This window comes from Syzygium oleosum, unplaced genomic scaffold (assembly GCF_021117445.2).
Source record: "Syzygium oleosum isolate NSW1041296 unplaced genomic scaffold, Sole_v2.1 Sole_v2.17, whole genome shotgun sequence".
NCBI lineage: Eukaryota > Viridiplantae > Streptophyta > Magnoliopsida > Myrtales > Myrtaceae > Syzygium > Syzygium oleosum.
The window spans coordinates 627,934-699,793 of NW_026607501.1; the positions used below are offsets into that span (position 1 = coordinate 627,934).

General features: G+C 40.1%; 3 protein-coding genes and 2 pseudogenes across 3 annotated transcripts; 2 read left to right on the forward strand and 3 right to left on the reverse strand.

Annotated features, from left to right (window-relative positions):
* Positions 1–1,872: 1,872 nt before the first annotated feature.
* LOC115688745 (putative tRNA (cytidine(32)/guanosine(34)-2'-O)-methyltransferase) lies at positions 1,873–13,510 on the forward strand. Its single transcript, XM_030614654.2, has 12 exons — positions 1,873–2,051; positions 3,219–3,282; positions 3,366–3,459; positions 5,408–5,457; positions 6,780–6,829; positions 8,670–8,778; positions 9,886–9,946; positions 10,047–10,099; positions 11,024–11,116; positions 11,483–11,546; positions 12,440–12,547; positions 12,962–13,510. Exons 2-12 carry the CDS (start codon positions 3,256–3,258, stop codon positions 13,201–13,203), a joined length of 951 nt encoding a protein of 316 aa, XP_030470514.1. The 5' UTR covers positions 1,873–2,051; positions 3,219–3,255; the 3' UTR covers positions 13,204–13,510.
* Positions 13,511–13,825: 315 nt separating this feature from the next.
* On the reverse strand, positions 13,826–26,924 carry LOC115665345 (putative F-box/LRR-repeat protein At3g18150; annotated as a pseudogene).
* LOC130140313 (putative F-box/LRR-repeat protein At3g18150) lies at positions 15,267–19,097 on the reverse strand (annotated as a pseudogene).
* Positions 26,925–28,061: 1,137 nt separating the features above from the next.
* Positions 28,062–31,110, reverse strand: LOC115665346 (F-box protein At5g03100-like). Its single transcript, XM_056319400.1, has 3 exons — positions 30,036–31,110; positions 28,993–29,166; positions 28,062–28,500 (listed from the first exon to the last, which is right to left on the reverse strand). Exons 1-3 carry the CDS (start codon positions 31,017–31,019, stop codon positions 28,156–28,158), a joined length of 1,503 nt encoding a protein of 500 aa, XP_056175375.1. The 5' UTR covers positions 31,020–31,110; the 3' UTR covers positions 28,062–28,155.
* Positions 31,111–36,347: 5,237 nt separating this feature from the next.
* Positions 36,348–45,636, forward strand: LOC130140245 (probable ATP-dependent DNA helicase CHR12). The gene is made up of 12 exons (XM_056319143.1): positions 36,348–36,683; positions 37,861–38,017; positions 38,240–38,304; positions 38,784–38,972; positions 39,280–39,429; positions 40,214–40,594; positions 40,916–41,175; positions 41,272–41,490; positions 42,488–42,695; positions 42,784–42,937; positions 43,208–43,810; positions 44,475–45,636. The coding sequence occupies exons 1-12, from the start codon at positions 36,363–36,365 to the stop codon at positions 45,377–45,379; spliced, it is 3,612 nt and encodes a 1,203-aa protein (XP_056175118.1). The 5' UTR covers positions 36,348–36,362; the 3' UTR covers positions 45,380–45,636.
* Positions 45,637–71,860: the final 26,224 nt, after the last annotated feature.

Consider the following 71,860-nt stretch of genomic DNA (forward strand, 5'->3'; position numbering starts at 1 on the left):
GAAATTGTGACGGATGGTATTTTTATCCTACGGGTTGTGTTTTTTAGCTACACAAGCCAAAGTTTGTGTCTCATTTTTGAACAATTGAGAGTTGGTGTTATTTGGCCAATGAAGTTTGACAAAAGAGGGTAGAAACCACGTGCAGTCTCAAGCTATACGTAGCTAAGAGTTAAATGTGGTTGCAAAATGTAGCATTTAGTCTTAATCTAGCAAAGAATAATGTCATTAAAACTTTTAATGTTATCAAGATTTTGAAAGACTTCATGGAAGAATATATGAATTGTCAGAGAAGTTTTTTCTTCTTTACCTCTTCTTTCTCACTTATTATTAACAATATATGAATTGAGCAGATAATAACACGACTAAAAATTTTAAAGGAAATATTTTTTTGAGGTCAAAACGAAGTACCTCATTCATTAAACATCAAAGGATAACATAAGTTATGGGTTTCCAAACATAAAAGATCCCTTAAAGGTAATGATGGCACTACAAATCAATTGTGGGGAAGGGGGCTTTCTTGCGATGGATTTTGGCGATCTAGTCTGCAACTTGATTAGATTCCCGTAGCGTAGACCAAATCCACTAAAGTTGAACCGGGCTTAGCTTCTCTTCATAGTCTTCAATGGTGGGTCTCAGCCCCCATGGGCTTGTTTCTCGGCCCATTACCATCTGCACTAGACATAAGTTGTGGGTTTCCGAATATAAAAAAAAATCCCTTATAGAGGTAACAGTGGCACTACAAACCAATTGTGGGGAATGGCCTTCTTGCGATGGATTTTGGCGGTTCAGTCTGCGACTAAGCTGAACCGGGCTAAGCTTCTCTTCACAGTCTTCAATGATGGGTCTCAGCTCCCATGGGCTTGTTTCTCGGCCCACTACCAACTCACTAGGCATAAATTATGGGTTTCCAAACATAAAAGATCCATTGAAGGTAGTAATAGCGGTACTCTACAAAACCAATTGTGAGGGAAGGGGCCTTCTTGCGATGGATTTTGGCGATCCAATTTGCAACTCGATTAGATTCCTGTGTCCCGTACATCAAATCCACTAAGCTGAACAAGGCTAGTGCTTCTCTTCACAGTCTTCGATGATGTGGGTCTCAGCTCCCATGGGTTTGGTTTCTCGGCGATAAGCTATCATCAGAAGCGATCTCTACGTGTGCATATCACTTCCCGACCTCATATGATCGATCACCTTCTGCTTCCAAGTACCACCAGCAAGAAGACAGATCGCAAGGCTAAAAGGCTTCCACTTCATAGTGCCGAAGAAGCCGCGACAGCTCTTTCAACAAATCCGGCAACCGCTCACCCCGCTGAATCGGCAAATACCGGGCAACAGCTCCCTCCCTGTCGCCTTATCATATAGTATAGGTTTCTGAACATAAAAAGATCCCTCTTCCCTTTCGACGACTGACCCATCTACATTGAATTTGAAGGCACCGATTTTTGGGAGGGATCCACGGATGAGGTACGTTTCCCTTCCGTCCCTCTCTCGTCTGTTCGATTTGGGGTTCCATCGTTTAAAGTTCTTGTCCACGGCTCATGCTCCCACGGCTCATGCTCCGTCAAACAACGGAGTAAATAATATGATTGCAATTACAAAATAAAAGAATTGAGCTCGAGCGTTCCTAAAAGTATGAGGATCAAAAATTAATTTTTTTTTATAAGCTTGTACAAGTAGGCACCTATGTTTGATTTGTCGGAATTGAGTCAGCATTTTCCGTCCCCGCCTGGACGGAAAAAAATTGAATCCATCCTTAAATTATCGCCGGACATAATTTCGGGGATTAAATTGTAACGAAATATATAGCATAGGGACCAAAATCGAATACGAATAATATTATAAGTGCGATTTTCCTATTTTTCTTTTTCGTTTTTTTCTTAGGCAAAAGGCGCTCGCTCCCCTGTGTGCGCTCGCCGTCGCCAAAACAGTTCCACCGCCGACGGCCCGGAAACGGCAGATCGTCCGCCCGTCTCCGCCGTCCTCCGCCCGAGTCCTCCGTCGGGAAGCGCCCCTTCCTTCTCCCTCTCTCGCCGTCGACGCCTTCTGCGGTATTGCTTCTTGGCCGCTCTGCAATTTCTTTCTTTCTCTTTCGATCTTGCGTCTGTTACTTGCTTTCTCTCGCTCCGAAGTCGCGGCGCTTTCGTTGGCTTCTCTTGCCGAGTTTGCCTTAGCTTGCTGTGTTGTTCGTGATAGTTGCGGCGTTTGCTTTATGACCCGGAAATGCCCTCCAGCTGTTTGATGTAATAAACCGATGTTGGCCTTGTCCCTGTTGAAGGAAAATGCTCTTTCAAGGCATGTGGAAGTCCTTGGGTTGATAACTATAGAGCATATCTGTTTATAATGTTATGAAAAGTTTTAAGCTCGGCCTTAGCCGAGAAAGAAGGCTGTACATGGTTAGACTTTGCTCTACGGAGATGCCGGTGCCACTTCAACTCACTTTCCGCTCGATACAGATGGTTATGGATGCTCCCTTTTAGTGATAACCTGCAATGAGAAGCTGATGATGTCTACCACTGGATGCCTTACATTGTGATGAGCTGGCTGTGGTATTGTGGCATTTGTTAGTTGTTGAAGGAAAAAGGGGTGACTTGCTCAAAGCATCTGATTCTGGACAAGCGCGCTTTACGTCTTTAGCTGTTACAAGAATTGTGTTGTAACATCATTTAATTAGTTTTGGTGATTAGGATTTCTTCTCAATATTCATAGCATAATGGGGTGTGCCCATTGACATCATGCATTTTGAAATAGAGATTATTGCTGTTTGCATAATCTTTGACATTCAGGATGATGTTATGCTATGTGGTTACATGATCATGTACTCATGTTGGTGGTCAATGTATGCAATCTATTTTAGTATGTTGCAAGTCAAAGTTGAACCACCTTTCATGAATTATTTTGGATATGAGCAACAGCCGCTAAACCAACTATTATGGGCCAATAGGCTTAGGCTGTATTCCTTTTTTTTTGGCGAAGTTTGATGTTGTTTGAATCTTGTGGCTCTTCAATTTGACAACGACGATTTTGGAATGTCATTATGAGTAACTGGTAGTAAAATTGAGAGACTTGGAGTTGAATTCATGTTGAAAACCCGGAAGTTTATTCCTCGTGACCGGAAGTTTTTTCCTCATGAAGCCGCTTTCTTGAAATCTAGTTTCTGTAGTTGATATTGCTCCTTTGTCCAATTTATTGACGTTGTTTTCATTCTTTGAATATAGTGGATTGTGGAGTTCTCTTACAGGAGCATAATAAGACATGGGCAAAGCTTCAAGGGACAAAAGGGTAACTTAACATTTTACAGGACATCCATTTGATGGGCTTGTCCTATTTCAACCATGTTGAACTCAGAGTTAATTCCTTTGTAGGATATCTACTATCGGAAAGCAAAAGAAGAAGGTTGGCGTGCTCGAAGTGCTTTTAAACTTCTTCAAATAGACGAGGAGTTCAATATATTTGAGGGTAGCGGGCCTCTCTCTCTCTCTCTCTCTCTCTCTCTCTCTCTCTCTCTCTCTCTCTCTCTCTCTCGCACACATACGCGCGCGCGCGCGCGCACATACACGCACACATATCTAATGAGGATGGGTAGAGGATACGAGAGATCAAGGTAGTCAAGATCGCTTGTTCAACTAAGATCGATAGGGGGTTCACAAAATTGTATCAGAAGAGTGAATCGTCGAATTGTAAGATTTAAAAAACTCAGCGAAGTATCCTTAGGAAATGTTATTAGAAAAATAAACTTGTCCCTAAACATCTATTATACATAATAAAATAATTTTCAATGTATACTCCAGTACTATGAATAAATTGATTAGCTATGTTATATTGAAAGTCAAACATAACCTATTTATAAAGAAGTTCTCTAACCAAGACTTTCCAGGTAAAGCTAATGAGCTCTTTCCTTTTTTGAATACAGAACTGGTAGTAGGTTTTTCTTTCTTTGCCAATGGTTCAATTACTTTGAACTAGTGCAGAACTTTGAAGATTCAAGTAATTGAGAAAAACATACTTGCTACTTTGTCTCACATTGAGCTAGAAGTATTCTAGTAAGTCAAGATGTGTAACCTACAGTGAAACCTCGTAGCAATTCCTGTTGTACGATGGTGGATACTCTCTTTACAATGAATTTACGTTCTCTATATGATGCGTGTTGAGATTAAGATGATGCTGAGAGTGTTTGATGGAAAGTAACTTTGAGATAGATTTCACCACCAAGACATAAAGGAGTCTTCCACCAGCCAAGGATAAAGACCTTATATGGTTCACCAGCAAAGAATTGGAGAAAGCACCAAATCAAAGGAGTCAGTGAATTGAGGAGGAAATTTCATATAATATCAAACTCCAACCTAAATCTTACAATGGAGAATGCAACACATATTTAGTAGTGACGAGGAAACATTAAAGACAAAGGAAATTTAAAACACATGGAAACTTTAAATTCAACCCTAAGAAACATTGAAGACATAGGAAATTTAAAACACACGGGAACTTAAAATTTAACCCCCAGCCTTGCAATTCAAACTGCATCTACTCTTCAAAATCTAGAAACTCCTTGGCTTCTTCCTCCTCATTGGACCCATTAAGTCACGTTTTGCTCCTTAAATGGGCCAAAATCTACTCTTGAGCTTGCATAATTAACAAATGGGCTTGGCTAATTAGTGAGGCTTGAGTGGGGCTTGTGAGTTGATTGTCTTCAATAGAATTTCCAAGCTCTGATGCTCTTGCGTCACTATAAAGGAAAGTTCGGCTTTGAGTCGGGAGGTTGCAAAGTTGGCCCATTGTGCAAGTGGGCTTGATTCTCTCTGTGCTAGTTGAAGAAGCCCATTTGAGATAATATAACAATTTATAATGAAGGTGTTGCTACGAGCCGACTCGCTTTTTTAGGGAATTCAGTGAATCAACTTGTGAGTTTACTCCGGCCTCACCTAAATGACGATTTTTTGAATGATCTAACAATGTCAATAGGTTTTGACTATACTGCAAGAGATCACATCTGAATGAAAATTGCATAGCTTGAGGCCATCTATTTTCACAATATATGAAAGGAAAGTCTATGCTTGACTGTCTCAAATGTGATTTGGTGCTGCATCTTTGGCAAATCATGAGGTCCCTATTGTTCATGCCATGCTTGAAGGCAAAGGCTTATCGAGTGTTATAATAATGACAGCTACTTATTCATGTTCTTCTTTAGTAATTGCATGCTTGATAGGAGGAGTGTATTATATTAAATGAGTTCTTTTATTTGTGGAGGTGACAAGCCGAAAGAGATGTATTTGTTATTAGGGATCCATATTTTGAGAAGCAGGTCACTTTAGTATATTATTTTCTAAAAAGCATATGCAGAGGTAACATAATCATCATATCTGGTATACTGAGACCTTTCTTGTGCTTTTATTTTTGGCTTTTGCAGGAGTGAAACGTGTGGTAGATTTATGTGCTGCCCCTGGTAGTTGGAGTCAGGTATACTATTCAGTGCCAGGGAAATGATTACTGATGCCTAGTGAAAAATTGAAGATTATTCCAGCTTTGCTCTTATAAGGACTTCAAATTCTACTACAAATGTTAATGCAAGTAATTTATGACTTGTTTCAACTGCTTTACTGAAGAAAAGTTAGTCATGTCAACTTTTTGTATGTAATGAATCATCCTGAAATTGTTGCATCAATAGGTATGAATATAGATGACCTGGCAACCTCTAATGAAACTGATAATGATTCTTTATTTATCTTCAAGTTTCAACAGCACAATATCCTAATAAGATTGGTTTTGGAAAGATAATTCTGTAATTGAATTGATTCTATGATTTTTGTTCACACTGACAAGTTGAGCTGAAGAGGACTTATTGAAATAAATGCCAAAACATGCCAAGAACCTTAGTTAACTGAAGAGTGGGAATATTCTTAGACTAAAATAAGTTATAATATTTGAGTTAATAGGAGAACAATCCAATTATTCATCAACTATTTAGATGTAAGCAAATGTCAATTTGTACATTTCTGCATATCTATAATTTTGAATGAGCATACAGACAATAAAAAAAGTAAAATAATAATAATAATAATAACAACAACAACATTGAGACAGTTATGAATTCCATAGAATTTCCCACAGAAGAAAACAGGAATCACTTATTTACAACGTATCTCTCTTCCTATCACTAAATGTACGTTTCTGCATGGTAATCAGTTGGATGATTAGATAGCACCTGAACAGGAATACTGTATCTATGCAATAAACACCATGTAGATTCTAGTGTATATGGAAACACAAGGTTTATCAATGATTAAGTGATCTTGGACTGCGATCCCTCTTTTAAGAAGCTGTTTCTGCTTTTGTCTTTTAGTGGCATTAGATAACACAGTTTTCCTTCTCACTTGAAAAACTGGTTAAAACTGGTTATGTTCATATTATGATAATTACATTTGAATTATTCGTATCTAATTATTATCGGAAAAATTGAAAATGGATGCATTGCGGGCATAGGGAAACATTGGACATGGATGTGTTTCTTTTGAAGTGTTTCCTTCATCCTAAAGTATATCCTTCTAAAGACCACAATTTGGTGAGATCCTCAGGAAATTGTTTGCCTTGCCTGTCTAACTCAAGTCTCATGTACGCTGGAATTGAATGATCTTAGTGCAAATTCCTTCCTTTTTTGTATAATTTTGTCATGAACATCTTTTCCTCTATAGCTTCTCTCCTTTGGGCTTCTTGCCATGTGTGGAATTGTGCTGGTTAAAATAGATTAAAGTTAGCTTATGGTGCCCACTTTTCATGTGCAGGTTTTAAGTCGTAAATTATATCTTCCCGCAAAGCTTTCACCTGATTCTAGGTATAAAAATCTTCATCGATAATGTAAACATTGATGGTGTATGCTTCTATGATTTCTCTTTTTGTAAAAATTGCTACTAAGGTGATGCTAAGGCTTAGCCATTTCTTCAATTGAGTAAACCATCTTCAGACTATGAGAGCATCTTCGATCTGCCATATCTGTGCAAGAATTAGTTGACATTTTTTTTCCTTGTTATCTTGATGTGATGAATATATAAAATGCTTCATCCTTAGTTTGAATGGCCCAACTTCCCTGTTTAATATATCATATGTAAACAAAAATCAAGAGTTGATAAACCCTGGGTCATACCTTTGTCATATGTTCCGCGCATCACACTACACTTGGGCATGGAAATGACACAATGTGCACAAAACCAATCATATACTATATTGAGATAGGCATCCAATTAGAGCAAGTTTCAAATCCGAAAAAAGGAAAGTTTGGGCTTTCTAAAGATTCAAAGCCTTTGTTGAACATCAAGAGTTTTTTTGACCTGGGATGCTAGGCCATGTGTTTCTAAATGGTTTTCAAAAGCATCTTTTGGGTGATAAAATCAAATTATAGGTGCTGTAGTTGGCAACTTCCTTCACACCCGCCTGTCTATCTCTTTATCTATCTATCTTCTTCTATCATGACTTTTCAGATACTTCCTTTAGGGTTGTTACTTGATCATCATGCAAGTGAGATTTTTTTTCCGGTAACTGACTTGCACATTGTAGAGCCCAGAGATAATTATTCTACGATTCTTCTGTATGAATGCCTTGGAGATGCTTTATGTCCGTCGAGTCTTTAGTTCCCTCTATAGCACCTCATCTCGAAAGGGGAATTGGACTAGAGCAGAGTGGCTGGATATGTTATAACTTGTGGATGATCTAATGTAGAACTTGGCTATTGTTGTATTCATACTTGACAAGATCTCAGGTGTCTATTTAAATGAGCCTTTAGTGAACCAACCATGCTTCCTTTTGTACTTTTCCCTAGTTGTGTAATATATTACCCTTAGTAATCCAGGTATTGTGTCCTCAGAATGGTGTGGTTTAGAGACAATAAATTTGAGTTTGGTGGTTCCATTTTGTCTGCTTAACAAATGTTCAATTTATCTTGATATCTCAAGGCAGATTTTTCGGTGACAGAAGTGTGCACTAGTGTTAGTTAACTTCCTGTCATGCTTATTTATTCGGTCACAAACCATACAAAGAGTTTTGGACACCATATTGAAAAGGCCAATGGGGAATATAGAGTTTGAACATTAGTTCCTAGTATGGATCTCGTCATATCCGTGTAGAATTAATTGTACTGGCCCTTAATCTGAACTGCCTCTACGGCATTTAACCATGAGAAACTTCCAAAAGGCTTGATGTTTCCCTTCAAAGCACTGGATACTGTCTAAATCCATGTTCAGTGGATGCTTCATTTCACTCTACTCTATAGCCGTCGTCACCGGTAGGTGACTTGGAGGAGAGTATCGTGTTAAATAATGCAAATCATATGAAATACGAAAAGTGAACAGACCTGACTGGTGAACTATATATCCACAATAGATAAGGGTCATGAAGTCCATGTAATAGCCTTTGAAGGATCAAATGTATTTTCCGATTGACATACTTTCTATCATGGGAAACTTCCAAATCTTTTTTGAGCATGGGATTCTGAAAAACATGCACACTAAACTTCAGACTGAGTCCTCTTCGCCTGCTTTGGACAAACTTTTTTCATAGCAATATCAAAAAATTTGGATTTTGACCTTATTGCTTCATAGAGATTTTGGTGTTACATCTTGATTTTTGTGTTCTTGCTCAGACTCTCTGTTCAGACCATTCTTCTTTGTCCTAATTTGCAGGGAAGGCGATCTTCCTCTTATAGTCGCAATTGATCTACAGCCTATGGCTCCAATTGAGGGAGTCATCCAAGTACAGGGTGATATAACAAATGCCCGAACAGCTGAAGTGGTAAGAAAAATTTCTTTGGCTTGCGATATGTGACACTTAAAGGTGGACAATGACATATAATTGGCAATGGAAAATGAGATGATACAAGTTGACCAATCTTGAAATGAAGAAATAGAAAATAAAGCCTTAGTCATGCTTGTTAGGAAATTGACTATCTACTTTCCTTTCAAAGTTTTAAGAGCATGAATTTGGTGTAAATGTCTGATGGACCATAACAGATCTGGCCTTTTGTTTTCATTACCATGCTCAACATGTTCACACTTGAACTTATTGGTCACCAGAAAAGAAAAAATGAAAGAAAAGCCTCCCAAACTTTTAAAAGTATCTTTTTACCTTCATCAACCATTGTATTATTTCAACAAGCTGTGTCTCTAAAATACTTTGTTTAATTTAATGAAATATTTTTCCAAATAATCATCTTATTTTTTACCTTCACATTGTTTTTTGGAGAATTTTTGTAGAAGTAATGCCAGGGGGAAAGTATAGCTTATGTGGTAAATGCTAACTGTAATAAAATATTTAAATAGAAGAAGATTGTATTGAATATGCGAAGTAACTTTATTTGAGAGGGTATGAAATATGAACTGAAGCCATTTCAGATTTTCTGTGTGCATTATATCTTTGTAGATATCATATGTGTCTAGACACATCGATGTAAGGAAGATTACAAAATACTTACAATTTACTAATTGCTTTTTGGATGAATAAATGTTTTAGCCTAATGTGCATTGTTACAGTTGGAGTAGGCTTGGTTTTAGTATAGTATACCGGATTTCATGTGATATTCCTTTTTTATATTTGGAGCGTTGGGTATGTAAACATTCTATTGGACAAAATCCTACCAAAAATTTTACAGGGCTATGGATGTAGCTTCATGATGGAAAAACTTTTAATGGCACTATATTGTTACATTATACAAGCAGAGCTATTTTATTATTTAATTTTCAGGATGTTATGTAAGATCTTTGTGGCCTTGCAGTCCAAGGCTTCATAAAATTCTAAGGATGTTATCTGAGATCTTTGTTGCCTTGCAGTCCAAGGCTTCATAAAGATTTATTTTGCAAGATAACTCTCTCTCTCTCTCTCTCTCTCTCTCTCTCGGGCCAGGTAATCAGACATTTTGACGGTTGCAAGGCTGACTTGGTGGTCTGCGACGGAGCTCCTGATGGTGAGTGTATCAGTGTATGCCACTAGCTCGTTTATGCCCTTATATCTGCTCTTTTTGGTGACATGTTCACTGAGGCTGTTTTAACTTCTGGAACTTGCAGTAACTGGTCTTCATGACATGGATGAGTTTGTTCAGTCTCAACTGATTTTAGCAGTAAGTTTTGTAGTTACTCCTAAGGATGAAATATAATCTATGACTCGGAAACTTTCATATTTTAGGGTCATTTCCTTCAGAAGGAATACTAAGAGTTTGATTAGGGTTCTTTAGACTTTTAGCTGTAACTTTTTGGCTTCAACTGTAGTTTTTACGCTTTCAGTTTAGCTTCACTTTTTAGTGAAATGCTGTGTTTGGATGATGTAACTTTTGAAATTGTAATCTGTGTCTGACTTAAAGAAGTTAATATAAGTGAAGACAAGGTTTCTGGTTTCTACTTTTGGACTTATGGGTTTTTGACAAGCTTTTGATGCCAAATAGCAAGTTCTTTTTTTCTTTTTTTTTGGGTCAAAGCCAAATAGAAAGTTCAACCAGAGAGAAAAGTTACAAACTGAAGTGAGCAGCAGAAATCCTCCTATACAATCTCTTTTTATCTACTGGGACTTATTTCTCTCAGTTGTGTAGGGTTGTATTTGAGTTCTTGTCCCAGTATTATGTAATTATTTAATTGAGCTAACTTTTGTCCCTTGCTTTAAATTTTACATAAATAATTAGGTATCTCAACTATTGGGTTTTCTGACCAAAAAAAAAAAAACTCTAGCGGGTTTAGCTTGTCCACTCAGCTGTTTTTCTAGTAGTTTCCATATTACCTGTAAATAGAAAGTGAGAACCTGGGAAAGTAGAGTACTAAAAATGAAGTCATATTGAAAGCTAAACTGGAAAAATGAGGGAATCCTGCTCAATAGTACCTTATAGTTCCAGTAACCACTGAAAACAAGAATAGTTGAATTGTATGTCAATAAAATCAATCCAGTTTAAGATTCTTACATGTTAACTGTTGCTAGTATAACTTTGTTTATTTGCCATGAACGACACTGGTGGGTAGACCTCTTGGCCTTTCTACTGACCTGTTGCATCCTGCAGGGACTAACTATTGTTACTCATGTACTAAAAGAAGGTGGAAAATTTATCGCAAAAATATTTCGTGGGAAAGACACTAGTCTTCTTTATAGCCAGGTAAGTTATCTATTTGCTCTTATAAGAGTTGCACTTACAGTAGCTGGTAGTCATATAGAATTTACATGACATTGGATTTGTTTTGTGCTTTGTATCAAGTGTCCGGTATGTTCTATATCGATTCGAGTAATACTGATGGGTAACAACTTTTGCAAGTTTTTAGTTTTCACTCCAAGAATTGTCATGGGGAGTTGGCCAATCCTTGATTTTCTTCTTTTCCAATTGTGATGTTACCAATGCGCTATGTCTTATTCATTGTTCACAAGTTATCTCGTGTTGAGATCATTTACCATTATTATGTTGCTTTGTAGTTTTCGAACTATTGCATCGTCATTCCGTACCTTCTTGTTTGTTTGCTTGTTGCAGCTGAAGTTATTCTTCCCTATTGTGACATTTGCAAAGCCAAAAAGCAGTCGAAATTCCAGCATAGGTATGATTTTTGTGTCTTCTGTAAATTTCCAATGCTGGTCAGTCACTTATTCATTTTGTTAGCAATCATTTTTATTCTGTGTATTTTATTATATGCAAAAGATGGGATGCGACTATATATGTAAATGGTGAGTTAACTATGTGTCAAATCGCAAGGTCAATTGCCTAACAGCTAGTCCTCTTATATTGTAGAAGAACTCTGAATTGTGTTTAAACCCTGGTTTGAAATCTTTCTCATTGTTAAACAAACTTCGTATTATGGTAACTATCCCAAAAATTTTTTACGCTTAGAATCGTACCATTTTAAAAGCACTCTCTAGAAGCTCATACACGATTTTTTTATAGTTCTCTTTCTATTTGCTTTTTATTCTCTATGCAATTTTTTCCATTCCATATAACAACGCTCAATGACATCATCATCAATGAGCGTTTGAAGAATTTACTGATGTGGGGATGAAAACCGAGCAGACGGTAAAGCAGACGTCGTGGTACATGACCATGTTAGTTGTTCTAGAATCTAGGTAGTGTATGTGGAAATGAATTCTTTAAAACATCCAATGAACCTAGCTGTGGCTCTGGACAGGCATCATTGAGTTCTTGTTAGAGTAGACCCTCATCTAAGGAAGTGAAGAAAAAAGCTTATCCAATCTTAGTTTCCCTGAGTGGGTCTGATTCATTTTCTCATGAGCATCCTATTACTAATCCTGGCAGCATCCACCAAGCAGGTTAATCCTTGGATGTTTTAAGTTGTCATGTTGATAAGTCTGTTTCTAAAGGTCTCGAGGCTGCATGGGGTTTACCAGATTAGAGATTTTCTTCCTGATGTAGTCATTTTTCTTTTCATAAGTTCCTGGACAATGATAAAAACTCATGCCAATCTTTTTAAATCTACAGAGGCATTTGCTGTTTGTGAGAACTATTCTCCCCCTGAAGGATTTAATCCGAAGGACTTGCACCACCTTTTAGAAAAGATTGGGAGTCCATCTGGAGTTGATGACCTAGGTAACTATGACGTTCCTGTGATTTTTTTTTTCTTCATCTTCTTCTTCAATTGATTGCCTACTGCTGTTAGATGACCTTTTCGAAAAAGAATTGTTTTTTAATTTTTATTGCATCTATAGATGCAGCTTGAATTTGTGATTTAAGTCCTTTAAGCTGCTAACTCCGTATCATAACCGGAGCATAACGAAAATCTGCAGAAAAGAGAATCTTCTGCTCAGCTGTTCCCTCTTCCTCTTATTAGATTATTATCCATGCAACTTGCTCTGGAATACAAAAAGAAAATAAGGTTATAAAGTTTTATCAAAGTTGAAGTTCTCAATATCAGGGGATTTTTGTCGAGCGCCTGATTTTCTTAAATGATGTTTAGTCTTTTGTAGCAATGCGGTAAATATTTCAATGTGCACTGCGTGACAGATTGCAGTAGTGGATGGTTGGAGGGACCGAACAAGGTGTACATTCCATTTTTAGCCTGTGGTGACCTCAGTGGCTACGACTCCGACCGGTCGTACCCGCTCCCTAAAGCGCCTGACGGGACTTACAAGAGCCTCGATCCCGTGCAACCCCCAATCGCCCCGCCTTACAAGAGAGCTCTGGAGTTGAAGAAAGCCTCTTGTCATGGAGTTCAAGAACTCGAAAAGCTATCCTTGGATTCCTGATTCTTGCCATTTAATGTTACCTTAATTTCACAAAGACCGAGAAGTTAATGTGTACGTCTGTCAACAAGTTATCTAATGTCGAGAGAAAGCTGTTGCCGAGAGGGACACTTGGTCACGCTTTAGAATTGTAAGTGGTCCTTAGCAATACTTTTCTTTGAATATGCGTCCGGAAAAAGAACGATCCTAATGGCTAAGTGGGCCAATCGAGAAAGAATCAGGATCTCTTGCTCTTTGTTTCGACTTCTATTGGAGGTGCAATATCACTATGCTGCGAGATTCATATGCGATAATTCGACATATTTTGGAAGAGAGACCTGATATATTGAGTTTGCCTCGGCCAACTCATGAACAGGAGGCGGTTTATTACATGAATTTGACGTGCTTAGATCGAATTTTCTCGCACTCTTTGTATCATTTACATTGAAGACATTAGACGCCTTACATAGACCGCATTCAGCGTGTGTACGTCGAAGATGAATGACGAATGACGATGATATGTCACGGTTCTAACCAAGAAAGTTTCTGTTGGATCGGATGGTGCGATTGAAACTGTTTTGATCCTGGAAGATCACTCTGTATCAAACCTTGTGGTTGTCGGAATCAAGAGGTAACTTTCGTCCAATTGAAAATACAGCTGTAATTTCATCCACAGCACATAAGCCCTGTATGTGCAACGTAGATGCAATGTCCAGTGCACGAGTCAATAAACTTTCGTTTCTTTTCAAGACAATTAAAAACGAAGCTGCATGTAGAAGATTGTCAAGGTGAAGCTAAGGGGCATCTGCGGACAACAGAGTTGCTACAAAGCATGTCTAAGACGTGTGATAAGCTCAGGGTCCACAACTACAGTGCACCCCGAAACGATTACATGGCTTCCATAAAATCTCCCTAGAGATCTCGAAACCTCTAAACGAAACTTAACAATTCTGAACTGTCCAGTAGTGGCATCCCAGACATGAACCAGATGATCGCGAGTAGTTGATGCGAATACACAGCTGACCGGGTCTGAATAATGAAAAACTTCCAAACTCAATTCTAGCTGTGGCTAATTACCAGAAGAGAAATAACTACAACTGAAAAAACAACCGTGTAGCAGACATGTATGGGTACCAACAGAAATCATAAACCGATTCCCCTTCTGTCACGACAAGATTCGCTGTAAAGGAATCTGCAACCAAAGAGACAACACGAGACATAGACCACCCATTATCTGAATATGCAAATGTTTGGTTACAGATATCACATGCAAATAGTCTCAGCCGTGCAATAGCTAACATCTTTCAAGCTACTTAAATACACAGAAACAAACACGCATTCTACATGACCACAAAACGCCTTGCGAACCTGTACCTTGATCAACATCAGACGAGCTCGCAATTTGCGCTCGTCATCGCTCCAAAAGCCACACCACTACTCAGAAAAAAGGAACAACCAAACACCCATCAAGAGAAGACAAAAAAAAAACTACGCACCATTTGACGCCTTCAACCATCCTTGTGTGAGAGAAAGAGTGTGTTGAAGAGCGTTGAGCACGAGCTGTGGGACTTTTCTGGAGTTGTTGCCGACAAGTTTTGGCTCCGGCGACCCCTTCCCTCTTTTGAGTTCGGCAAAGGGAAAGAGCGAACCCCTCGCCCTTTTGATTTTGCGAATTCATGAACATATAAACCAAACTCGGAATAAATACTGAAAAAATATAATTTATTTGATAACAGGATAATTTAAGAATAACATCCGCAAGCTTGAATTTTTTTTTTTATCAATTTTAATTATATGATGGTTAAATCCTATTATCATATAATATTGCATCGATATCTATTCATGTTATGTTAAGGATTATAAATAATAGACAACTTGACGATTGTGGAACAAGGATTCCTAGTTATAGGTCAGGGACTACTAAGTTTCAACTGGTTTTGGAATGAATTATAACTATCATTTATGATGAAATCGCTTTAATTAATTATGATAATTAATATATTAATTATTTAAGTTATCCTATAATTTAAATGTCATTAAATTCAATGGTTTAATATTTGAGAACTTAATTATAGTACGGTTGATTATATCTGAGCATCGCACACATGTTTGTGAATCACATGAAGATTACTTAATATTTCTGCTTTTGATTTTGCTTTAAAACCTGAAGCTAAAAAAATAACAAATATATATTTATGAATTGACATTACATTATGTAAATATTTTAAAATATTTCAAGTGTTCCATATTTTAAAAAAAAAGTCAAATTTAGTGCTGTAAAATTTACAAGAAAAAAAATCGAAAATTTAAAGTAGAAGAACATTTAAAAGTTGAAGTAGTTGAGTGACAAGCTGCCGATGGGCCAAAAGGACGGGCATATAATAAACTGCTTTTTTATATTAAATTTCAGACTCAAAAGTTTGTGTAACTTAAAATAGGTCTTAAATACATATTTCCCGTATAAAAATATTTTGCTTTTACTCTTAAAAATTAGCCAAAAATTAGCCAAACTCGAACTCTTGTATGATATACTTTTTTCAAATAATTAAAGGACAAGTCCTAAAACTTGTTACGACAATGTGCTCGAGTTCCGAAAACTTACATTTCGCACATTTAACTCCTTAACTTCGTCAATTTTAAGTGAAGTGTTAAAACTTATGTTTTTTATATCCCCTGACTATTAATCAAACAAAATGACTCGTGAACGTCCAATAAAACCTAACAGAGCTAACAGCAAGACTAATGATTACACGATTTGTTTTGGTTTTCGAAAAGCTGAACCAAATCAAACCGTAAAAACAGTCTAGTTCCGATTGCAAACTTTTTTGCCGGAAAAAAATCCCCTTGAACCAAAGCACTAGTATTAACGTCTTTCCTTGAGAGGTTCCTATTTACAACTAGAATGAAACTTGAAACAAGAGCAAATTAGAGGCATGTTAAAAAGCCTAATCCTGTCACACTTCAGGTAACTTTTACCGTCAAAAAAAGTGTGAATACAAATGAGCGGTGTAGTGCCCAGGGCAACATACCCTTGCCATGAGATCAACCCGAAACCCCGACTTTCATATGCTTTTATGAGGACACCCATTCGGAAGGACAATCGAAGATAACCTCAGCATTTTTGGAAGCTCTTCGACAGCTGAGCACATTTTTGCTCGCACCAAATAGTTTGGACAGAACAGCAGCTTTAAAACGTTTTCGTCCATGTCGTGTGGGCAATTTAGCCTTGATAATCAACTTCTCCAGCACAAGTGCATCCCCAAGAAGAAACTTAATCAGGGCGAGCAGATGTTTCGACCCAAAACTATCAGCTTTCAAACCGATGATCTCAACTCTCTTGAGATGATTCGCCAAACATTGAAAATTCCCCCTCCGTGAACACAAAAAATCTTCTTCATCAAAGTTAAAACGTTCTTGAGATTCTTCATCAAGCTCTAACTGCACGTAGATACCTCATCTAAGAAACTTACTCCACATCAAATGCGGTTCCACAGGAAAAAAGAAATTCATCGGCTCACTAAAATTTCAAACAAACAACTTTCATTTGTCCACTGCAGATGCTAGTTAGTTACTAACTTAGTTTTACTTTATAACGAGTCTTAATCAATTTAAGCTCTTAAACTCGTCTACACATATAAAACATGTTCTCCTTCTAAGTGCTCATTACTAAACTCTTAGTTCAAGATCCTAATGCTACATGGCAGCAAAAGAACCTCCGGTACATCATTGCAATTACTTCAAGACATGAACTAAAACAGCTTAATATTGCCCTGCACAAATGTTGAGTAGACTGACAGAATCAATCAACTTTATGTGCTTCCAAAGTTTTAACTCACTGTTTAAATATTTGTGCGATAAAGGAGTCAGCACAACAAGCAAACTGAAAATATCATAGCATAGGAACAAACCTCCAACGGGGTGAGGTCAGTCAGGTGTATGACTAATTTTTCCAGGCACTGTGAACTTCGTAGCATGTATGCTATCCCAGGAAGGTCCCATTGACTAACTGGTCCATGTAGTGTCAGATTCTGACATTTTGACAATATAGCTGGCACTCCTTCCATCTCCAAAAGGGACAGAATCTAACCACATTGAGCAAGCAACATAGAAAATCTAATTAATATTAGTTTTCCAGTTTAACATGAGTAGAGAATAACAAAATTACAGTCATCCAGATACGATATCCTTTGACCCTGTCTCCCAACCAGGAAATGACCGACAAGATAACACAAGTAGAAATGAACAAGTGAATCGCTTTGAGAATATAGGCTTTTTACATATGCTTCTCATGTAGAACTTGTAATATTTGAAGGAGTGAAAATTCTAGTAGTTAGTCACATGAGACAGCGAACCTCATTATGACTGAAGTTTCCAAGTTAATCCATCCATGGCCATTGTAAAATATTGTGAGAATGCTTTGTAAGATGATTATGGCACAACAATCTAATGTGACGAGAGAGCATGAGCCGGTTTTGTCAACCTAAGATGACTAGGTCCATTACTCTTTGTCATATTTCCAGATAATTGAATTTTCTCTACAAGCTGAAAGAATGAACTGAAAAGGCAACCTTTTCAAATAATCTCTTCATGCATTTTTCTTGTGAGAATCACGTCTAAGAATGTTGCATTGATCCCAGATCTAGTGGGCATTCATTGTCCCAAAAAATTGACTCATCCCAGATCCATTTATTGGAAATAAAACAGAGGGAAGAAGCTCCAAGGTTCACAATACTTTCTTATGTTGTAAATCGGAACACAAAGTTATATATCATCCCATCTGCCGAATTAATTATACAAGCGATCTCAATGATTGCCCTTGATGAAAGACTAGAATGCCACAAAAAGCTGAGGTCACTCAGCCGGGGCAACAATCACAACGAAACAGTGCTAATCACAGGTACCTATCAACACGAGCATGTCCTGTTAATGGTTAAATTATTGAGCTCGTACCTCCAAACACCAACCGCCAATGGTGATTGTAGGAACTTGGTGCAGCTTCTCAAAAGTTTCCTTCAACAGGTCGCAGCACATCCACTTGCCACCATATAGAATTTGAAAATCTATCTCAGCTTCCACCAAAGAAGATATATCGTCGAGTCTGAAAGAGTCATAGTAGTGCCACATCCCTGATACACGCAACAACAGCAAATGCGGCGCCCAAATTTTCATTCTCTTCGTGCGAGAGTATCCGGGGTGGACATATACCAACTCTTTCACACTTGTTGAATCTATTATAATGTTCTTCACGCCCCAGCAATCGCGCAACTCAAGGGACTCTAACACAGGACTTCCCCTGAAGATTCGCCCGAGTAAATCATCACTCAACCCCGCATATTCGATCGACAAGAACTTAAGACAAGGCCAACTAATAGTACTACCCAACGAGAAAGTGCAGCGACAGACATCCAGGCGCACCAACCAGCTCAAGCAATACACGATCCCCAGCTGTACATTAAAGCACGCCGACCCGTTAGACAGCCACAGGCGGAGATCCTCCACGCGGTGCCGCACCGCGAAGCCGAGCCAGAGCTCGACCTTGGGTTGGTCGGTCCACTCGCAATTTAGACCGGTGACGTGGAACCTCTTCACCGTGGGGGACGTGCACTGGTTCAGGACGGCGTCGACGATGGACCAGAAGTCGAAGGTACTGCGACGCCGGTCTTCAATCTCTCCATCGAAGACGAGGTCCGTGGTGGAGGTCCAAGTGGACCGCCACCGCTTGGAGAGGACGCTGGTCTTGACCACGTCTTCGAGGGGCAGATATGAGAAGACGCGGTGGATCACGGCGTCCGGCAAGGCGCTGATGAGGTCGCTAGGGCTTCCGCTTGGTCGCGAAGGAGGAGGAGGAGGTCGGCGCGACTCGGCCGGTCGCCGGAGGAACTGCGGCGGATGGCGCCGTGGACGGAGGGCTCCGCCATGGAATTCAATTTCTAGGGTTCCCGCAGATTTTCCCGCGGAGATTTCGAAGGATTTTACGTTTTATCTCTCCGTCTTTTTTACACGCTGACCATGACTGAGAACTTCTGAGCTGAACTTTAGAAGAAGGTGAAGGATAATAAAGTCATTTGGCAACTTTTATTCGATATATATATATATATATATATATATATATATATATATATATATATATTTTTTTTTTAATTTCTTGCCCTTTTTTTTTCTTTTTTAATTTTTATTGTAACGTTGTTCCATGACCAACAAAGGTAATCAATAGTCGACACACTCACTTTATGCAATCGAGTTATTTCGCCGATAACCCAATAAATTGCTAAAAAGAAATTCTTCAATGATACTAATGAGATGCCTAATTATAGAGGAAAAAAAAAAAAGAGGAACAAGCGATACTTCGAGAGAGGGCTGAGCTCGGGTGACTCCAGTTAGGAATGAACAAGTCAAATGAAACCTAAGTGCCGCACCATCGTCGCGATCTCAAGTGTCGGGGCCGTGGCAAAAGTTACACAGAGCACGATCGAGACACTTGAATGTTGTATACCAAGTGGTGGAGAGAATGTCCGAATTGATTGTTATTGCTATTGTTGCCGTTCGAGACAAGGGTCAAGTGGATCAACACGGCCGAGCAAACGGTTGTCGATGAGCTCTGGGGCGCCTCAAATCACCTCACTGGCTCATTTCACGAGAGGAATGATGCTCTTGAGTTCACTGTGGACTGAGTACCATTGAGAGGAGCAAGGGATGGTCAAAGAAGAACTCAAGGCTTGCAAGATAGCCATGGAGAGCGGGTTGGAATTTCCATCATCTCTTGAGCAAACTTTAATCGACCTTTTAATCTTAAGCTATGTTTTTTTCATGAAAAATGAATGATTTAGAAAATATTTTATAATAAATAATTACTTGTATCATTTGAAATGATTATTCAATGAAATATATCTTCATTATCTACAACAATCTTTCTCTAAACAATTTTGTGGATGATGAAATTTTTTTTCGTTAGTTCACTTTTGCAGGCAATACAAGCAATCATTTTTATGAAATTGTTTTCGTTAGTTCACTTTTGCAGGCAATACAAGCAATCATAAGCAATCATTTTTATGAATTTTTTTTTAAATCATTCACTTTCAGCGAATTAGACACATCTTTCTAATTTTTTTTCCTAGAATAACATTATAGTGCCATGCGTAAAAGCTTAAGGGTGCGCATGACAAAATTTCTATGCCCGAAAACTGATTCTATTCAGAAATGATTCTTTTTTATTCTGTGCTCGGGAATTGATTCTAAACATTTGAAGGCGTTCGGTAACGACCCAAAATTTTCATTCCTGAAATAGAAAAAGAACATAAATGCATTTGGTAACAGTACAAAATTTATTTTTTTATTTAATAATATTTTTAAATATTTCTTTCTTTCTTTTTTCTTTTTTTTACTTATTTCCCCTTCCCTTCCTTGGCCATGGCCCGTCGCCGGCGCCGACGATGGCGACTGGCCACCGGCCAGGGCCAGCGGGGGCGTCACGGTCCTCGCCGCGGCCCTCACTGGTCGCGACGGCGAGGTCGGCCTCACCTTGGCTGGGCAAGGCCTCGCCATCGCGGCCGCGAGCCGCCTTTGCCTAAGCGGTGAGGGTTGCTCTCGCCCAGGCCGCAAGCTGCCCTCGCCGGATCTGGAGAGGGCAGCAGCGAAGGTCACCCAAGCGACGAGGGTCCAGCCCTCGGCCTCGCCCTCGCCGGCGAAGGGGACCCTCACAGTCGCCGACCACCAGTGAGGGCCGCGATGCCCTTGCCGGCCCTGGCCTGTGGGCGATTGTCGGCGACCGGCCACAGGCCTGTAAGAAGAAAAGGAAGAAGAAGGAAAAAACCAAGAAAAAAAAGAAGGAAAAAAAAACTGATTCTTATTTTTATTCCCAGAATCAAGAAACTACTTTTTTTTGTTTCTTGATTCTGTTCGAAAATTGATTTTGGAAACATTTTTTTGCAAATTTGTGCCCGAGAACAAAAAGTTTACCAAACGGATTTCTGTTCCAAAACTGATTCTAGAAACAAAATAACAGAAATTTTCACTATTTGGCAAGTTGCCAAACGGGCCCTAATTGTACTCAATGCCCATGGTCTTATTATGTCAATTACCAAGTCTACTTGATAGAGGGAAGAGCACGATGAATAAGATATACCACATCTACAATTTGCTTTGATGTTATCTTTCAAAGAGAAAACATGGCTTTAAGGGTGCGTATGGCAACTTGTCAAATAATGAAAATTTCTGTTCTTTTGTTCCCAAAATCAGTTTGAGAACAGAAATCCATTTGTTTAATTTTTTGATTTCGAGCACAATTTTGCAAAAATTTGTTCCCAGAATCAGTTTTGGAATAGAATTAAGAAACAAAAAAAAGTAGCTTCTTGATTCTGGGAACAAAAATGAGAATCAATTTTTTTCTTCTTCTTTTTCTTGATTTTTAATGTAGCTTCTAATGTCCGGCGTGAGGGCTGCCCGCGCCGGATCTAGCGAGATTAAAATATTTTAATAAAAAAATATTATTAATAAAAAATATTATTAAAATAAAATTTTTTATTAAAATACAAAATTTACCGGCCATGAACAAAAAAAATATTTAACCTGCCATGGCCGGCGACCAGACCATGAAAAAAAATTTATTATTAATAAGAAATATTATTAATAAAAAAATATTTTACCGGCCATGGCCGGCGACCAAGCCATGAACAAAAAAAGTATTATTAATAAAAAAATATTTTACCGGCCATGGCCGGCGACCAGGCCATGAACAAAAAATATATATTATTAATAAAAAAATATTTAACCGGCCATGGCTGGCGACCAGGCCATGAACAAAAAAATATATATTGTTAATAAGAAATATTATTAATAAAAAAATATTTTGTCGGCCATGGCCGGCAACTAGGCCATGAACAAAAATATATATTATTTATAAAAAAATATTTTACTGGCCATGGCCAGCGATCAGGCCATGGCCAAAAAAAAGAAAAAAATATTATTAATAAAAAAAACATTTTACTGGCCATGGCCAAAAAATAAGAAAAAATATTTTATATAAAAAAATTATTAATAAAAAAATTATTTTACCGGCCATGGCCAAGAAGGAGGAGAAGAAAAAAAGAAAAGAAAAAAAAGAAAAAGAAAGAAAAAAAATTTAAATATTTAAAAATATTATTAAAATATTATTGATAAAAAGAAATTTCATGCCGTTACCAAATGCATTTCTTTCCTTTTTCTATTCCAGGAATGGAAATTTTTTGTCGTTACCAAACCCCTTCAAATGGTCAGAATCAGTTTCCGGGCACATAATAAAAAATAATAATTTCTGAGCAGAATCAGATTCCGGGTATAGAAATTTTGCCACGCGCACCCTAATTGTTAGATAATTATAGAAAGGATTCTAGAAAATTTCAATTAAGCTTAAGTGTCAATATGCATACACGATTTGAGATAATTGTATCTAATAAAAGTCGAATGTCCTAAATCTATAGCAAAAGTAAAAAATATTTCGTTGCATTGACAATGGACCGAACTAATCCAAAGTATACATTAAATGTTAAATGTTAAGTAAAAAAGTTAAAACACTATATGATCTAAGTCTCCGCTTGTTTCACAAAAAATGAATGATTTGGAAAATATTTTCCTAAATATGATTGCTTGTATTATTTGAAATAATTAATCAATGAAAATTTTCTTTGATCAATATACTGTAATACTTGAAAATGCAGTGGTGGTGGACATGTTATGCTCAGAATAATCCCGCAAGTGAAGCAAGTGAAGCATATCACCTGATGGAAAAGTGTGAAGGGATAAACTGCAAAGAAAGGAAATCAGTACCAAAGAAGCACCAAGCCCGTGTCCTTCGGATCTTCCATTTGATGCTAGAAGCTTAAGGTATGACTCCTGTTACTGTCGGTCTTACTGGTGTTTTTGTTGGACATTCTTTCGATTATAGTTTCACCTGTGCTTGATCGAGAGTGTGTCGATACAAACTCATGCATGACCACAAAACATCTCGCGAACCTGTACCTTGATCGACATCAGACGAGCTTGCATTTGCGCTGCCGTTGCCACACTAGCTTGCATTTTCAACTAGTGATGAGCTGCTAATCGGCCAAAAGGACGGGCATACAATAAAACTGCTTTAATGTCGTTAGTTTATATTAAATTTCAGATTCAAAAGTTTGTGCCACTTAAAATGGGTCTAAAAAAAAAAGGGTCTAAAATACATATTCCCGGTATAAAAACAATTAGATTTTACTCTAAAAAATTAGCCAAACTCGAACTGTTATATGATAATTCCTTTTCCGGATAATTATAGGACAAGTCCTAGAACTTGTTACGACAATGCGCTCGAGTTCCAAAACCTTACATTTCGTGCATTTGAATCTTTTTTGTTAACTTCATCAATTTTAAGTGAACGAAAAACGTCACCTGACTTTTTTTATTTGTTTGATATCCGGTGACGATTAATAAAAAAAATACACGTGAACGTCCAAGAAAACCTAACGGAGCTAATGGCAAGACTAATGATTACACAATTTGCTTTGGTTTTCGAAAAGCTAAACCAAATCAAACCGTAGAAACAGTCTAATTCCTATTGCAAACTTTTTTGTCCGGAAAAAATCCCCTTGAACCAAAGCACCGGTATTAACCTCTTTCCTTGAGAGGTTCATATTTACAACTAGAATGAAACTTGAAACAAGAGCAAATTAGAGGCATGTTAAAAAGCCTAATACTGTCACACCTCAGGTAGCTTTACTGTCAAAAGAGTGTGAATCCAAATGAGCAGTGTAGTGCCCAGGGCAACATACCCTTGCCATGATAATCAAAGATAACCTCAGCATATTAGGACACCAATTCGGAAGGACAATCGAAGACAACCTCAGCATTTTTGGAAGCTCTTCGACAGCTGAGCACAGTTTTGCTCACACCAAATAGGTTCGACAGAACAGCAGCTTTAAAACGTTCTTCTCCATGTCGGGTGGGCAATTTAGCCTTGATAATCAACTTCTCCAGCACAAGTGCATCCCCAAGAAGAAACTTAATCAGGGCGAGCAAAAGTTTCGACCCAAAACTATCAGCTTTCAAACCAATGATCTCAACTCTCTTGAGATGCTTCGCCAAACATTGAAAATTCCCCTTCCGTGAACACAAAAAATCTTCTTCATCAAAGTTAAAACATTCTTGAGATTCTTCATCAAGCTCAAACTGCACGTAGATACCTCATTTAAGAAACTTACTCCACATCAAATGTGGTTCCACGGGAAAAAAGAAATTCATTGGCTCACTAAAATTTCAAACAAACAACTTTCATTTGTCCACTGCAGATGCTAGTTAGTTTTACATTATAACGAGTCTTAATCAATTTAAGCTCTTAAACTCGTCAACACATATAAAACATGTTCTCCTTCTAAGTGCTCATTGCTAAACTCTTAGTTCAAGATCCTAATGCTACATGGCAGCAAAAAAACCTCCGGTGCATCATTGCACTTACTTTAAGACATGAACTACAACAGCTTAACATTGCCCTGCACAAATGTTGAGCAGACTGACAGAATCAATCATCTTTATGTGCTTCCAAAGTTTTAACTCACTGTTTAAACATTCATGTGAGAAAGAAATCAGCACAAGAAGCAAACTGAAAATATCATACCACAGGAACATACCATCAATGGGGGGAGGTCAGTCAGGTGTATGACTAATTTTTCCAGGCACTGTGAACTTTGCAGCATGTATGCTATCCCAGGAAGGTCCCATTGACTAACTGGTCCATGCAGTGTCAGATTTTGACATTTTGACAATGGAGATGTGACTCCTTCCATCTCCAAAAGGGACAGAATCTAACCACATCGAGCAAGCAACATAGAAAATCTAATTAACACTAGTTTTCCTATTTAACATGAATAGAGAATAACAAAACTACAGTCCATCCAGATATGATATCCTTTGGTCCTGTCTCCCAGCCAGGAAAAGACCGATAGGGATACCACAAGTAGAAATGAACAAGTGAATCTCTTTAAGAATCGAGACTTTTTACATATGCTTCTCATGTAGAACTTGTGATATTTTAAGGACTGAAAATTCTAGTAGTTGGTCACATGAGACATGAACCTCGTTATTAACTGAAGTTTTCAAGTCAATCCAACCATGGCCATCGTAAAATATTGTGAGAATGCTTTGCAAGATGATTATGGCACAACAATCTAATGTGACGAGAGAGCATGAGCCGGTTTTGTCAACCTAAGATGACTAGATCCATTACTCTTTGTCATATTTCCGGATAATTGAATTTTCTCTACAAACTGAAAGAATGAACTGAAAAAGTAACCTTTTCAAATACTCCCTTCATGCATTTTTCTTGTGAAAATCACGTCCAAGAATGTTGTATTGATCCCAGATCTAGTGGGGCATTCATTGTCCCAAAAGATTGACTCATCCCAGATCCATTCATTGGAAATTAAACAGAGGGAAGAGGCTCCAAGGTTCACAATACTTTCTTATGTTGTAAATCGGAACACAAAGTTATATATCATCCCATCTGCCGAATTAATTATACACACGATCTCAATGATTCCCCTTGATGAAAGACTAGAATGTCACAAAAAGCTGAGGTCACTCAGCCGGGGCAACAATCACAACGAAACAGTGCTAATCACAGGCACCTATAAACACGAGCATGTCTTATTAATGGTTAAATTATTGAACTCGTACCTCCAAACACCAACTGCCAATAGTGATTGTAGGAACTTGGTGCAGCTTCTCCAAAGTTTCCTTCAACAAGTCGCAGCACATCCTCTTGCCACCACTTAGAATTTGAAAATCTATCTCAGCTTCCACCAAAGAAGATATATCGTCCAGTCTGAAAAAGTCATAGTAGTGCCACATAGCTGATACACGCAACAACAGCAAATGCGGCGCCCAAATTTTCTTCAGTTTAGAGAAGGCGGGGTGGACGAATACCAACTCTTTCACACTTGTTGAATCTATTATAATGTTCTTCACGCCATAGCACTCCCGCAACTCAAGTGACGCTAAAACAGGACATCCCCTGAAGATTCGCCCGAGGAAATCATCACTCTAGCCCGCATCTCCAATCGACAAGAACTTAAGACAAGGCCAACTAATAGTACTACCCAACCAGAAACGGCAGCGATTGACATCCAGGCGCACCAACCAGCTCAAGCAATACACGATCCCCGGCAGTACATAAATGGACGACAACCCGTCAGTCAGCCACAGGCGGAGATCCTCCACGCGGTGCCGCCCCACGAAGTGGAGCCAGAGGTCGACCTTGGGCCTGTCGGCCCAGACGTACTCGAGGCCGGTGACGTGGAACCTCCTCACCGTGGGGGCGGTGCACTGGTCCAGGACGCTGTCGACGATGGACGAGAAGGCCGAGGCACCGCGAGGCCGGCCTTCGATCTTTCCATCGAAGACGCGGTCCGTGGTGGTGGTCCAGGCGGACCGCCACCGCTTGGAGAGGACGCTGGTCTTGACCACGTCCTCGAGGGGCAGAAACGAGTAGATGCGGTGGATCACGTCCTCCGGCAAGGCGCTGATGAGGTCGCTAGGGCTTCCGCTTCGTCGCGACGGAGGAGGAGGAGGAGGAGGACGGTCTGGATCGGTGCGACTCGGCCGGTCGCCGGAGGATCCGCGGCGAACGGCGCCGTGGACGGAGGCCTCCGCCATGGGATTCAATTTCTAGGGTTCCTGCAGATTTTCCCGCGGAGCTTTCGAAGGATTTCTCTTTTTATCTCCGTCGTTTTTACACGCCGACCATGAGCTGAGCTTCAGAAGTAGGGGAAGGATAATAAAGTCATTTGGCCCCTTTTATTCGATATAGTTTTATTCTTAATTCCTTGCCTTTCTGTTTCTTTTTTAATTTTTGTCATAAGATTTTTCCATGACCAACCAAGGTGGTGCCGTAATAGTCGACACACTCGCTTTGTGCAATTGAGTTATTTCGACGATAACCCAATAAATTGCTAAAGCGAAATTCTTCGCCGACACTAATGCGGTGCCTAATTATAAAGGTTAAAAAAAAGAGAGGAACGAGCGATATTTCGAAGGAGGGCTGAGCTCAGACGATTCCAGTTAGGAATAAATTAGTCAAATGAAACTTAAGTGCCGCACCATCGTCGCGATCTCAAATGTCGAGGCCGTGGTAAAAGTTACAGAAAGCATGATTGAAACACTTAAAGGTGCATACCAAGTGGTGGAGAGAATGTCCGAATTGGATGTTATTGCTATTGCTGCCATTCGAGACAAGGGTCAAGTGGATCAACATGGTCGAGCAAACGGTTGCCTACGAACCTTAGGGCACCGGCCTGCAGCGGAGGGAAAAGAGGAAAAAAATAATAAGAAAAAAAAGGAAAAGAAAAAGAAAAAAAAATTAAAAAGTAAAAGATGAAAGTGCCCTTATTCCGATCGTCGAAACATTGACGTGCTTGCCGAGCATTTAACCGGCCGGCGAACCCAGATCCTTACTTAAGACTAATTGGGCACTTCGGACCCTTATTTGAAACTGATTGGGCACTTCAAGCCCTTATTTAGCACTATATTCACTCTGGACCCCTTTTTAAGAAAATGACCCTACTTTAGGTACTGATTTGAAATTTTTCCTAAAAAAAAAGACACATCAACGTCCAATAAAACCTAACGGAGCTAACAGCAAAAAAAAAAAAAAAAGCAAGACTAATGATTACACGATTTGTTTCGGTTTTCGAAAGGGTGAACCAAATCAAACCGTAAACACAGTCTAGTCCCGACTACAAACTTTTTTGTCGGAAATTTTTTTTCCTTGAACCAAGGCACCAGTATTAACTTCTTCCCTTGAGAGGTTCGTATTTACAACTAGAATGAAACTTGAAACAAGAGAAAATTAGATGCATTGTCAAACTTCAGGTAAAAAGAGTGTGAATCCAAATGAGTAGCGTAGTGCCCAGGCCAACATACCCCTGCCATGAGATTAACCGAAACCCGGACTTTCATATGCTTTTATGAGGACACCTATTCAGAAGGACAATCGAAGATAACCTCAGCATGTTTGGAAGCTCTTCGACAGCTGAGCACATTTTTGCTCACACCAAATAGTTTCGACAGAACAGCAGCTTCAAAACCTTTTTGTCCATGTCGTGTGGGCAATTTAGCCTTGATAATCAACTTCTCCAGCACAAGTGCATCCCCAAGAAGAAACTTAATCAGGGCAAGCAGATGTTTCGACCCAAAACTATCAGCTTCCGAACCAATGATCTCAACTCTCTTGAGATGTTTCGCCAAACATTGAAAGTTCCCCTTCCGTGACCACAAAAAATCTTCTTCATCAAAGTTAAAACATTCTTCATCAAGCATAAACTGCACATAGATACCTCATATAAGAAACTGACTCCCCATCAGATGCAGATCCACGGGAAAAATAAATTCATTCACTTGCTAAAATTTCAAACAAACAACTTTCATTTGACTGCAGATGCTAGTTAGTTTTACTTTATAACGAGTCTCAATCAATTTAAGCTCTTAACTCGTCTACACATATAAAACATGTTCTCCTTCTAAATGCTCATCGCTAAACTTTTAGTTCAAGATCCTAACACTACATGGCAGCAAAAGAACCTCCAGTACATCACTGCAGTTACTTTAAGACATGAACTAAAACAGCTTACTATTGCCCTGCACAAATGTTGAGTAGATTGACAGAATTGTGAGCTAATTTTGCTGGAACAAATAAGAGTTTGAGATTAATCATCTTTATGTCCTTCCAAAGTTTTAACTCGTTGTTTAAACATTCGTGCGAGAAAGAAGTCAGCACAACAAGCAAACTGAAAATATCATACCACAGAAACATACCATCAATGGGGGGAGGTCAGTCAGGAGTATGACTAATTTTTCCAGGCACTGTGAACTTCGAAGCATGTATGCTATCCCAGGAAGGTCCCATTGACTAACTGGTACATGTAGTGTCAGATTCTGACATTTTGACAATGGAGATGGCACTCCTTTCATCTCCAAAAGGGACAGAATCTAACCACATCGAGCAAGCAACATAGAAAAGCTAATTAATACCAGTTTTCCTGTTTAACATGAATAGAGAATAACAAAATTACAATCCATTCAGATACGATATCCTTTGGTCCTGTCTCCCAGCCAGGAAAAGACCGATAGGATACCACAAGTAGAAGTGAACAAGTGAATCTCTTTAAGAATCGAGACTTTTTACATATGCTTCTCATGTATAACTTGTGATATTTTAAGGATTGAAAATTCTAGTTGTTGGTCACATGAGACAGGAACCTCATTATTGACTAAAGTTTCCAAGTTAATCCATCCATGGCCATCGTAAAATATTGTGAGAATATTTTGTAAGATGATTATGGAACAACATCCTAATGTGACGAGAGAGCATGACCCGGTTTTGTCAACCTAAGATGACTAGGTCTGTTACTCTTTGTCATATTTCCAGATAATCGAATTTTCTCTACAAACTGAAAGAATGAACTGAAAAAGTAACCTTTTCAAATACTCTCTTCATGCATTTTTCTTGTGAAAATCACGTCCAAGAATGTTGCATTGATCCCAGATCTAGTGGGCATTCATTGTCCCAAAAATTGACTCATCCCAGATCCATTTAGTGGAAATTAAACAGAGGGAAGAAGCTCCAAGGTTCACAATACTTTCTTATGTTGTAAAGTAAAACACAAAGTTACAAGTCATCCCATCTGCCGAATTAATTATACGCGCGATCTCGATGTTTCCCCTTCATTTAAGACAAGAATGCCACAAAAAGCTGAGCTCACTCAGCCGGGACAACAAACACCACGAAACAGTGCTAATCACAGGCACAAATCAACACGAGCATGTCTCATAAATGGTTAAAATTATTGAGCTTGTACCTCCAAACACCAAGCGCCAATGGTGATCGTGGGAACTCGGTGCAGCTTCTCCAAAGTTTCCTCCAACAACTCGCAGCACATCCACTTGTCAAGAGTTACAATGTCAAAATCCAACTCGGCTTCCACCAAAGAAGATATATCGTCGAGTCTGAGTCTGATCAAGTTAAGGTGATGCCGCCTCCCCAATACACGCAACAACAGCAAATGCGGCGCCCAAATTTTCTTCGGATTAGAGAACGTGCCGTGGACGAGCACCAACTCTTTCACACTCGTTGAATCTATTACGATGTTCTCCACGCCCCAACACCCGTGCAACTCGAGGGACTCTAAAACGGGACATCCCCTGAAGATTCGCCCGAGGAAATCATCACTCAACTCCGCATTTCTGATCGACAGGACCTTCAGACGAGGCCACCTAACAGCCCTACCCAGCGAGAAACGGCAGGAACGGACGTCCAGGCGCACCAACCAGCTCAAGCTATACAAGATTCCCGGCAGCAGATAAAAGATCGGCGAATGGTTCGTCAGCCACAGGCGGAGGTCCTCCACGCGGCGCCGCACCGCGAAGCGGAGCCAGAGGTCGACCTTGGGTTGGTAGGGCTTGTCGTATCTGAAGCCGGTGACGTGGAACCTCTTCACCGAGGGGGAGGTGCACTGGTCCAGGACGCCGTCGACGAGGAACGAGAAGGCCAAGGTACCGCGAGGCCGGCCTTCGATATCTCCATCGAAGACGAGGTCCGTGGCGGAGGTCCAGGTGGACCGCCACCGCTTGGAGAGGGCGCTGGTCTTGACGACGTCCTCGAGGGGCAGAAACGAGAAGATCCGGTGGATCACGGCGTCCGGCAAGGCGCTGATGAGGTCGCTAGGGCTTCCGCTTCGTCGCGAAGGGGGAGGAGGAGGAGGAGGTTGGTCTGGATCGGTGCGAGTCGGCCGGTCGCCGGAGGATCCGCGGCGGATGGCGCCGTGGACGGAGGTCTCCGCCATGGGATTCAATTTCTAGGGTTCCTGCAGATTTTCCCGCGGAGCTTTCGAAGGATTTCTCTTTTATCTCCGTCTTTTTACACACCAACCGTGAGCAGAGCTTAGAACAAGGTGAAGGATAGTAAAGTCATTTGGCCCCTTTTAATCGATATAGTTTTATTCTTAATTCCTTGCCCTTTTTTTTTTTTCCTTTTTCTCTTTTTTTTTAATTTTCATCGTAACATTGTTCCATGACCAACTGATAACCCGATAAAATGCTAAAGCGAAATTCTTCTATGATATTGAAGCGATACCTAATTATAAAGACACAAAAAAAAAAAGGAACGAGTGATATAATTCGAGGGAGGGCTGAGCTCGGGCGACTCTAGGTAGGAATGGACGATAGGAAGGGGGAGGTGGGGAGTTCGAATCTCCACCTTCTTAAAAGGGGTGAGAGGTGAAGACATGTAGTTTTAGATGTGGGTTTCAACTCTCACACCCTGTAAGAGGCAAGATAAAAATTTGAGAGTGACTTGAGAGTTAAAATAAGATAGACCAAAAAAAAAAAAAAATCAATCCTAAGTGCCCCACCGTTGTCGCGATCTCAGGTGTCAGGGGCCATGGCAAGCGGCATCAGGACAAGTTATGCAGAGCACGATCGAGAGGCTCAAAGGTGGTGGAGAGAATGTCCGAATTGGTTGTTATTAGTATTGTTGCCGTTGGAGGCAAGGGTCAAGTGGATCAACGTGGTCGAGCAAGCGCTTGTTGATGAATTTTGGGGCCCCTCAAATCAACTCGGTGGCTCATTGCAAGAGAGGAATGACGCTTACCATCGAGGGGAGCTAAGGAATGGTCAAAGAAGAACTCGAGGCTCGCAAGACGGCCATGCCAAACCAGTTGGAATTCCCATCATCTCTTGATCAAACTCCAATCAACGTTTTAACCTTAGGCTCTGTATGTTTCACGAAAACAAATGATTTGAAAAATATTTTTCAAAAAAGTAATCGCTTGAAATGATTATTTGATGAAAATTATTATCATTATCGGCAACAATTTATGTCTAAACACTTTCATGGACAATTGATATATTTTTCATTCATTCATGTTTTCATGTGATACAATCGATCATTTTTAGGAAAATAGTTTCCAAATTACTTATTTTCCGCAAAATAAACGCATCCTTATAGTGCCTCTTTTTTTTCCCTTGAGCAACATTATAATGCCTTGTGTAAAAACTCAAGTGTACTCGATGCCCATGGTCTTACTATGTCAATGACAGGAAAATTGTCCAAAAAGTCTTAAACCTATTGTATGGAGGCCAATTCAGTCTCAAACCTTTCAATTGTGCCAATTTAGTCTTAAATCTTTTAACGAATTGCCAATTTAGTAAAAAACTTTTCAATTGTGTCAATTAGTACGTGAGATATACCACACATAGAATGTGCTTTGACGTTATCTTTCAAAGCGAAAAAATAATTTTAATTGTTAGAAAATGACATATAATAGATTTTTTCAAATGAGCTCAAGCGTCAATACGAATACAAGATTTGAGATTATTGTGTTTAATAAGAGTTAAATGTCCTAAATATATAGCAGAAGTACAAACTTCGGTTGCGCTAATAATGGACCTAATAATTATCCAAAGGGGAAAAAGCTACAAAAAAATCCAAAACCTAAAACTTATACGCGTGTGACACGTTTACTCAAAACTTTTTTTTTGTGATATCAAAAATCTTAAACTTCTACCCATGTGACACATTGTAACACATTTACCCCAATTTTTTTAGGTAAATGTGTTACATGGATACAAGTTTAAGGTTTTTGATGTTACAATAAAAGAGTTTGAAGTAAATATGTCATATAGGTATAAGTTTGGGATAAATATGTCACATGAGTACAAGTTTAGGATTTTTCGTGTCACCAAAAAAAGTTTTAGATAAATATATCATAGTGGATATAATTTAGGGGTTTTTGATGATTTTTTCCTTTATCCAAAGTACAAACTAAAAGTTCAAAATAAAAGCTAAAACACTGCAATATGATGTAAATATAAGATGCAAGATGTCCGCTCGAGATGGAGGTCAAGTACAATAAAATGAAGACTTCTTTGACTAATGTATATTTAAGTGTGATTTTGACGGTCTATTGGTCATTAAAGTTGAGTGTTTTAGCAAACCAACGTGGATCAAATCATGCTTTTATTTCGATGCACCCGGCAGGTATAGTTGGATGTACCTTTTCTCCTTCTCCAATTGTATATGTTTGCTCTAGTACAATTTTTTCAAGAAAAATCTAAAGAAGGATTACCATTTTTGTGCTCATATCAATTTTTTCTATAATCTGCATCCTCACTTTTGTGTTCCACTTGAAATTGGATCAGTTATTGGAATGGTCCTATTTATGACATTGTTGTTTTCCTTTCAAATTTTCCCTCCCACTGTTCCAAATCTTCCCACCTTGGAAACCGTATCGAAACCAAACCTAACCACAACTCGGCCGCCTTTTCGCCGGGTCTCCATCCCCGATGATGTCCGCCTCACCGTCGTCACCCCACCACCACCTCGTTGCTCCAAGCTGAGCCACCACCTCATCGCCTATGGCATCTTGTCGAGGAGCACAGGATTTCAAGGAAATAATAAGTCGAGGAGGTGATCAAGATGAACACGGCACGTCTCAAAACTTATAGGGATCTAGAGTTTCGTGAATACACTGGAATATTCTCGAAGGTATTATAAGTATGGTATGCTTGTATTATAGAAGAGTTGGTAGGTACGGAGATTGTATTTCTACCATTAGATCAAAAGAAGATCTACGGTTATAATTAACGGAGCTCATATATAAATAAGGGTCCATTTCTCTCATTTGTATCATTCCTCAACTCCGATACAAAGAAGAGCAATAAAAGCATTCTCTCCCAGACACTTCTCACGCTAGAGTCTCTCTGCGATTCAATACGTGCCGAGTGAGCGTGTGAGCCATAGCTCAGCCTTCCCTAGTTAGGAGTGAATGAGTCAAAGAAACCCTAAAGTGCCGCACCATCGCCCTAAAGTGCCGCACCATCACGATCTCAAGTGTCGACCCGCAACAAGCAATATTGGAGTAAGTTGTCGGAGCACAATTGAGAGATTTCGAGGTGCATATCGAGCGATCGAGAGAATGTCGGAATTGGATGTCCTTGCTATTGCCGCTGTTGGAGACAAGGGTCAGGAGGAGGAGTCTCGTCCCAAGAGAACTCGATTGAGGGATATCACGTCCATCGCGAGAAGAACTAAAGGCTTGCAAGACGGCCATGGCGAGCAGGTTGGAATTTCCATTATCTCTTGATCAAATTTCAATTGACTTTTTAACCTTAGGCTCTGTTTATTTATCGGAAAATGAATGATTTGAAAAATATTTTTCAAAAAATAATCGCTTGAAATGATTATTCAATAAAAATATATTTTTATTATCGGCAACAATTTTTGTTTAAATACTTTCGTAGATCATGAAATTTTTTTTCGTTATTTCCTTTTTGCAGACGATACAAAATATCACTTTTAGGAAAATATTTTCAAATCATTCATTTTTCGCAAAATAAATACATCCTTATAGTGCTTTTTTTCCCTATTACGACATTATAGTGCCTTGTGTAAAAACTTTAGTGTACTCAATGCCCATGGTCTTATTATGTCAATGACCAAGTGTACTTGGTAGAGGGAAAAGCTCAGTGAATTAGTTTAAGATATACCACATCTAGAATGTGCTTTGATGTTATCTTTCAAAGAGATAACATAGCTTTAATTGTTAGATAATTATAGAAAAGACTCTAGAAAATTTCAATTGAGCTTTAATCAATGGAAATTTTCTTTGATTAATGTATTGTAATACTTGAAGATGCAGTGGTGGACATGCTATGCTCAGAATAATCTTGCAAGTGAAGCAATTGAAGCATATCGCTTGATGGAAGAGTGTGTAAGGGATAACTCCAAAGTAAAGGGAATAAGAACCTAAGAAGCTCCAAGTTCATGTCCTTCGGATCTTCCATTTGATGCTACAAACCAAGGTATGACTCCTGTTACTGTCGGTCTTACTGGTGTTTTTTGTTGGACATTCTTTCGATTATATTTTCAATCGTGCTCGATCGAGGGTGTGTCGATACAAAGTCATGCATGCTGCAATTTTGATTAGTGATTGGTATAGGTGATGATTTCAAATGTGAGTTCATTTGATCTCGGTCTCAATTCGTTGGATGAAGTTGATTATGCCGAACGATGTTGATTTGGGAGTGATGTGAGGTCGATCGAATCGATGTCGAAGTTAGGAACGCTCGTGGATTAGTGGAATGCATGTTAGGAAAGGGATCACGCAGGATAAATTGGAATCGATACTATGTTATCCTCCGATTACCTTGTCATGCGGTGCCGGTATGATCGAATGGCAAGCCAATGTACACCTGCTAAGGTCATTGTATCGGATTACTTTACGCATTCTATTTCTTACCTGCATTTTAACATTGTTTTCAATGCTTTTTGTTTTCATCATTTCATGCCATTTCCTCGACCGCGCTTCTCTTATTTCGCATAGCCCGGTTGGACAGTCAGGCCACGCATTAGGATCATAGTTAAACACATACACATCGCGTGGACAATGAGTGGACAAGACGTCTAGTAATCAAGCCATAGCTCCATCTAAAGAGTGAGATTGGAGTTCTCCCGAAAATAATCTTTACCTTTTAAGTTTTCGGTAACTCATTCAATGAAATGTAATATCTACAATCGGGGGAATGTAATTCAACACGAGTGGAATGCACAGCCATGGTTCCCGAGATTTCCCCATCAGCATCCCAAATCGAAAATTTTTTTTTAGGGAATTCACGCCGAGAAGAGAAACCCCAGGATGGGAAGAATCCCCCAAACGGAATGGCCGCCCAAAAGAGCCAACAAAAATCAGCAAAAACTGGGGAAGAAATTGAAGACCCCTGGTCGGTCCGGTAATAAGGCGGGACGCGCATGCCCAATTTGGTAACTTCACCCGTCCCCACCACCACACCACCCCACAAGCCACTCCTCTTCCCCTTGGACAAAAGCAAGAGAGAGAGACCAGAGAAGAGAGATATAGAGCGGCCCCTGAAGAGCCAAAGCAGCAGCAAAACAACAGCGAAGGAGGGAGGAAGGGAGAGAGAGACCCACACACGCACACATAAAAATCCGACCTTTATAATTTTTTCCCTCTCCTCCTCGCCTCACAGATTTTTCCCCTTCCCCCTCTTTTTAAACAACAGTTAAACAAAAAAAAAAAAAATCCGAAGCGCCGCGAAACGAGCCGTTGATTCGATTTCGCGCCTTCCTCCTCGTTCCTCCTTCCTCCTCCTCCGTCCTCCACACACCCATGGTGGCTCAGCTCGAGAGCCCCCAGCCGCAACCCCAGCCCCAGCAGCAGCCGCAGCAGCAGCAGGAGCAGGAGCGGGAGCGGGAGGAGCGGGAGCGCGGGGGTGATGAGTCGGCGCCGCTCGACGATCGCGCGGAGAAGACGAAGTCGCTGATGTGCGCCCTCGGCCTCATCTCGCGCAACCTCCCCTTGCCCCCCGACCTGCTCAGCGCCGTCTCCTCCATCTGCGACGACGACGCCGCCACCGCCGGGGATGGCGCGGACGCTGGCGAGGGCGAGGGCGGCGGATCCGGGGAGGTTCCGGCGGTCGAGAAGGGTCCGGTGAGGGTTTCCCGGTTGTTGATTTTTTCGGGGGGAAGGGGGGGGTTTGATTTTGGTTTCGATGCGCGTGCCGTTCTCGATCCGAAGTGGTTTCTGCTTTCGATTTGGGATTTTCGAGAAAATAATCTGTGCGGAATGCCCTGGCGTGAATTTTGGGCAAACTGGGCTTGGGCGATTCTGTGGAAATTTTTAGGGTTTTTTTTGGCGACGTTCCTCTTCGGTCTGCGGTGATGCTGCGGCATGAGATTTGATGATTCGCGTGCAAATTGCTGTCTTTATGTGATTTTTAGATGCCCTCTGGTGCTTTGTGAGGGTCTTGGATAGGGAATTTGGCGAGCATATCTTATGCAAGTGGTTTTGTGGGCTTCCTTTGGGTTGCCTATTCGACGAACCCATATATCCTGTGTACCGTGTTTGATTGGAAATGCGCTCCTTCCCTTCTTCTGTTCTGTCTAACTGGTTTATCGGCACGGAATCCCGACATTGATTTCTAATTGCTGCCCCTTCTTTTTAGGAGCGCTGCGAGTGAGTTCCGATCTGTCATGTGGTCTTTTAGTTAATTAGCCAGTATAACTGCAGTGGCTTTCCTTAATAATCTTATAGTATGAAGGCTAGGGCTTTGCTTTGAACTCAAGCACTAGGGTATGAGCCTCATAAAGAACGGATTTTGCTCAAGTAAAGTCGTGGTTTAAGCTTTGCTCTTACCCACGCTTCTCGACATTTTGACTTTAATATGTGATGAATTGAGTTGAGTAGCTCTTTCTGATGCCTGCATTGGTTAGAACACTGGCAACTTTCAGAAGTGGTGTGGGTTTTTGTGGGAAATAATTATATCGGGACTTAGCTATATCGCCTGTTTTTCATGTTATAATCAATCGTGGTGAAGAGGTTTGTAGATTTGGTCTCTTCCTTGGATTGCCATAATTTGCTTTGTGCAATATTCTGCAAGATGTAATGTCCCTCTGGTTGTCATTTTATACTTTGGTGTTTGGTTATTCTTGTTGATTGAACCTTACAATAATTGTGCTTGTGAATTAGGTATTCTCGATCATCTTAGATATCATTGACCATGCTAAATTAGCTAGAAACACTATTTGCTCTTTTAAATGCTGGTTTGTTTGATTGAACTCCTTTTATTTTCTTTCAAAATTCATGTTTTGTAATGCTTTTAATGCAGGTCGACCATGTTAACTCTAGCAGACGAGATTTACTTGCAGAATTTGAGGATGCACTCCTGAGACAGCGGATAAATTGCATGTCAGGTTCTAAATTGGCAGAATCAAAGGAAAAGCGTCTTCAAAGCCGAGTCCAGCATCGCATAAGTGAACTTGAAGGTGACTATGGTCTCAACTTTGTCATGCATCCTCACATGATGTACTTTATACTATGGCATGTTGTAGTGCGAATTCTTTGTTTTCGAGAAAAAATATTGGTTAGTAGGTTGTTTATTCAATGCATCCATACTGCTTCATGTTCAGGACACATCTTTTTAGGGCTTGAAGCCACATGTTACACTTATTCTGTCTCACTAACTGATGCTTTGAATCTTGGGTTAGAATTGCCATCAACTAGAGGGGAGGATCTGCAGACAAAGTGCTTACTTGAACTGTATGGACTGAAGGTAAATACTCGCTTGACGTTCTTTGGATTGTTTTGCTTATTGCTTTATTCCTTATATAATGCGTTTACAACAGACTGTTGATTGGATCTTGATTTTGAGATTTTAATGTGACTGTAGCATTTGAAGGTTTTGTGTCCTGAGATCCATAAACTCTTCATTATCTAGACTGGAGTAATTGAAAAGGTTGCTGTCAGATGTCTGAACCTTTATTGTAGGATAATGTTGACTGTGTTTGTTTGATGAATGGCTACATAAACAGTAACTGTTTGAAATGTCTTGTGCATTCAATAGCAACTAAAACTTCATGATTAAGCTAGTGATTTATGTGCAACCTTTGTTTTGTTTCTTCCAGCAAATGTGAATATTTATGTGTTTCATTAAGCATTTGGATATTGAGGGATGATAGAATTCTGACTTTCTGGGCAAACTCTCTCTCTCTCTCTCTCTCTCTCTTTTATTTTTTATTTTTTTTATGGCAGCTAGCGGATTTGCAAAGTAAGGTTCGCTCCCAAGTAAGTTCGGAGTACTGGCTTCGATTGAACTGTGCATACCCTGAAAAGCAGTTGTTTGACTGGGGTATGTTGCGATTGCGCCGCACTCAATATGGTGTTGGGGATGCTTTTGCCGTGGAAGCTGATGATCATTTCAGAAAGAAACGGGATGCTGAGGTAATCTAATTGGTGATGCAGCACTTATCAACATTACTTTTACATGGCTATTGACGGGAAATACTGGAATATTTTTGCGATGTGACTTGCTTGAGATAAAATGAGATAATATCTTGTTAGGAATTCAATGTTATGAAATAGATATCTACAATCTGTTCCTATTCTATATGGCAATAGCCAAGTTCATAATTGACTTTGAATTGAAGCACCCTTTAGTTACATTTGGATTTCATTTGTTTATAGACATGGATGAGAATGTGGGAGAAAAGCTTCTTTCTGATGCTAGTACCTCAATTTTGATTTGCAGAGGCTCTCAAGATTGGAAGAAGAAGAAAAGAATCTTGTAGAGACCAAAAAAAGGAAATTTTTTGCAGAAATACTTAATGCAGTACGAGAATTTCATTTACAAAATCAGGCTTCTCTAAAGCAAAGAAAGCAGAGGAATGATGGGATCCAGGTGGGCATCCTTCTCTCCTATTCTTTTCTTTTCATTTATCTGTCACAAAATGGGAAGTCGATTTTAGAATGTGGTTCCTGTGATGGTTTGGCACTGCAGGCTGAGCTCATATTTATCTTCAGAATATGGTCATCTTGAGTCAAATATCTGATGCTGGGTTTATGTGGGGCATACTGGATTGGTTATATTCAAGCACATTAATTATCTGGCATATATGAAAGTTCTCATGCTGTTTAAGAGAATAGGATAACCTTGGTCAAATGAGTCCGCTAAACTTTTCCTTATCTGGAAAGCAACCTTCATGCACTTGAAACAGAGAAGGTTGGGTTCTTTCAATGTGAAACAAGATGACGAAAAGACGCCAACTTAGAAGTGGGCTTGAAAAGTCCGTACCGTCCTTTGCGTTGTATGAGATAGTTTTATTCTTCACTCACATTCAGGATGTTACTTTTATTTTTGACCAATTAGGAATTACTGCTCAAATCAGTTTTGAAGCCCAATGAAGATCATCAGTATTTTCTTCCTCTTTTGTATGGGCTCTGATTCTTTTAAAAGTGTTTCCAGTTCTACTTTGGGGGAACTGTTCACCGAGATATTTGACTAATGTTGGAACTTGGGAGGAAACAACTTGACAACTGATGTGATATGAGCTGTACGGGTTCTGTTAGGTTGGATGTGACCATAAAAATTATCTGTTGCATACCATCTATGAGGAGATAAGAGTACATAAACTTTCGCTCTAAATGTTCCTTATTGTGATCCTTACAATAATCATTTGATGCAGGCCTGGCATGCAAGGCAAAGACAGCGTGCTACCCGTGCTGAAAAATTGAGGATGCAAGCTTTGAAGGCTGATGATCAGGAAGCATATATGAAAATGGTAAAGGAAAGCAAAAATGAGCGATTGAATACGCTTCTTGCAGAAACGAACAACCTGCTTCACAATTTAGGAGCTGCTGTCCAGCGTCAAAAAGATGCTGGACATGCTGATGAAATTGAGGATCTTAAATATTCTGAAGCTGATTTGCCTGAGTTGGATGCTTCAAGCAGTGGAACTCCTGCGGAAGAGGTTGATGTCTCTGAATCAGATCGCAATGATGACTCCAGTGACTTTCTTGAGGGTCAGCGGCAATATAACTCCGCTATTCATTCCATTCAAGAAAAGGTAAAACCACTTTTATCTGTTTCTTTTCTTGTTTTGCATAAAATGCCTTTGTGATATATTTTCTTACTACCTTTATGAGCTATAATGTGATGTAAATGGATAAAAATTACTGGCTTCAGCATTTTATGTCTCTGATGAACCTAAGATTCTTATCACTCTAATTTTCAATCTTTGCCAGCATAATACCTTTAGAATGCTAAGTAGGCACTCTCATGTGAATGGCCCATTATGCTTTTTTCCGCCCAAAAAATTCCATTATGTTTTTCATCAACTCATTTTGCCTGTCTCTACCATAGTCTAAATCAATTGCGGATTCTACAGGTCACCGAGCAGCCGTCCATGCTTCAAGGTGGAGAATTGAGGCCCTACCAATTGGAAGGACTTCAGTGGATGGTTTCATTATTTAATAACAACCTAAATGGTATTCTAGCTGATGAGATGGGTTTAGGAAAAACAATACAAACCATCTCGTTGATTGCCTATCTCATGGAAAACAAGGGTGTTGTAGGGCCCCATTTGATAGTGGCTCCAAAGGCTGTGCTGCCAAACTGGATTACTGAATTTTCAACTTGGGCTCCAAGGTCTCTCTCTCTCTCTCTCTCGTGTATGTGATGGGCTTGCAGTTGCTTGCATGCCTCACTTCACTTTCAGATGCTTATTATTTTGTTCATGTCCAGTATTGCAGCTGTGCTTTATGATGGACGTCTGGATGAGAGAAAGGTGATGAGGGAAGAGTTATCTGGAGAGGGGAAGTTTAATGTGTTAATTACTCATTATGGCCTCATCATGAGAGATAAAGCATTCCTGAAGAAAATTCAGTGGCAATATTTGATTATAGACGAAGGACATCGATTAAAGAATCACGAATGTTCTCTTTCAAGGACTCTTGTATCTGGGTATGATGCTACTGACGTTTTTATTTGCTTGATTAATCCGCCATTGGTGCACTATGCTCCAACTGACTATTACCATCAATACTGACATCTTCAACTGCTGAGAATTCTGTCTTTACTCTCATGTCATCTATAGCTGAGTCACTTTTGTTACTCTGAACCTCTTTTTGATGAACTACTTATGCCTTATTCACTGCATCAGCGATACTGCAAAATTGTCTTCCATGTTTTCTGTCGAAGAGCTTTGCAGTTTTCAACCCTACTATATTTTGTTAAACGATAAGGATAGTGATTAGCAGATCATGATTCAGTGTAGATGAATAATACTCTTTGCCTTGTTACGCATTGAAGGAGTATATTAACTTTGCATGAGTACAAGGGCAGTGATTTTCTTCTGCTTCCCTTTACCACCTTAGGAAAATCTCAGTACTTTCATTGCAGAAAGTTTTTCCAGTATTTACGTCAAAACCGTGTTTAGAATGAAAGGCAAGTCCATTTGGCTGCTATAGGTTGACTTAAAAATTCAAAGCTGGTGATATCATATTGCAACTATCAGATTGTCTTATATCAAGTCATAGGGTCTTCGCTCTAACATGAGTCATGTGTTCAGATACAGTTCCCTATTATGTGTAGGTCTTCAATGAGCAGGAGATAGTTTGACTCCGTTATTTATTAGATAATGGTTTTTCGTACAGATCTAATAAGTGAGCGTTTTCGAGGGTGTATCTGAATAATCTGACCAGAAGAAAACTGTTAAATGTCTCTTGGTGCACCAAGTTAATCCACATCAAACTGTTTTATATTGATTATACATTCAGAAATGCCTGCTTACAAAGTAACCATATATGTAAAAGGCGGATTTTTGGAATCAATTTCTATTTGAATACTGCCTTTGAACATTTGTTATTCCTTTATGTTGTAATATCTGTTGGTTCAGCTGACTGATTTAGTCGGGATGTTTTGGGAAATGGTCTAATTAGTGGAAGTTCACTTAATGCAGCTATCAGACTCAACGCAGGCTTCTCTTAACGGGCACGCCAATTCAGAATAGTTTGCAGGAACTATGGGCGCTGCTTAATTTTCTTCTTCCAAGTATTTTCAATTCAATTCAGAATTTTGAGGATTGGTTTAATGCACCCTTTGCGGACCGTGGTGATTTATCCCTCTCAGATGAAGAAGAGTTATTAATTATTAATCGTTTGCATCAAGTATGTATAAACTTTTTGTTGTCAAATTATCTGGTCCCATTTTCAACCATTTTCTTCTTTTTAATTAATTGTATGTTTCGCTCTCAAGGTTATAAGACCATTCATATTGAGAAGAAAGAAAGATGAAGTGGAGAAGTTCCTTCCTGGGAAGTCCCAGGTTATATTGAAGTGTGATATGTCAGCTTGGCAGAAAGTATACTATCAACAAGTGACGGATGTTGGCAGAGTTGGGCTGGATACTGGTTTGTAGCTTATGCTCCTTGACCATTTCTGTATGTTGTGGTCCCACAACGTCATTTAAAACCAAGTGAAACACATATATGCAGAAGTGTATTTATTGTGTAATCTGTTCATAAATAAGCTTCACATATTGTCCTTTAATTATGAAAATTACTCTAATGGATTTGTATAATGGGAAGTAACTTTAGGGTCTTTTTTTTGGTTTCCAGTTCTGTCAATAACCTGCTTACTTAAGCATATGCATCTTTGCTAACTAGTGTAACCCATTTCAGGATCTGGAAAATCAAAGTCTCTACAGAACCTCTCGATGCAGCTTCGCAAATGTTGTAACCATCCTTACCTTTTTGTTGGGGAATACAACATGTGGCGCAAGGATGAGGTCATCAGAGCATCAGGGAAGTTTGAGCTACTTGACCGCTTGCTCCCAAAACTCTATAGATCTGGGCATAGGGTCCTGCTTTTCTCCCAAATGACTCGTCTTATGGACATTCTTGAAATCTATTTGCAACTTCATGATTTCAAATATCTTCGACTGGATGGTTCAACAAAAACTGAAGAAAGGGGGCTTTTGCTGAAGCAATTCAATGCTCCCAATTCCCCATTCTTTATGTTTCTTTTGAGCACTCGTGCTGGAGGCCTTGGTTTGAATTTGCAAACAGCAGATACAGTAATAATATTTGACAGTGATTGGAACCCCCAAATGGATCAACAGGCAGAGGATCGGGCCCATCGAATAGGACAGAAGAAAGAGGTCAGAGTTTTTGTGTTGGTTAGTGTTGGATCAATCGAGGAGGTAATTCTGGAGCGTGCAAAACAAAAGATGGGTATTGATGCCAAGGTTATCCAGGCTGGACTTTTTAATACGACTTCCACAGGTGAGTTGTGCTTATGTTTTAGTGCTTAACCATCCGCTAATTATTGCTCAATCACCTATTATGGTAATACATAGAAGTTTGTATAGTTGGCAGATCGGAAGTGCAAAATAAAAATGATAAAGATATTTACTGTGCTTAGAAAATGGTTTCTTGTAAGGGTTATGTGAGATGTTTGTTCTTAAAAGATTTACTATGGATTAGTAGCCTAATTTATCAGCGACCGGGTAGGAACTTGTACTAGTTGATGATTGAGCTGTGTTGCTTGCTTTAGATCTATACACACATGCAGCATGCACGCTTGCTGGTACACAAGCGTGCTTGTTGTGCCTTGCTTCCAGTTTAGAAACAACCAGAAAGTGTGGTACTGGAGTAGAAGGTAATTGTGTTAGTTTGTGTTCAGATGTGCACTGATCAGCTGGCCGAATTGTAGCAAGGCCATTTAGACGAGGAGAAATTGAGTCCGAGAAATTGCATATTTTATTCATGGTTGTCGACCATACCGCAGTCTTGGAATCATCGAGGATGCTGTATATTGCAGAACTTGTCAAGTTTCTGAATAGTCCTTTTATTTGGGTGATAAAGGAAAAAATACATGTGAAATAGTGCCTTTGGTATATTTTCTCTTAATTTTATGTTTGAAAGTCATTTTACTTTGATTTCACAGCTCGGGACCGAAGAGAGATGTTAGAAGAGATAATGCGCAAGGGTACCAGATCATTGGGCACAGATGTGCCAAGCGAGAGAGAGATCAACCGCCTTGCAGCACGTTCAGATGAAGAGTTCTGGCTCTTCGAGAAGATGGATGAGGAGAGAAGGCAAAGGGAAAATTACAGGTCCCGTCTCATGGAAGAGCATGAGGTGCCAGAGTGGGCCTATTCTACACCTGATGCGAACGAAGGCAAGTCCAAGGGTTTTGAGCACGATGTCAGCAAAATCACTGGAAAGCGAAGAAGAAAGGAGGTTCTTTATGCAGATACTCTGAGCGATTTGCAGTGGATGAAGGCAGTAGAAAATGGTGAAGACATATCCAAACTTTCTGGCAGAGGAAAGAGAAAGAATCACCCTCTTTCTGAGAACAATGGGTTAATCGGTACGGTATCAGAACCGAGAAATGAAGATGGAGAAGAGTCATCAAAGTTCTCAGTAAAAGGAAAGAGGAGAGATGATCTCCTCTCAGGTGCCAATGATTCGGCTAGCAATGACGCACTATCGGAATTGGAAAGTGAAAGCAGAGAAGATATTTCCAAATTCTCATCCAAGGGGAAGAAAAATGATCAACTTCCTTCCGAGTCCACTGAGTTACTTCACGACAGTGCAGCTGACTTGGATGATGAAAATATGCCTGTGGCGAGTGAGGATAACAGTGAAGATACTTATGGTTCTGTGCCGAGGAAATTGAAGGCTGAAAGCATCGAAAAACCTGAGTATCAGGGTGCTAGGAGGGTCGGGTGGAACGGGCATATACTAACGTGGAACACCCATAAGAAGAAGAGATCCAGCTATATTCCGAGCTCTTCATCAGACTCGAGGGGCCCGAACTTTAATGGAAGAGGGAATGGTTGGAATTAGTCAACAATTTTCTTGCTCTTTTGGTTCGTGCTCAATCCTTTTTTCATGGTTTTTTTCCCCCTTCCCCTCTCTCATTCATGGGGTTGAGCTGCAAAACTAGAATTCTGGCAGAAGTGGATTTTTAGGGGCAGCAAATGGTGACAACACCTGTAGCTGTGGCTTACTGTCCGCACGGCTTCTATTCATTTCAATGGATGAAGGCTGTATTGTACCAGTAGCAATTCAAATTACCTAGTGTACAAAGATGTGCCCTTTCATTCCATCTCCTGTCCTTTTCAGACTTGGTGCATGTTCTTTGGATAGATTGACGAGCGGGAAAAAGAAGTCTCACAAAATTGAATTGAGTATTCGGTGAGAAAGTTATCGTGTCGAGGGTCGAAACTGGATGAACATGACAGGAAGTGATCCCTATTATTAGTGGGGTCTGTTCCATCGAGAAGCAGATCCTCGGATCATAGCGGATCGTGGTTCTTTGTATTTTTTCTAACTGCTATACAAAATATCATAATACACAAAATCTTAAGGTTTTTATAATTAACGCGAGATGTTTTCTTTCTTTTTAATCTGATGGTCATTGAGGACCTGGGGATTCGTCCTTTATATATCTTTAAAAGAACTCCTGTTTACGGAGTACATGAAAGATGCATGGTGACAGCATCATAGCTTGTTCCTCAGGCTTGATCCGCTTTGATTGTTCCGGCTATTAGAGGTGACGAGAGATATGGTGTTGTGGTTGGATTTAATCCACTGTTAATGGCTGTTGTTTTTGAGTCAATTTGAAACAAACCTCAAATTGTTGCAGGAATGTCCATAAAGAATAGTAGTTCATCTTCACTAGGATTTAGGAAAAAGTACAAAAAAAGTTCTAAACATATTGCATTTATATCGATTATAAAAATAACCGTCCATGTCAGTGTCGGCCATGTCATGTAAAATGGCTAGCGTCCATGTTAGCCAATTGACACGGTCACCCGCCACAGGCCATGGCTGGCGAGGGGGAGCACCAGTGAGGCCGACCCTCGCCCAGGTTAGGGCGAGGCTTGTTGGGTCTCGCCCTCCCTCGAGTGCAGCCCAATGAGGCCGACCCTTGCCTGTGGCCTGTGTCGGGCCACCGGCAAAAAGAATAGGAAAAGAAAAAAAAGGAAAAAAATCATTAAAAAATTATAAGAAAATGTCAATGTTAGCATTGGCCGTGTCACATGGGACGACCGACTTCCTTATCAACGATTTTTGACCTAAATTAGCCTGATGGACTGAATTAATATCAATTTTAAAAAGTTTAGGACTAAATTAATTTAATTTTTTTGGTCATAAAATTAGTCCAATTAAAAGGTGCCGTTTTTGTGGTGATTAAAATCATCACTTATAATATCAATTGGAACAACTAATTAACCTGGATGTAATTTAATGCCATAGTTTTTTTTTAGTCGCCTTTAATGCCATAGTCAATGCAATTGAATTCATCAATTAAAGTTTTATTTGACTTTTTCATAAATAAGATCAATATATATTGTTTCCATTGGTTATTAAATGAAAGTCTCATAAAATTTGGGGACGTTTATTATATCTACTTTTCTTGAAGAAACTAATTTACCTATAAATTTATTTACTCACAAACATGATTTCATGTCAAATGAATCTTACAATTTTAGGGTTTTGAGAAAATTGATGTGTCATATCATCCTCTTTATCCATAAAGAAAATTAACAGAAGTTGTAGCTAAAAATTTGCAATTAAGGTTTAATATTCTTAAATGTAATTATACATCTACATCGTCATATAGGAACTCGATATTGTGATACAATTATATTTTCATTATGAAAAGAAATTATTGATAGAAATACTTATTGATCCAATTGTTACTTGCACCATCTTATTCGTTTCCACTCATGAAAGGTTCATGAAAAAAATTCTTTTACATCAAAATAGATGATACATCATATTAGTAGCCAACTTCGCTACTTATGATGGAAATAAATTGAAATAACTTCAAAGATTAATTTCACGTATATAATAATTGAAAATTATATATTCAAATAAATAATACATAATTTGTAATGACTCATTGAAGTAACCGTGAACGTGACTTGCTTTTGTTGATAATAATAGGGATAAGTGCATTGGAAGTTCTAAAACTTGTCACAAAAATATAATTGAGTTCTAAAACTTTAAAAAAGTACAATTAAATTCGTAAAGTGCAATTGAGTCCAAAAACTTTCAAAAACCACAATCAAGTCCTAAAATTTGTCGAATTGGTCCAATCAAGTCCTAAATTTTGCAATTTCTGAAAATTTTAGGACTCGATTGTACTCTCATGACGAGTTTTAGGATTTGATTGCACTTTTTTAAAATTTTAGGATTTGATTGCACTTTCGTGATAAGTTTTAAGACTTGATTGGACTTTTTGAAAGTTTTAGGACTCAATTGCACTTTCGTGACAAGTTTTAGAATTTTCAGTGCACCAGCGCACTTATCCCATAAATATATGTTCGATTTTTAAATCCGTGCATTTCTCTCTCAAATATTGATTATGTACCAGCTTCTGTTCTAATCATGGATGGTTGGAAGTTCACATTTTTGTCTTGGAAACTTACTTGTAATGTTTGACCTGAGTGAAATTGATCGAAAACTTCTAATATTGAAGTATTCCCTACATAAGGAAATTATGTGTGACAACTGAAAATCAACACATCTAATTTGGTGAATTTCTGAAATGAAATAAGTCTAGAAACTGTACTTTTAAGTCTTTGGCCATTGGTCAATTGAGGACTCAAGGTTACAATTTATTCGACATCGATATACATGTCCAAACCAGACCGCAACTTGCAATTCTAGCAAGGAAGAAGATGACTGGCTAATTTTGTTAGAAACTGTTTCGCCAGTTTTATCCCATCGAAAATCTTTCACCGAACGCTGCGTTTCGGATTTTATTAGTGGAGACTAGGGTCTTGAATCAAGTTCGGACAAAGAATGTCAAATGCTTTTATTAAGCCCAACTTATGTCTCACAACTTAACTCGATAATACACCAAACTCGACAATACTAACATTGAGATGACAACTTGCAAATGTCGAGACCAAGCTATATCAGAATCTAATCAACGATACAACTAATATATGACATTGCAATTCAAGGTACGCCAGAATCTAATCAATGACGTGACTTGAGAGAATATGGCTGGAATCTAATCAACAACTATATTCCAAGCACAACGCCGGAATTTAATTGACGACGCTGAACTGGTGGCACAACACTGGAATTTAATTGACAATGCTGGACCTGACAAAGATTCTCGTCGGAATTGAATCTACGACGTGGAATCTGAAAGCTATAACTTCGACTACTCCTAATGTGCTAAAAGTAAAGATAGATAAAAGATGTGTTGTGTTGTTCCGAGAGGGGGGGATTCTACGTCGGAAATCCTTGAGTATTTATAGAGCAGCCTGATAACCGCTGACCGGCCACTTCTCCTTGAAAGTCGTTTTCTACTTCCTTACGTTTCGCACTTTAACCGCTTCCTGACTTGTCGATGTTGCTTACGCTCCTTGGGCATCATGTAATAGCTGATTTTCTTCCACGTGTCTCTTTATTCCTTGCTGTTTCCTAAATTTCATTCCTTAACTTCCTTGATCTTCACGTCCACGGTCATGTCTTTACCTTTTGATGCGTGAAAATGAATTTCTTTACTATGCGTCACCATGTATTTAATCCATGATTTCAGACTCATCGACATCACGTGCAAAGCTTGTGATTTTGGACTTGTCGACGTCATGTGCAAGGCCCGTGATTTTAGATTTGTCGACGTCACGTGCAAAGCTCGTGATCTTGGACTTGTCGACACTTTTATGACGTGTCCTGTCGATAACTGCTTCAAATCTTCCCAATGCCTCTAGGCCTGATTCATGGCCTTTTTCCGGATTCATGCTATGTGGGCCGTGTTTTATGTCCTCTGTGACTTGCAACCGGCCCACTCCCATCAAGGGTAATTTTGAGTGTCAACATATGCCCCCTTTTAAAAGGAATAAATTTGAATTTATTTCTTTTAAAGATGTACCTTGTTCATGTACGAATCCCTAGGCGATGATCATGCTTTTCTGTCCCTTGACGTCCTTTCGAGCAGTCAATACGAATTCCTCATCCAATATTCTTCGGACACGTCACCTTGTATTTTCTTCAAACAGTCGTGGGTTTTCAAATCGTCTTCTTCATCCTGCATTTTTGTAAAAGCTTCGTTTCACTGTGGCGTCTTCTTCTTTAAACCCTAAAAATCCCTTCTTGAACCTTTGTCTGATCTTGATCTATCATTTCTCATGGCGTCCAAAAAATATGAATATTCTGCCAGTGACTTCATCGCGGCTTTTGACAAATTCAAAGAAGATCCGCACGCTAGTAATTGCTCTTTCCATTTATTGAAAGCTGTCGAGGATGAATGTAACTATTTCTTTCTGGACCCCAGCTTCATGGACCATCTCAATATTCCTGTGAATCTCCAATTTCATTTCCCGTATAAGCACAGTGAGACTTTGGCACTGCAACATTCTTTTATTACGGATGTGTGGTCTATCGGGTCTTCTCGATTTCGAAGTTTCCCTTCTTACGAAGAGGATTTTCACAAATGGTTTATTCGCTTGAAGGCTGACCAAGAAACTCAACTTTTATGGACAGCTGCCGGGATCAACGTCGCTCTCGAGGTCAGTATGTCATCTTATGACCTGGAACGTGGGCTATTGGGCTCCGCCATCACTTTCTGGTCTTCTTCCAGCAATTGCTTCTTTTTTCCTTGGGGACACATGTCCATCACTATGCTCGATATGTGTCACTGACTGGCCTATTAACTTTTTGTGGAATTTTATAATCAGAAGTCGTGGTCATGTCCAGGTTTTTATGGTACCCCTTTCGTTGATCTCTCATTTCATGACTTCATCAAAGAGTTTAGCAAGCCAGACGGACCAATAACTCCTCAAGAACATGTTGCATTCTTGCTTTGTTGGCTTTGTCTATATATCTTTTGTACTACTTCCATATCATGTGGGCTTGTGGACATTGCATACGCCCTCACTCAGGGTGTTGATGTGGGGTTAGGTCGAATGGCCTTGTCTGCTTTGTATAAAGGCCTTATCGATGCACAATCTTCATTGTTTAGTGCACATCCTAATCCTTTCATCGGTCCGCTGTGGATATTGCATGGTTGGGTTTGATCATATTTCCCTCATCTGTTCACGTCTTACGGTTCTACACCCGTCGACTGGTATGATGCACATAAGCAGCCTATGGAGACTGCTTTTGGCCCCTGGAAATTTTGTAGCATTTTTCTCCAGTCAATTGGAGGGCCATCACTCCATACTTCGTTACGGAACGGTTGTTTGAGAGCCTCAAGGAGGAGATCAAGCATGCTGATGTAGTATACAACACACTCTCTGATGTGCAGGGCCAACTTCACTCCTCCCAAGAGCATCTTGACAAGTATCGGGAGCCGATCATTGAGCGGATTCGGGGGGCGGAGAAAAAACTGAGGCGAGGAGTTCCTTGCCCCGAAAAGGATGAAATCGAGATCGAACTCTCGATGGATTCCCGTTGTGAAGTTTTTGTCAACTCCGCTTCCACATCCTTGGGCACAATGGCCGAGAAGTCGGATGAACTGGTGGAGTCCCACCTTGAGCTTATCCGACGGCTTAATAAACGGCTGTTGAACCTGGAGGAGATGCTCCCCAAACTCGAGGAGGCCAAGGAGCAGGCTGAAGTGGCGAATCAACGCTTGGAGGACCGGATGCAGTACTTCGTGGCCTGCTTTAGAGAACACGTCGGTCTCGGCCTGGGGAAGTGAAAGCGGTTGACGGGTCTGGGTTCGGAAGGAAGGAAGGAAGGAGAAGAAGAAGAAGAAAGAAGGAGAAGAAGAAAGAAAGAGAGGGAGGGAAGGAAGAAAAAGAAAACAAAAAAAACTGTTTTTTTTTAGGTAATCTGTCTTTTGTTTGTGAATGAAACTGGACTTTTTCGGAATCTTCAGTCTCTTCTTCCTCCATGTCCTGTATCTCCCACATAGTAGGATAGTACCTCTTCAAATATTTGCCATTGAGAGCACGGGGAAACTCCTTTCCCTCGATATCCATTAATTGATAAGCATTTTTGACAAATGCGTCGGTTACCATAAATGGTCCTTCCCAAGTTGGTGACCATTTACCAAATTTTTCACTGTCCAAACTCGTTGGCAAAATAGTCTTCCAGACTAGGTCGCCAATTTCAAACTGTTTATGCTTTACATGTTTATTATTTGCTTTGGCAACTCTATCCTTCTGGAAGATCAACTTTTCCAAGGCAATCGCTCTGTTTTCTCCCAATTGATCAACATTGGCGTACATGAACTCATCATATTCTTCCTTGGCCAAGTTGTTTTGGAGTCTGACTTGTAGGGATTGAACTGTAACTTCAACATGGACAACTGCCTCTTGTCCATAAGTGAGCATATATGGGCTAGTTCCTGTAGCAGTCTTTTTAGATGTTCTATAAGCCCATAATACAGTCGACAACAACACATCCCACTCTCTGGGATTATCCTACAGGTGTCGTTTAATTAGTGCGATGATGGCTTTATTGGAGGTTTCAGCCTAACCATTGGCTTGGGCATAATAACGAGTTGAATGAATTATCTTAATACCTCTAGTCTTGGCGAAACCAATCACCTCTTGTCCAGTAAAAACCGTGCCTTAGTCCGTAGTTATAGATTCTGGGATGCCAAATCGATGTATAATACGCTTCTCGATGAACTCCTTTACTGTCTTTTGTGTTATATTCTTGTACGAGGCCACTTCAACCTACTTGGTAAAATAGTCAGTGGCAACCAAAATGAAGCTATGTTTCTTCGACGAAGGGGGGGTAAATTTTTCCTATTATATCCATTGCCCAGCCTCTAAATGGCCAAGGTTTGATGATAGGTTTCATTACGGCTATAGGAACATGCTGAATGGGCCCATGCCTTTGACAAGCTTCGCATCCCTTAGCATAACTTATGCAGTCTCGAGTGATAGTTGGCCAGAAATAACCGTGTCGACGGAGCAACCACTTCATTTTTATCCCTGATGGATGAGCTCCGCATATGCTTTCATGAACCTCGGCCGTTGCTATCATAGACTCTTGCTGTCCCAAACATTTGAGCAATAGCCCATCCACAGTCTTGCGATATAACTCGTCTCCAATCATCAAATAGTTAAAGGCTTTTCTTTTGAAATTTTTATCACTAGAGAATGGATTGTTGAGATACTCTATCAATGGAGTTCTCCAATCTTGGGTTGCTATTTCGTCGACAGTCGTGTTGTCGACAAGAGTTTCTGTCGATTGTGTAAACATAATTCTATTGTTCATCGACGGTAAAACCTTGATCTGGGTAATAATATGGTCAACAAGCTCTTTTGATATTTTGTAACCGGAAGCCATTTGTGCTAAGTCATTGGCCTCCGCGTTATGCTCTCTTTTAATATGGACTAACTCAAAGTCGTCAAAGTGATCTAGGAGCTCTTTGGCTATTGAATAATAAGATATAATATTCTCATTAAGAGACTAGTACTCCCCAGATAATTACTTTATCACCAATTGAGAATCCCCTATGACTTTGACGAAACGTATTTTCATGTTAGCCATGATGTTTAGGCCAACAATTAAGGCCTCATATTCGGCCTGATTATTGGAGCACTCGAAATTCATCTTGAACAAAAGTTTCGTTTTCTGTCCATGGGGGGATATTATCATGATCCCAGCCCCAGCAGATCCAGGGGTGCTGGATCCATCGAAGTAAAGCTGCCATGGGACCACGTGAACGTATCCCTCACTATTTTCATCTTGTGCTCCAGGATATTCCGTAATGAAATCTGCTATAGCTTGTCCTTTTATTGCTTTAAGCGGGACATAGACCAAATTTATTTTGGTCAAAGCAAACGGCCACTTGGCAATTCGGCCTTTAACAATAGGCCGAGTCAACATGTACTTAATCACGTCTGTTTTACATATCACATGTACTGTAGTCTGCAGCATATAATGACGTAATTTTGTACATGCATAAAACAATGACAAGCATAGCTTCTCAATTGCAGTGTATCTTGTTTCAAGATCATTCAACATCCGACTCAAATAATACACTGCTTGCTCTTTACCTTCATTATTCTCCTGTGCCAGCATACATCCGATGGTAGTATTGGTAGCAGACAGGTACAATTTCAATGGTTGACCCGCTCTCGGCGGCATCAATACTGGTGGATTAACGAAGTACCGCTTGACCTGGTCAAAAGCATGTTGGTGTTTGTCTTCCCATACGAACTCTTCTTGACTCTTCAACTTCAATAATGGGGAAAACACCTCAATCTTTCCTGACAGGTTAGCGATGAATCGACGCAAGAAATTTATCTTTCCTAAAATTATTTGAAGTTGCTTTTTGGTTGTGGGGGGCGGCAATTCTAAATTGGCCTTAGCTTTATTCTTATTAATTTCAATTTCTCTTTGATTAACCAAGAATCCTAAGAAGTTACCAGCCCTTACTCCAAAAGTACATTTCAATGGATTCATTTTCAGGTCAAATTTCTGCATCCTAATAAAAGCTTGTTCTAGATAATTTAGGGATAAGTACAGTGCAAGTGCCATAACTTTTGTACGGAGGACACTTAAGTGCCATAACTTTTTTTTGGCTCACTTGAGTGCCATAACTTTCAAAAAAATGATCACCGAAGTGCCACTTACGAGCTGATCGTGAGGGCCCAAAATCGCGGCTTTTCCGGTCGAACGGTGACCGTCCCGGTGAGGCGAGCACCACCAGCTTGAAGAGGGGGTGTCGGTGAATCATTCCATGGCCTCCGTTCGTATCGAAATTTCCGTTTTAGCCTCCGTTGACGAAGGTAAAAATTCTTCGTAGTCACACATTTATCGAGTCGATTTGTGTAACTACGAAGCATTTTTACTTTCGTCAATGGAGGCTAAAACGGAAATTTCGATACGAACGGAGGCCATGGAATGATTCACCGACACCCCCTCTTCAATCGGTGGTGTTCGCCTCGCCGGAAGGTCACCGTTCGACCGAAAAGCCGCTTCGGCCCTCACGACCAACCCTTCGACAAGCTGGTCGTGAGGGCCCGAACCGCGGCTTTTCGATCGAACGGTGACCTTTCCGGCGAGGCGAGCACCACCAGCTGGAAGAGGGGGTGTCGGTGAATCATTCCATGGCCTCCGTTCGTCTCGAAATTTCCATTTTAGCCTCCGTTGACGAAGGCAAAAATGCTTCGTAGTCACACAAATCGGCTCAATAAATTGTGTGACTACGAAGCATTTTTACCTTCGTCAACGGAGGCTAAAACGGAAATTTCGAGATGAACGGAGGCCATGGAATGATTCACCGACACCCTCTCTTCAAGCTGGTGGTGCTCGCCTCGCCGGGAAGGTCACCGTTCGATCGGAAAAGCCGCGGTTTCGGGCCCTCACGATCAGCTCGTAAGTGGCACTTATGTGATCATTTTTTTGAAAGTTATAGCACTCAAGTGAGTCAAAAAAAAGTTATGGCACTTAATTGTCCTCCGTACAAAAGTTATGGCACTTGCGCTGCACTTACCCCAGATAATTTAAATGACATACCTGGTCTGATTTGACAATAATGTCATCGATGTAGACTTTCATAAAGTCCCCAATCATGTCAAGAAAGATGAAGTTCATGGCTCTTTGGTAAGTTGCCCCTGCATTCTTTAATCCAAATGGCATGACGAGCCATTCAAAGGTGCCAATAGCCCTAGGGCACCTGAATGCAGTTTTATGGACATCCTCTTTAGCGATGAATATTTGATTGTAGCCTGAATGACTATCCATTAATGACATAATTTCATTTTCAGAAGCCGAATCAACTAACATATCCGCCATTGGCATCTGGTACTCATCCTTGGGTGTGGCTGCATTTAAGTCTCGGAAATCGATGCAGACACATAACCTCCCATTCTTTTTCTTTACCGGGACTATGTTAGATAACCACTCGATGCACCATGCCGTCCTAATAAATCCCTGCTTCTAGCAATCGCTCCATTTCTTCTTTTACTTTAAGGATAACCTCCGGGGCGAATCGTCTGGGCGGCTGTTTATGAGGTCTGAACCCATTTTTTTATGGGCAGTCGATGTTCGACGACGTCTCTGCTTAATCCTGGCATTTCTCTATAGTCCCAGGCAAAACAATCCCTATACTTATTCAAGAGTCTTACCAACTGGACTTTGAAGTTATCATCGATCAACGAACTTAAGTAAATAGGTTGATGTTTATTGCCTAGCCCAAGATTGACCTCTTGTAATGGGTCTTGAGCTTTAATTGACTTTTCAATCTCTTTTATGGGTGACTCTTCAAATTCAAGGATTCCATCGACAACTTCTGTGGATTGTTCTGCGAGTTCGGCCCGATAGGCCGAGGACCTCTCAATGAGGTCTTTTGACAATGTAAGGTTCTCCATGGACAACCTTACTTAGTTGCGCTGCTAGTTGACTCTTCGGGACCCACTTAACGATCCCTTTGTCGAAACGACAGAATGCAATACTATCGGGGTCAACAGAGGTGGATTACTGATGGATATATTGTCTTCCAGTACCAATTGGTGAGTTGGAGATGCATGTGCGTAGGTTGCCTGTGACTTGGTGTTTGCTTTGACGTATTCTATCTTATCCCTATTCCAGAATGCTAGCATCTGATGGAGAGTTGATGGCACGCATTGATTACCATGGATCCAATCTTGGCCTAACAGTAAATTGTAAGACCCATATGCATCAACCATACAAAAGGACGTCCTGGAAGTTTTAGTACCAATGGTTAGGTCAACGACGAAAATTCCTTTAACCTCTGAGACTTCTCCAGTAAAGTCAGACAATTGGATGTTCGATGGGATAATCTCCTCGTCGCACCTTCCCAGTTTCTTGTAGAAACGATATGGGATAAGATTAAGTGTGGATCCGCCATCTACTAGCACTCGAGACACAGGTCGGCCATTAATCTTTGCATTAATATTCAGAGCCCTTAAGTGGTTCGAACCCTTGGGTGGAGGTTTCTCAAATTCAACTACTTCCTCGATATCAAAGCGAAATTCTGCTCTTTCTTCCTCATCCATTGTGACTTCTGCAAGATGATCTGGCTCCACTGTCATAACCCGGAGGTTCGATGGAAGGCATACTCGAACCATGCAAGAACTCAATGGCGAGATCGATCTTGACAATTGTTGTGGTTCACACCGCGCAGGCTCAACGTCTTGCTTTGGTGAAAATTGCCGAGGTCGACCGAATGTCGACGCTTGAATTCCTGATTTTCTTTTCCAGACTAAGTTCCCACGCTTAGGGTACTTTGGCTTGACCTCTTGTTCTGCAATCAGGGTCGGTTTAACCTGCTTGATGTGAACTTGACTCACTTATTGTTGGAGCTGATACTCTTTTCTTTTCCTCTGCATTCTCCTTTTTTGAGTCCGCGTCAGATTTGAGCTGTGATTCTGAGTTCTGCGGGCCTCATATCATTGACCCACAAGTGGGTCTCTCGGTACTTTCAGAGTTTGTTGACGTGGTGGATGAGGGTCTCTATGGAGATCTTCTCGATCAGAGAAGTTAGAGCCCCATCCACTTGGCTCAATCTTCCCATTATATGAAGGTGGTGGAGTATAACTAACATAATAATCGAATTTACCACTAGGCTCTCCCAAAGTACCAATGGTCGGATTACCTTCTTCGTACCTTTGCTTGAATGATTTAATGGCCTTTTCACGGCCTCGACGGCCCCTATGACGATTAACACCCCTAGAAAGAGTTTGTTCATCATATGAATCAGTGAGGGCCAAGTCGCGGAATTCGTCAACAACTTCATTAGGCGGACGTCTTCGACTATTGGAATAATGTTTCTCTCGTTCCAATAATCGTTTACACTTTTCGTAAAAACGATACGGCTGATGCCCCTTGGTCTTTATCTTTAATGACACCATCCCTGTCATTACAGGAAAATGATCGACATCAACTTCCATCGGGGACTTACCTTTATCCTCCGAGAATTTTATCTTCCCTTGCTTAATAGCTTCCTGGACGTTTCTTTTAAACACAAGACAGTCATTAGTGGCATGGCTCCATGAATGATGCCATTTACAATACTTCTTTCCCGCCAATTCTTCTTTGGTAGGTAAAACCTGACCCTCCGTCAGTCTGATCTGTCCATCAGCTAACAAAAAGTCAAATATTTCCTCTGTCTTATTGATATCGAAAGAATAAAAAATGGGTTCCTTAGCCTTGGTCATGAGGTTGGATTTTTCTTTAACTTTTGCCGGCTTTAAAGCTTGGCAGATATACGGCTTATCAATCACCATTTTAGCGAGAGCTACATCTGCTATATCTGCCGATTTAGTTTCGTCCTCGCTCTCGACAGCATTAGCCCTACGAACTTCGCCTCGTCGACCATACCTTTTGTCTTTTTCGTGAAGGAGGCTTTCGTGTTTAGTAGCTATGGTTAACAACTGAAACAGATCTGAATAAGGTTGTCCAACCATCCTTTCTTGGATTTCAAACTTTAGTCCGTTAAAAGCGAGGTCCGCAAAAGTCTTCTCAGGTAAAGGGACCAGACATTTATTCCTTGCCCTTTTAAATTTGGAAATGAACTGATCGACAGATTCATTGGCTAATTGTTTCATAGTCGAGAGATCAGCTACCGATAAATCCGACACTGCTCTTTGAAATTGATAATGAAATAATCTTTCCATTTGTTCCCATGATGTAACTGAATTTGAAGGTAAAGCAATATACCAGGTAAATGCGGTTTTTCGACAAAGATAAGGGAAATAACCTTAATTTCCAATAATCAGCGTGAGCCGCATCGCAACATTGGGCCAGAAAATGATTAACATGTTCAAAAGTGGACTGATCTTCCTCTTCGGTGAACAATGTAAACTCTGGCATTTTAAAACCCCTTGGATATGGTATGGTATCCATCCAGTCAGGATATGGTTTTCTATAGACATTCGGGAAATATCCCATATCTTGACCATATCTCCTCATTACAGGATCCATTACCAACTGATTTCTTACTTGACCCACGACGGGCGCAGGAGCTACAACATAATTAGGTGGTAATGGCTGATTTAGATTTTAGTTAGGTAATTGATAAAATGGCTGCTGTGGTAACTGTGGCTATTGTTGAGGTTGTGGCTGCATGATCTGTGGTATGTTATGAGCAATCATAGGGGGATTAACTGGTGGGTTTAACTGTGCTGGCAATAGTAGCTGGACTTGAATATTTGGACCCATAGGGGGTTGGAAAATGTTGATTTTCGTTAGGCATTGCAGGCTGAGGTGCCTGACGTTGTGGTTGATTATTTATTTGTTGGAGCTGTTCTTGCCCCATAGGCAAAAGCGTTACAGGATTCTGAATATCCAAGACTACAGGTGGAGGATTTACCTGGATCATAGGAGGACCTTGCGCCTAAGTAACTTGATGTCCTCCCTGGAAGTTCTCATCGATCGTCGTCTGTCGAGCAACCCCTCCATTTAGGCCCACGTTAGCCTTAGGAAACCTCTCACCAGGTGCTACTGGCAAGGTTTCTCCCCTTGGTAATATTCGAATGGGTGGGATCATCGATGTGCCTTGGGTTATCGTCCCAAACTGTATTGTAGGACCTCCTAATGTTGATGGAGATCCTATTCTCGGTTGGGTCGGCGCAATCGACCCTCCATATTGACCTTGAGTACATTCATGATAAGTGTTGATGATCAAAGGCCTAACCACCTCAGTCATACGCCTCACCACATAATCAGCGAATTTATTTTGAGCTTCCTCAATAGTTCGCCTCATAGTAAAAGTGCAACTGGTGTGAGCTCAGTTTGCCTTTTATCTTCAACACGCTGCCTCGACATATCTATGACCTCCTCTCGAGATTGATTAGCAACCTCGTTATAAAGAAGTTGAGCGGATGATGTCTCAGCACGGGTATTATCTTCCGCCATCGATGCAGCTGGCTCGTCAGTAGTATTATCCGAGTTGGTGCGACTTTGGGTGCGTGGCATAGCACTCTCTCCACTTAACTCAATAGATGTCCCATCGGGCGTGCCAAAAAGATGTTTCGCCGATTTTATCCCGTCGAAAATCTTTCACTGAACGCTGCATTTCGGATTTTATTAGAGGAGACTAGGGTTTTGAATCGAGTTTGGACAGAGAATGTCAAATGCGTTTATTAAGGCCAACTTATGTCTCACAACTTAACTCGATAATACGCCAAACTCGACAATACTGACAATGAGATGACAACTTACAAATGCCGAGACCAAGCTATATCGGAATCTAATCAACGACACAACTAATATATGACATTGCAATTCAAGGTACGCCAGAATCTAATCAATGACGTGACTTGAAAGACTATGGCTGGAATCTAATCAATAGCTATATTCCAAGCACAACGCCGGAATTTAATTGACGACGCTGAACTGGTGGCACAACACTGGAATTTAATCGACATTGCTGGACTTGACAAACATTTTCACCGGAATTGAATCTACGACGTGGAATCTGAAAGCTATAACTTTGACTACTCCTAATGTGCTAAAAGTAAAGATAGATAAAAGATGTGTTGTGTTGTTAGGGGGGAAATCCTTGAGTATTTATAGAGCAGCTTAATAACCGTTGACCGGCCACTTCTCCTTGAAAGTCGTTTTCTACTTCCTTACGTTTCGCACTTTAACCGCTTCCTGACTTGTCGATGTTGCTTACGCTCCTTGGGCATCATGTAATAGCTGATTTTCTTCCACGTGTCTCTTTATTCCTTGCTGTTTCCTAAATTTCATTCCTTAACTTCCTTGATCTTCACGTCCACGGTCATGTCTTTACCTTTTGATGCGTGAAAATGAATTTCTTTACTATGCGTCACCATGTATTTAATCCATGATTTCAGACTCATCGAAATCACGTGTAAAGCTCGTGATTTTGGACTTGTTGACATCATGTGCAAGGCCCGTGATTTTAGACTTGTCGACGTCACGTGCAAAGTTGCGTGATCTTGGACTTATCGACACTTTTATGACGTGTCCTGTCGATAACTGCTCCAAATCTTCCCAATGCCTCTGGGCCTGATTCACGGCCTTTTTCCGGATTCATGCTACGTGGGCCGTGTTTTATGTCCTTTGTGACTTGCAACCGGCTCACTCCCATTAGGGGTAATTTTGAGTGTTAACAGAAACACACTTTTCCTTTTTGTTGATTTATTGTTAGCAAGGCTAAAGACACTAGGGATGCGCATGGCAACCATTGTGTGCCCGGGAATAGATTCTGCTCAGAAATGATTCTTTTTTATTCTGTGCCCGGAAAAAATTTCTAAGCATTCGAAAGTGTTTGATAACTGCCCAAAATTTCTATTCTTAGAATAGAAAAAGAATAGAAATGCGTTTGGTAACTACACAAAATTTAATTTTATTAATATTATTTTGAATTTTTTAATATTTCGTTTTGTTTTCCTTTTTTTTTTCTTTCTTTCCCAACTCTTCCTTGGCCAAGGCTGGTCGCCGGCGCCGGCGACTGGCCACAGGCCAGGGCTAGCGAGGGCGTCGCAGTCCTCGCCGGTCGCGACGGCGAGGTCGGCCTCGCCAGATCTAGGTGAGGCCGGCCGCGCCTTGGCTGGGTGAGGCCTTGCCGTCGCCGTCGGGAGACGCCCTCGCCGGCCATCGGCAAGGGCCGCGACACCCTCGCCGGCCCTGGCTTGTGGCCGGCGGGTGGCGGGCCGAAGAACAACAACAAACCAAAAAAAAAGAAGAAAATGAAGAAGAATTGGAAATGGAAAAATTGTTCCAGAATCAAGAAGCTACTTTGTTTTACTCCTTGATTCTGTTCCAAAACTGATTATGGGAACAATGTTTTGCAAAATTGTGCCCGGGCACAAAAAATTTAACAAACAGATTTCTGCTCCCAAACTGTTTCTGGAAACAAAAGAACAAAAATTTTACTATTTGGTAAGTTGTCAAACAGGCCCTAGGAGTGCCATAACTTTCGTACGGCGCTCACTTGAGTGCCATAACTTTTTTTTCGCTCATTTGAGTGTCACATCGGAGTAAAATAGATCATTTGAGTGCCACTTCCGGCGAAAATAGATCACTTGAGTGCCATTTCCGACAAATGAGCTGACGTGGATTTTTTAATTAATTTTTCATCCAAAGTGGATTTTTTTAATGTTATTTTATTTTATTGATTTTTTTAAAATTTTTCTTTTTCTTTCTTATTTTTCTTATTTTTTTCAAGGTTGGCGAGGGTTGCCGGTGACCTTCACCGGAGGCCTTGCCCTCGGCCAAACTGGACGAGGGCCACCTTGCTATCGGCTGGTATGGCCACGAAGGCCCTTAGCGACGCCATCGTGGCCTTGCCGCCGAGAGCGAGGTGGCGAAGGCTCTCGCCAGATCTGGCGAGGCCGCCTCGCTCGCGGCCGCGAATGCCCTTGGCGAGGCCATCGCGGCCTCATCAGTCGCGGGCGTGGCAGCGAAGGCTCTTGCCAGATCCGGCGAGGTCGTCTAGCCCGCGGCCGCGAAAGCCCTTGGCGAGGCCATCGCGGCCTTGCCGGCGTGGGTGAGGTGGCAAAGGTTCTCGCCAGATTCGGCAAGGTCACATGGCCCACGGCCGCGAAAGCCTTTGGCGAGGCCATCGCGGCCTCGCCGGCGTGGGCGAGGTGGCGAAGGCTCTCGCCAGATCTGACGAGGTTGCCTCGCCCGCGGCGATGAAGGCTCTTGCCAGATTTGGCGAGGCCGCCTCGCCAACCGCCGGCGAGGTCGCGACGGCCTTGACTAGGGCCTTCGCAGCCAAGGCCGCCTGGCCCTCGCCCAATCTGGGCGAGGCCTTCACAGGCGACGAGGGTCGCCGGTGACCCTTGTCGGCATTGAAAAAAAATTGCAAAAATTGAAAAAAAATAAAAAATTCATAATAAAAAATTTCAAAAATTCAAAAAAACTATTAAAATATTATCCACGTCAGCTCCGGCGAAGCCACGTTGGATTTTCCTGCTGTCAAATGGCATTTGACACTCAAGTGATCACTTTTTCAAATTTTTGGTACTCAAGTGAGCGAAAAAAAAGTTATGGCGCTCAAGTGAGCGCCGTACGAAAGTTATGACACTCCTAGTGTCTTTATCCAGCTGTTGGCAGATCAAAAGAGAGAAAAGAAAAATCCTGCATAAGAGATGAACTGTATTGAATTCTCACTGGGTTCATGCAGTGTTTTCTAACTAGGTCCCTTTTCAAGCAAGGAAGATGGGGAAAATTGTCCAAAAATAACTAAACTTATTGCACTTTAGCCAATTATGTCCTAAACCTTTCAATTTTGCCAATTGAGTCATAAAATTTTTGACGGAAAAATTGTCCAAAAAGTCCTAAACCTATTGCACTTTTGCCAATTGAGTCATAAACCTTTCAAGTTTGCCAATTGAGTCCTAAACCTTTACACTTCTTGTCAATTGAGTCAATCTAGCCAATTTTGGCCGGAAATTGCTGACGTGGACGCCGGCCGGCCACGTGGCACTGACGTAGACATTCTAAAATAATATTTTAATAATTTTCTGAAATTTTTTTTATAGTTTTTTTCTTTTTTTTTTTCCTTTTCTCTGTTTTTTTTTAGGTTTTAGAGTTGGCCGGTGAGGGTGGCTGATCGACCCTCGTTGGCCAAAGCGAGGGCGCGCGAGCCCTCGCCCAGATCTGGTGAGGGCCGCAACACCCTCGCCCAGATTTGTGTGAGGGCTCGCACGCCCTCGCTTTGGCCAGTGAGGCCACTACGCCCTCGCCTAGAGCCGGCGAGGGTCGGCCGGCCACCCTCGTTGGCCAACTCTAAAACCTAAAAAAAAACAGAGAAAAGGAAAAAAGAAGAAGAAAAAAACCATAAAAAATTCAGAAAATTATAAAATATTATTTAAAAATATCCACGTTAGCTCCACGTTGCCGCTCAGCGCCCACGTCAACAATTTCCTACCAAAATTGGCCTGATGGACTCAATTGGCAAGAAGTGTAAAGGTTTGGGACTCAATTGGCAAGAAGTGTAAAGATTTAGGACTTAATTGGCAAATTTAAAAAGTTTAGTATTGAATTGGCAAAAGTGCAATAGGTTTAGGACTTTTTGGACAATTTTCCTACTTTTTGACAATTTGCCAATTAAGTTCATTCGGCCAATTTTGAACAAAGAAGATAAAATAGAGAAAGAAAAGTGAAAGAGAACTCCATGGCTGATGCTATGAGGTTGTTCGCACCTTCACGAGAACTCCATCGATGATGCTCCGAGTGCCTTCACTACGGCACGCTCCTGCTCCGCTGTTTTGCCCATTATTGTTTCGACGCCAGAGCCACAAGCCGACTTAGTTTACCCCGCTGTCACGCTTGGCCGTGCTCATAGCTTCGACAAGCCATTCCGACGTACAGCAGCCAAACTTCCAGCATGCCTCACAGCCATCCGGACCACCGTCTTCCCAATCCCAAACCTTATTGACGCCCACGTGCAGTTTTCCAGTAAACCGATACCTAAATCTTGGCAAACCATTTAATTATTCATTGCATAGAAAAATTATGGATTGACCCGACCCCTAAACAAATATATTGATTAAATTTGCATATAGATATCAGGAGCACTTTAATTAAACACATATATTTGCATTGAACCGGTGGTGGATGGACTTAAGTGAATGGTTTTAAAGATGAGCCCATCGATTAAATTTCTACCAAGCCCATTCAATATCACGTGGCCGAAATTTAAAAGGATAGGGGGTGCCAAGTTGGAAAATATAGGCAAACTTGGGGGCAATCGATCTTGATATTATCATGATTCAAATCTCAGTGGATACTTGAGCAAATTGATATTAGAATCGTTTCCTCTTGTAAAAGATAGGATATATACATAATTTTTTTTGGGACTCTTGCAATACAACCCTAATCTAAATGATTATAAATACAAGGGTTCACAATCGAGAGAGGACAGCCACAACTTAGGGGAAAAGGAAAGACTCTCCCCGCAAAGAAATTAGAGAAAGAGAGAGGTCCATCGCCCAAGGAGACTCGTCCATATCTTCAACACGAGTTGGCGGCAGAAACTGCAGAGGTTCTGTGCTAAGATTGAGAGCCATCACTGAAAAGAACACACGCAAAGAGAGGGGAGGGCAGATCGAGAAAACGGCCTCAACGCGAAACGCTCTTTCTCTGACGATCCGAAAGTACACAGGCAACACTCTCTCCCTTTGGTGTTCTCAAGGTGGTCCTTGGCATCCATCCGGCATCCGCCTCCTCCATCCACGGCCGTCAAGGTCTCTGTTGTATATTCGTTTTACCGTCATCAATTTGTAACAATTTGTAAACTACTATTATTTGTAATGGATTTGTAACCTTTTTTTTTTTTAATTAAATGCAAGAATTGATAATGGAAAACAGTCTCTTATTATTATTTTTAACTACAAATTGTTACTCCGAACTAAATTGAAAAGCGATATATAGATATACATATCATAAGAATATTCTTGTTTCTCTTTCTACATATCTTGTTTTTCTTTGCTGGGCTAAAGTTCCTATTCCTTTTATTATTTTGTGTGGATTAAAGAAGAAGATTTTTTGTGTTTTAAGAGGATAGCCGCTAAAGCTTATCGTACCGAATTTCGTACTCAGACAATTGATTTTATTTTCTCATCTTTTTAAACAGTTTTCCAGCAATTCTTATTTTTCATATTATCTAATATTTTCCCAACAATCTTAATGATAATTGCCTTTTGGATTCCCAAACTGGAATTGCCGCTGCTACCATCACGGTTGGAATTGAACGAGGACTTGGGAATTGTAGGAATGCACTCATCTTGCTTAGAGGATTCCAATTCCAACGAATAAGCTAAGTCCAACATTTCGTTCCTTTTATTTTCGGTAACCTTAGTCGTTTGTACTTATAGTTTACACATGTCATACATTTTTTTATTCGCAGAGGTCGAGGCCAGTAGGAAGCACCATACACGTCCCCGTATTTGGTCCTTGCTTATGGTCTTTTGCGGGAAGACTGAGTCGTGCCGTTGCCGACATTTCATCGAGCACAAAGGCTTTCTCCCGTTGTTCGAATCTATTTGAGTTGGGAACAAAATAGGGTCGCTCTCATCAACTATGGCAATGAGTAAGAAAAGCTCGTCATGTTTGTAGATGTCGTCGACCAAAACCGGGTATGCACTCCTCCGCTTTCGCATGGCAAGCTTGAAATAAACCCTTTTTCTGTGGCTGGAGTGTTCTGATTGAAAGAAATTATGTTGTCTTCTTAGAAAAAAATAGATTGTAAGTCAATTGATGTATTGTGAGTTTTGTCCTAATTTGATTAGTTGATGATTGAGAAGTCCTCGTTTACTGTTCTTGTGGAAATTTGTGGACGTGATGCTACGCTAGTTGATTGTTTTTGAGAAATGCCTGTTCTAGGGTTGTGCGAGTTTTTGTAGTATAATCTGGATTTTAAGTTCTTTTGTATTACCAGTAAGTGATGCACATGCTATGACTGATTAATGATTGTCATACTTGACGCCGTGAAATGCATTTTTCTGGTGTAATGTTTAAATGCATATTTGAAGCAATACTGAGCATAGGCACAAAAGAGCTTTTGGTCGTTTTGTTAAGGTTATTGAATATCAGGTAAAATCATACTTTGAGGCTTCGATACCTATGTTTGTTTTTGAGGAAGCGAATTCTCTCCTAATGATGGTAATTAGGGATGATTAGTTCCAATGCGAGTAGGTTACAGACTTGAAACCTACCTTGTCACAATTAGTTCACAATTTTTGGAACCTGAAACCTATCATGTTTGTCCTGAAACATGTTTTGGAACCTAGCCTATTTTTTTGGTCCAGTTCTAGGGTTTATCTGAGAACTTGTTTTTCTTTTGTTCCTTCTTCTAGTTTCATTTCTTCCAATGCAGCAATGAAACGATTCAAAATAAAGATGAATAATAAAAATCACTATCCTCCAAAAGCAACAATCCTAAGATGAGCAATAGAAGTTACTATCCACCAGAAGTAACAATCCAAAATATAGTAATAGTATTATCCACCAAAACGCTAAATCAACATGTTCAAGTCTTCCTATCACACTACCACCAAAATCCGCTAATAATCTCTCATTTTTGTCTTGTAAGTCAGAACCGACCTTGAAACTTGCAGGCATAATTCCTCCTCCAAGAGTGATAGAAAGTTTGATTTGCACTCAATATTGATTGACAGCCGTTTGCATGCCTATTGATATTGAAGAGTGCATCGAGAATGCGGAAAAGTTTAAGTCGAGTAAGTCGTGTATATTGAGTGAATAATTAATTTAATCTTTTTTTTTGAGTTTTTAGATTTGGATTGTCTTATCGAAGACATTATCGTTGGTAAATAGATTTCAATTTGTGGAAACTTCTATTTTGTGGTGAGTAAATAGACTTCATTAATTGGCACTTTTGCATTTGTCTTTAGAGCATGGTTTCTTGTTGATTTTTCTTTATATATGAATTTCAGGTGTTTGTTAGAGTTTTTTTACCAAGTGGATTGGCTTGCCAAAGAACTTCGAAAGCCGTCAAGCACACAATCCCAAGTACTAAAAGTCGACTCTAAAGCAATAATATATTACGAGAATAGACAAAACATCCCAAGCCATCAACAATAAGATTACATACTTTAACTCGGTACTCTTCCACCACATCAAAAGGTCAAGATTAATGATATTTTCACTCAGCTTCAAGATACCGATCAAGCACTCTTTTCTTTGCGCGAAGAAAGCTTTTTCGCCAAGTTTGGATATCATACTCATTGTTCCCTTCATTGTCATCAGCATTGGAACCACTACTACTAGTACTCACACTTGAAATACCAAAGTTTCATTTACTAGAAGAACCAACAAATGGTTGCTCATAAAATTCATACGAATGCTCTAAGGCAAGCTTCACCTTATCATGCATCTCATCAATTTGTATTTCATCATCATAAATTTGTCTATAATAGAACTTCACATAATTCAACTTTTTTGTAGGATCTAACACAACCGCAATCAACACCATCATATTTACTTTATCCAAAGCCTCATAATATTTGTCAAACTTCTGTTGCATTTTTATACCCATATCTTGAAGCTTGGGTCCAAAGCATTTGCCACATCATCCAAATATTTATACAAAAGAGCTATCCCCTCAAAATAATCATTTGAAATAATATATAAACTTCTCGACATCAGTTTGGTGGTATCATAGAACTGTTTCAGGAAATTTAGAAAGAATGATGGCATTTCCCTAATCTTCATTTCGAGGGGAATCATTATCAATCTCCCTTAAGAAAGATAAATCATCTTCTTTCATCCTTTCAAAAGCTTTCCCGAACTTTATGGTGGTGTCTAACATTAGGTAAGTGGAGTTCCATTTAGTGGCAATATCAAGATAGATCAAACCCTTTTATGCAAATCTCTCACTATCAATACAAGATTGAAATGTTTTAGCTCTCATGATAGAACTCCTCACATACCTAACTACGCTTCGGATACATGCAATAAAATCACGCACTTCATTCAATCCATCTTTTGCAATCAAGTTTAATATATGAGCAGTGCACCTAATATGTAAAACACTACTATTCAAGATCAAAAACCTTTCTCTTGAAAATTTTTCCTTCATATAACCAACGGCCCAACATCATTGGAACTAGCATTATCCAAGGTTATTCCTTATTCCCCACTTGTAAATGCATTTCTTTACCATTTTTCCAATCTCCCTACCCCTGTGACTATGCATCAAAATTGATGGTTTTTTTATATAATTTTCAGTTTTTATCAATAAAATGTGCAGTGAAACATAAATAGTTCAAGTTTTGAAAGGAACTCCACGTATCAGTTGTGAGTGCAATCCTAAAATTAAGCTTGCCAAAGTAAGCTTTCAAATAAGTTCTTTCACTCAGATACAACTTCACTCAGATGTTGGAAGAGAGATTGTAATTCAGTGACAAAATCACAAAAAATCGACAAACTCAACCATGGGAGGTTGTTCATCGATAATGATCATCTGAGCAAGCATGTGCCTACAACATTCTTGATCAAACTTTTACGTCATTTAAACACTACCACCATCATTATTTTCCCCTAGACCTCGCCAGCCACATATTTGTCACGCGGTGCAAGCAACGTTTGCTTCTTATGTACTTTTTGCACTTTCTCAAGTACTTCAACATAGTATACGTTCCATAATCAACACAGTACCCATACTCAGTCCCAAAGTGAATGCACTTTACTCTAGTTGTTTTCTATTTGTTCTCATCTATGATTCTCGAAAAATTATCCTAGGTCTTCGATTGATTAGCTCGCTTTTTACCAGGAGGAGGATGGGAGTTAGGTACCCTCACCTTGTTTGTTGCACTCACTGTCGCGGATTCCACTTCATCAGCTCCATGAAATGGAAATGCCATGAGTGGACTCATATCATTATATCTATTTTCTTCCATTGATATGTCTTTGTCTTGATCCATCAACTGAAAATAAATTATATAACAATATCAAGATTCTACTGAAAACAAATTATATGACAATGTAGGACCAAGGAGCATTCTGTGTTATCCAAATTCCAATCATTTGTTTCTTCTTGTATGAATTATTCAGTAAGTTCACCTATGCTCCTCGGAAAAAAACTGGTGATGTAGACAACAAACTCCTTATATGACCATAAAATTCAAAGTCATTACCTCGGTAGTATTGAGAAATTTTTTTTTTTGGGCTCTCTTCCCCTCACAAAGGGAAGGAGTTCGAATCCCAGCGCTGTCGTTAGGGATTCTTAAGCGTGACGTCGTGGTGGTGGGTCCTGCGCTAGCGTCACCCCGGGTTTACCTCTCCGGCTGTCAGCCGTGCGGGGGGTTCCCGGGTTACCAAAAAAAAAAAACATTCTTATGTTTTAGCTTGTAACACGCAACGAAAAGCCCAAATCAGCCATTGCTTTGGAATCAAACCTTCGACCCTTCCAAAAAAGCAAAGACTACTCTCCAGTCTCTCCTTGACATTGAAGCACTCAAAAGAAAAGCAGAGGAAAGGAGGGTTTATGAGTTGGAGGTCATAAGATTCAATTACGAGTAGGTGGCGAAGTGGAGAGAAAAAGGGTTTACCAAAAAAAGTAAAAAAAAAAATAATTAAATTTCGGACGCACCTTGCTCTGGTGGCGACTAGCGAGGGTTCCTGTGGCAGAGCTATGGTTGCTGGGCACTAGCTTGTTGTGGAGAGAGAGAGAGAGAGAGAGAGAGAGAGAGACGACTGAGAAATAGAGAAGGCATCGAGGTAGGATCATGCGAAGAGATAGGAGAAAATATTTAGTGGTTCTTAACAACCACGTCACCAGCTTATATGGCGTGAGTGAGCCCGCGTGGCTCCACCCAAAATGTGACAAGTGTTCCTTGACTTGGAATAATCATCTTTTCTTTCTCTGCTCTGATGCACCTGTGGAAGAAGACTGAGCCAAGTAACCTCGCATTTATTGCCGCTCTCTCTCTCTCTCTCCCTCTCTCTCCTCTTTGTAACAAAATTGATTTCCCTTTCACATTTGAATGACTTTCCCTTTTGTTAGAGAAACATTTCAAAGAATTTTTGATGTTCCCAAAATTATCCTTAGCATAATGTTTTATATTGACGATTGTAGATGTTCGTGATAATGTTTATAGAACTGAAGTGATCAAATCATGTATTTGTTCTGTCTATAAAAATAGAATCAACCAATCTCTAAAAATAAGTTACAAGACAATGTTTGCTTTAAACTGAGGAGATTAGGAAGTTCATGCTATTATATCAACGGATCATTTAATGTGACTGTTGGTTCACTATTATTGTCGTTAAGGACTAGACACACATAGTAGGAGAGTGGAAGATCTAAGAACAGGCAGTCTGACAGTATGTCAGTGCTACAACAACAAGACAGCAGCAGGAGCTAACTTGAATAGCCTGCAAATATTCGGGATAGACCGGATGCGCAGTCCCATCCTTGGACAACGACACCAACAAACTCCTAACGATTATCTTGCTTCTCTAAGACATCTTTAATGGGTTGTTTGAGGATACCTATAAAAGAGAAGATCTTTGATGTCGAGATGTTAGAGACATACAAAAACTCAAATTCAAAATTTTGCTACAAGCTATGTTCTTGGCAAGAAACTCTTATTTGCCTGTAATCTTCGCTACTTGTAATTGTGCTAAAAGATTAAGTGTACTGAGTAATAGCATCACCAAATTCCCGATAGTGTGACATATATTATGAATGGATTGGTGTGAGCTGATTGTAATTTGTTTAGCAAATTACTAGTGTATTCCAGTTAAACTTGAGGCTGTTAGTGGTGAGAGTGGACATCAGCTTATGAATAAAGCCATACCACTATATATCTTTGTGTGCTGCTGTGTCTCAATGATTCAATCACTTAAGCACACAATTAGCTCACGGTTTTTGAAACATCATTTTAACCTTTACTTAAGACCTATCATTTGTTGCAAAATCATAAAAGATTTCTTTACAACCTATTCATCCCTCTCTAGGTTGTATTGTTAGCCCTAACATCTTTCATGTTTGGCCTTTCTTTGACAGCAAGCTTCCGTCATCCTTCTTTGCTTTCGTCCTTGTCGGCTCCCGAAACCGCCGCTAAGTTTTGGGGTTTCGGTAAAAAGAAGAAGCGGAAAGAGGCCTCCGAGGCCCTTTCTCTCGCAAGAGCCCCGCCAGTCGCATTGACTGGGTCTCGAGCATCCTCTGCCTTCGCCTTTACCTCTAGCATGTCGCCTCCGCCTCCAGCAGCATACCCTTTTATTTTCCTCTTCAGAGAGAGCTTGTCGTTCAAGCTTTGTTTTTGCTCAACCCTCGCCGGTCACAGTGGCTGGGTCTCGAGCCGCCTCCGCCTCCGCCTCCAGCACGTCACCTCTGCTTCTAGCAACATACCCTTTTGTTTTCCTCTTTAGAGAGAGCTTTTCGTTCAAACTCTTTTTTTGTTTGACCTGTCATCTTCGCTCGACCGCCGTAGACGACCTGGTAATGTCATCGTCCCTGTGCTACCCAATTCTTGGTGGGGCCGAGTAGTGCTCATGCATATTCGGATGAAAATACTCGAAGTCCATGGTGTTGTTCGATGATTTATAACAACTTCCCCATGTCAATGTTGTTTTTGGAGAAAAAAATTACTTCGGTTTCGGACCACTTCAATCTCTTCGGTGTGCATAAACTATTTGTTGAAATGCCTCAGTGAATTTGTGAAATGTATTCAAGAAAGAATAGCTTAAATTTATGACACATTTTCAGATCACGTGAAGAAAATTTGATCCATTTAGGTCGTTTTGTTTTGGTTTATTTGAACCTGAAATCTAGGAGGACCCCATAATTCTTGTCTATTTATGTTGCTTTGTTCTGTGCATTATCTTGGTCGGAATGAGTGGTGGACAATGGTGAGGTAATAACTTTAAATCGAAACTAATGTTTGATGATTTGGATTGTTGTTGTTGATGCGTAAGTTTTGGATG

Excerpts from the sequence above, each read along its gene's own strand:
- LOC115688745 (XM_030614654.2), top strand. The coding sequence starts at position 3,256 with ATGGGCAAAGCTTCAAGGGACAAAAGG. Across the intron at positions 3,460-5,407 it reads GGAGTTCAATATATTTGAGG|GAGTGAAACGTGTGGTAGAT; the intron begins GTAGCGGGCCTC and ends TGGCTTTTGCAG. Across the intron at positions 8,779-9,885 it reads ATGCCCGAACAGCTGAAGTG|GTAATCAGACATTTTGACGG; the intron begins GTAAGAAAAATT and ends CTCTCGGGCCAG.
- LOC115665346 (XM_056319400.1), bottom strand. The coding sequence starts at position 31,019 with ATGGCGGAGACCTCCGTCCACGGCGCCATCCGCCGCGGATCCTCCGGC. Across the intron at positions 29,167-30,035 it reads TTGGCGCTTGGTGTTTGGAG|ATTCTGTCCCTTTTGGAGAT; the intron begins GTACAAGCTCAA and ends CGATGTGGTTAG. Across the intron at positions 28,501-28,992 it reads CTGACCTCCCCCCATTGATG|TTTATGCTTGATGAAGAATG; the intron begins GTATGTTTCTGT and ends ATCTATGTGCAG.
- LOC130140245 (XM_056319143.1), top strand. The coding sequence starts at position 36,363 with ATGGTGGCTCAGCTCGAGAGCCCCCAGCCGCAACCCCAGCCCCAGCAG. Across the intron at positions 38,973-39,279 it reads GAAAGAAACGGGATGCTGAG|AGGCTCTCAAGATTGGAAGA; the intron begins GTAATCTAATTG and ends TTTGATTTGCAG. Across the intron at positions 41,491-42,487 it reads TCAAGGACTCTTGTATCTGG|CTATCAGACTCAACGCAGGC; the intron begins GTATGATGCTAC and ends CACTTAATGCAG.